Below are 72089 nucleotides of genomic sequence, written 5' to 3'. Positions count from 1 at the left end.
ATTTATTTTTATGTATTTATTTATTTGATTGTAGAATATTCTTATGTTTAAGGTGAAAATGTATGTAACCCATTGGTTAAAGGTTGGGAAGGCGATTTTCAAACGCTAGCATGATTTTGAATATTCAGAGTGAGGAGTCACGTGGTGAGTTGGGTTGTTTTGGGGGGGGGGCTGAGCTCGTCAGCCATGATGGTGGTAGACACCCCCAGAATTTCAGGCATTCGCCAGAGCTTTACTTTTTGCGCATTTACGTAGAGGAATACGACAAGGAAAAAGAAGAAAAGCAATGCAAAAAGAGAAGGCGAAAGAAAAGGGACCTTACAGGGACAAACTGATACCAAGCGCAAAAAAGAGGTATTTGGAGAAGCTAGTGGACATTTGCAACATCGACCCGTACGAGCTATCTGCAGTGGAATGGCACAGAGACCTGGACCTTTTACCTCCGTGCACATACATGGACATCGTAAATTACCTAGTTTTTGGTTTAAGTTACTACACAATGCAGGAGTTCAAAAGCCACAAGTCTCTGGAAAGTTACGAGACTTTCTGCTGCGGCTGGGTCCAGGACTTGGTCATCTACAAGCCTCCAGCTGGTGAAAACAGCGTTGTACTGGCAAAAGTAAGTTTCTTCAATGTGTTTTAGTGTGTCAGAGACAAAGGCACTACAGCGTCCACAATCACGTAAGGTAACCTACACTTCCTAGCTTTAAGAGACAACTACATAAAGACATTTTAAGAGAACGTACCAGAGTGAAAATGCAGAGAACACACTCTCATCCACGGGGGTGTGCGATCGAAAGTGAGGTCCTTTCTTCTAATTGCAGCCAACCAAGCAATCCGACGTCTCCTCGTCAGGTCAGACACTTGCTCTCCTCGGTGCTGTGTCCATTTCGGTAACCTAAAAAACTGTATCTCGTTGTTCCTCCGTCTTCCATGGCTATCGTGGGAGGTATTGGAGCAGTTCTTAACGCAGCATTGACTTCCAGGCATGGTCAAACAGTGCGGAATAGCAAGTACCTCCGCTACTACCGCGTTAAAAACACATGTAAACAATCTGTTTTGCCGCGGGACTTATGCCGACATGGCGGCGGGGAGGATCGGGGGGAGGGGCTCTAGGCCGTGACGACAACTCCTCATTCTCAATAGCCTCCCTGATGGCTCCGCCTTTAACCCCCCTCCCCCCTTCCCTCTGTACTCTGTCTCACTCACATGCACGCGTGCACAGCTGCTGCAGAATAGGTGCTCAGCTCATCGCTTGTATTGTATAGAAACTAAAGTATGTTGTCTCATGTCTCATTCAGCAGTAAGTAAACAATAAACTTTACCATTATATATGTTAAAAAACATGACCAAAAACTCTGTTTGAACTCTGTCAGTGTGAGCTTGTGCATGCGAGGGATCGAGAACGAGCTGGGAGACAGGGACGCGTGATTGGTTAAAAAAAAAACGTTTTTTTTTTCCGTTGGTCGAAGTTATTACAGGTTTACAGCTGCTACAGTTGACAGATTTTCTTTGTTAATTTTTCAGAGCACAAAAAATGTTAATTTCTGACAGGACTTAAAGACAATTTCAACCAAAAACTTAAAAAGTGTATCTGGAGAAAATCACCTACCCTAGCTTTAAGAATATAGGAGTCAGTTTTTCTTAGACCTACTGTTGCTGACTATTGTTTTGTGTTTGAGCAATATAACTTGTTCAAGCTTTTTCTAAGATTCCACTACAAAATAAGAACTAAAAGTATGCACGATTTATGCTGATATCGGATCAATAATGTTATTGGCCAATAATCAAGGCTGCAATATTGGTATCATTGAAAAAGTTGCTTGGGATATTTACAAACTTTTATGTCGCCTAATACGCACCTTAATGACCACTACTGTAAGTGGTGTGGATGGTAATAAGTTGCTATGCAAAACACATGAATTGTGTGTTTTTGTGTGGGTGCACCTCAGTCTGTGTGTATGTTGGCTCTTTGGCTGTGTAGTAACTGTTGTCTGAGTTATCTTTTATCGGATCTAACGCCTCACAACCCTGATCAGTAGAAATCACAAAGATGCATTTATGCTCCACAGCTATCAACCTTTTTCTAATGTTCAATTGATATTTCCTCTATTCTATCATGGATATGAAGTCTTTTTCTTCAGAATGTGATACTATAACCACTGTTCTTTTATGTGTACAGTTTTGGACTTCTGATTGGAAATATAAACCATTTAACATCATGGACGTCAGCATGTGATCACGAGTCTGACTCTGAATATTCTGAAATGTCTGCGCATTAAAGAAATATTTTAGAGGTCGACGGATATGGGATTTTCAAAAAAAAGATGTCATTACCGATTAAACAAAAATAAAAATAAAAAATTCAGCCGATGGCCGATATCTAAAGTCGATTTGGGGCCAATATATATTTTTTAAAGCACATAGATTATGAAAGACAATTTAAACACACAAATGGTATAAATGTATATATTAGAAATTAAATTAAATACACCAATAGAACTCAACATTCATTGAACTTTAAATAAACCCGTACACAATCAAGTAAAACAAAAAGTACAGGATGGACAAGTAGCAGTAAAGCACAACAACAATATACAATGTGCAAGTAGTCGGTTTAAACTAAAGAGGGAGTGGTGGGCTGCTCGCCTGATGGGACCTTGTGAAACCTTGTGTCCTTTGGGCACTGTGACCTTGGACTCACCCCACCCAGACTTTGACCCTGCACTCACTGAGGAATGTGACTTCAGTGGAAGGTTGTCTTCTAAGAGGGAGTAAAGACTTTGTTGTCTGCTGCTGATGTGTAATAATGCTTTAATTTTCCTCTTTTAAATGTTATTTCCTTTGATTTATCTTTCCCTGAAAATAGAAGTTCATTGTGACGTCCTCTCACAGGCCAGTATGAGGCACTCCACTACATTAACTGTCAAAAGAATTATTTCATTAATTTATAACAGCTACATTATTTCATGTTATTACATTTGTGTAATTGTGACCTCCAGGGCTGAATAACTGTTCCAAGAACAATGGCATTCATTAACTCAGTGTCAGAAAAACATTTCCAACATAACAGTGTTATTTCTTAAAAATGTCTGGTGTGAAAGTGTGAAAAATGCAACTAAACTGGCTCTGATGTAAGTCACCTAAAGTGTGAACCCAGGAAGTTCAACAAGTGTGCAGATCTCATCGCCCTATATTAGACTTTTTAAGCATTGATTGGAAAAGTGAAAAAATAACTGAAAAACAATACAAGTCTTTTGCGCTTGTGTTGCTGCAGCTCAGTGCTGTAAAACTCCATAGGAAAGATGTATCTGTAATATAAATGGAAATACATTTTGGCTCTACTGTCCCACAACATGTTAGAAACAGCTTCTAGAAATCAGGGGTCAAACTTGCTACAATTTAGGGCGTGTGGGAGATATAGGTACATAACCATAGAGCATATGTGGAGATTTTTTTCATACGCAATATAAAATGGGACAAAATTGTTGATATTGAAATAGTTTCATTTTTAAGGCATCTTTTGCATTAAAGTTGCTACTTAACTCTTGCCTGTCTGCCTTTCACACAAACTCCTCCCTGCACCGCTGATCTCTTTTTTTGTTTTGCAGATGGCCAGCATGTGTCAGTGGCCACGGCCATGTTTTTTAATTTGTAATTAGTTATTCCGAATTAAATCGGAGTCAAATTGGAGTCACTTTCTGACCAGTTCTAAAACCGGGCTGTTTGAGTGGGCGTGTCTATAGACACGAACTCCACACAACAGTTGGTCTTTCTTTTGCTATTCACACACTCTTGTTAGTGTATTCAGCCAAAAACCGCAGATTACAATAAAACACATGGCTATTTAAGCGGCTTTTGTGATTGTGAAAAACACTATTTCTTGAAGTGTGTGCGCGCCGTGCAGCAACAGCAGCTTCAACAGCAAAATCAGGTGTTGCAGCTACTTCAAACGCTGACCGGAGATGCTACGTTGCTTTTTTGTCTTTTTTGTCATCATCTCATGTAGAGATTATAGGAATAGTCCATTCAAGGTGATTGTCCGCTGTTTTGTACAACCACTGCGTCGCATTGTGTCACAAACACTGTGTTGCCAGATTCGTGTTTCATGTTTGAGCTGTTCTAAATGGTGATTGGGCTGGAAATTGTCCATCTGATCTGGCAACGCTGATTCCCGATTTCTACATGTGTGACATCACAAATGTAGAAAATTTGAAACGGGGCAGTTTTCTCTGAGAACTTACACAGACCACAAACAAATGACTGGATGGTTTTATTTCACATGTTGTGTGCTGGTGGACACTCATGTGATTAAAAAAAACTGCCAAAGTAGATTTTTTATGACATGTCCCCTTTAAATCTGCTTTTGGTTTTGGGGTTGAGAAGGGTTCTGATTGGACAGGGTGCGAACGTGACATATCACGTCTATCAGGAAAAAAACTCTCAACAAACCTTTTTTTTGGCTACAAACAACATAGAAGACTATTTTGATTGTAGTTTTGAAGCAGCAGCTCAGCAAAATCATGCGGTTTCGCTTTCTTCCGTGGAGCAGAAGATAGATAGATAGATAGATAGATAGAGTAGTGGAAAAGAAAGATAGAAGTCTGTACTTTGGCCAATCAGAGCCAGCGGTTAATGCACAGGTGTTCTACCTCCACTATACAGGATGTCGAGTGAAAAATGAACTTTATAATGATCCGCGCGTCATTAGTGAAGCTCTGGTGCTTCATGTCCCGATGAAGCTGTTCCGTTTGCCGAGGTCCACGTGTGTGTAATAAGTCTGTGTGTCCGTGTGGATATCTGCATGTTTATGCTTCCATCTATCCACTATTTTCATTATATCCATGTCTTTTAAGGCTCTTATTAAATAAATAGTGTGGTGTTCGGGCAGCCATCTTGGACTATGTCGTCACCAGCGCGTCATCGCGGCAAGTCGCACATGCGCAGAACAACCGTAATTAACTTAAAGCGGAATTAAGTGTTTACAAGATAGAGGAATTATTTAATTCAGAAATAAAATCGGAATAAACCAGCCACCTAATTCGGCTTTAAATTTGCATTAGGAATTAAGTGTTTACAAGGTCAGTTTAAAAAGGATTTAACTTTTATTCTGAATTAAATAGAAATTAGAGCCAGTGTCCAATGTGCAGCAGAAAAAAAAAACAATCTGCAGAGAACACCTAATGCCAGCCCTGAGTAAAGCTTCAAGCATGACTAATCTACTAACCATTTACAACAGTTGCATAATTAACAGTACGGAGTGTGTTCAACTGCTGCTGAATCTCAGACCATGAAGTCTGTCCAGGTTCCTGCCCTGAAACAAGCCACGCTACAGAACTCACTCACACGTGCTGTCCCTAATTAGAGAAACAGCTAAATGTGGCGCAGCATTAACAAAAGCAGTGGTGCCACATGTTGATATTGTTTAGCTGGTTAATAAAAATGCTTATGTGGCATTATGTGCTCGTGACCAGTTTTGAGAAAAAGATATTGAGATACGCTAAAGGCAGAAATAATTAGGAATATTAAAGTAATGATCTTTGATCTGTCATGGTTACAGGAAGTGTCCACTCACACATGGACAACTCTGACACATGATTGATCCCAGCCTTCCTGAGCTGCCCTTAGCTACAATTATTAGGCTATTGTTTTGACACATTTACCTGTGCTTTTCTAATGTTTGCATATTTTGGCCTAATGATTTTACCTTTAATATGTCATTGCATGCTAAAATCTGTTTTTGTTTGGTTGAACCCTTCTTAAAGGCACTCATTTGTAATTACCTTAATTAAGACTTATAATGTTATTGGAAAAAGTTTTTTATTATCCTGCAAATACAGTAATAAATATTTTCATATTTATTCCACTTTACAATACTAATGTAGCCTGTGGGGTGCAGATATATCTGATTAGGATACACTGACGTCAATGATTTGATTTTAATATCCAGTTGCCAGATACAACAACATCATTTCATGAGACTTTCACCATCCAAGTGTTTTAGATTGGAGGTCATATAGAACATAATTATTGGTAAATTCTGAGGTGCATCTGTTGTTTTCCTTTGGAAAATCTACAGTTTGTCTCTTAATACATTTGTTCCTGTAAAACGGAATGTGACAGGAACACAGACGTCGTGTCTGGGCTTCCTATCCTGCCAATCCCCTTCCTCTGCTTTCTTTTTAAAGCATTTAAGTAATTAGTCAGCTTTGCTGTTAGAGCTTCTCCTCACAACGATATGATGTAACACTTGGAAACAAAAGATGCAGCATTTGACACTGAGACAGAAATCAGCAATGAAACATTCGTTTTCCATCTCCAAAATCACATTACATTTCTTACATTTTATTTTTCATGTTGGTTGTTTTATGTCACGGTTAGATGTTTTGTTTTGTTTGTAAGCCTTTTTGTTACATCATGATTACCCGCTAATTTTTGTTAGACCTCTCCCATGTCGAGAGCAGCAGTGGCAAGGTGTTTTAATATTTACTCTGTTTTTAGTGGATGATTTAGCTTGTTTAGCACTTTGACTTAGCTTCTTAATGTGTCTTTTTGTTGGGTTCCATTACCATGTATGGTCAACTTGATTGGACCAATTGTTGGGGCTCATATACTTTTAGAGAAAGTTCTGAACTCAATACTTTCTAGCTGTGATGCAGCACCTCTTTCCACCGGTGAAGTGTGTGTATTCAGCCACGTGCCTAGCAGTGATGATAACCTCTTTCAGGTTAGCACCTTATACCTACTTGTTTAGGCAGGCGTTCATCAATCCTGTCACCCAACTACCCAACTTGCTGCTAATGTGTTTTTTTTCCCTTCTTTTTTTTAGAACTCTATGTTCATGTGCAATTGAGCACTATTATATAATCCTGTAAATCACTTTGTGAGCTTTCTCTGTGAAAAGTGTTGTACAAATAAATGTTGTTACTTTCAACAGCATACCTCTTAAAAGTGATCTGCAGATTGTTACATCTCATGGACTTCCATAAAGTTAAAACGTACACACACTTTGTATCAAACTGAAGAAATTAGGCTGGTAGCTGAGTTTTGCCTTTTAAATTGTATCAATGTTTCCATCCCTAGATCGTGCTTTTACTTTCCTGTTGCAAGTTGTTGACATTACCTAAATGATGCTTTGTCTTCAACAGGTATCTGTGTCAAATGTGCGAAGGGTGTGTACGGAGCGAGCCAAGCTTGCCAGGCCATGGGGAACCTGTACCACACAAACTGCTTCACTTGCTGCTCCTGTGGTAAGTACAAATGTCACTACAGTACAGCTATAATAAAAGCCAACCTGGTTCACTGTCTAAATGAATGGGGTATGTGGCCAAATCGACAACTATCATGGGTTTTGAGACAAGTCCATATAGAGATTATAACCTTGACATGTTTCTCTTGAGTTTGTTGTCTACATCCGAAAAGTTCTATAGCATCATTTCTTTGCAGCAAATTTAAAACTGTTTCTTCTGATTTTTTATTGGCAGTGACTATCCGTACGGTTGCCGTATCAATATACCGATTCTATCCGTATGCAGGGCCTCTATTTAGCCAGTTTAGGTCGCATGACTAAGACTAAACCTTACCCTAAACCTAACCCTAACCCTAAAAATTGTTGTGATATTAGGTTATAACCTAAACTTTCGTACGTGTAGTTCGGTAACTGTACCAATAGCAATTTCTTTTTTATTTTATATAAATGATCCTCATTATGTTTGTTTTCCTGTGGAAAAAAGTTTTGACCAATAAATTCAAAGCTGCGAGAGAGTCATTGTGAAAGCATTACTCAAACATTAGCAGGTCTGAAAGTCTTTCAAAGATAGAGTTGTCTGTAGGTATGTCCATATTCCAAGTTTGGTTTGACAATAGGTTGTGGGTTTGATATTCCAAGTTGTCCTAGACGTTTCAAGTCTACACTTTTAACTTATTTTTAGCAGGTCAAGTATTCATTTGCGACTATTGACACTTGCACAATTGTCAGATTAGCACTGCATTTTTTAAAACCACCAGCAACAAGGTCAATGAAGGAATTTACCGGTAGTTTGACGCAGTGTGCACTGCTGACTACATTTTCTCTGAACAGAGCACTGAATCATTTTTACCTAAACTAAAACAGCTGCAAGTTAGCTTGCAAGTCTGATCCAGTTGATTTACAATGTAATGAGGTGCCTCAGATGTGTTTATCCTGTCAGGTGAAAGTATCACTCTTGATCCAAATGCCTGAAAGCATCATCTGACTCACTGGCTTGTTTGATGTGATGATATGTTTGTGACTAAAGGACTTCATACATCTGTGCCCGGCTGCCAGCAAAAAACTAAAAAGCTGACTTAAGTTGCCGCTTTGAGCTAAATTTGTTCTCAAGTTTAAAGTACAGTATAGATATTGTGTGTATTTTTGTGTGTGTTTTTGGATGTCTCCGTCACTCGACTCCAGGCCTGCTCTCCTGTTTCCCATGAAAACAAGGGGAAGATGTCGGGAGAAAGCTTTTTAGTCAGGATCCATTCATTTGTGCACTATACACGGATACTGATCCTGCAGCTCACCCCTCCGGCCCTGGAAGAAGTGCCTATAATTTACATGTAACCAAAGCCACATACTTTCCGATTTATTGTGTGTCGGAAGAAAGAGGGGGCCAGATTCCGAGTGTCCTGTTCCTGCAGTTGAGGGGATTGCTGTTGAAAAGTTGCCTCCGGTGTGGTAATGTTTGCAGAAACCCATTTTGATAGCTAGTGCCATCTTTTAGAGTTCATTAAGAAGTCAGGTTTTGCTCCAGAACACAGGAAATTTTAATATTTCTTGATATTTGGACTTTAAAACTAGTTTGTTTCTAAAAGAGTCATAATAGTTCATCCGTGGACTAAAAATACTCTCCAAGAATGCTTGGATTACACAGAGGAGGGGGTTTGTATCATAAAACAGCCCAATGTTGATTGTACTATTTACAGACTGCTCTTGAGAGAATTATTGTTGCGTTTATAAGCGAAAGAATGCCCACCATTAGTTAACAAGTCACTTTGGTTGTTGAAGGCTCCATGGGTTGTCCCCGCCTCTTCACATGGTTTATTGGTAACATAAACTCTGTGATGTATCATTTGACCTTGCCTGAATGGGAATGTTTTTTTCCAAGTGTTTTGAAGGCCTCTGAGAAATGTAGTTTCAAAGTGTCTGTACTTGTCATGACACAGTCCACAGATTAATCTGGGGCTGCTTTCAAAAGTCCCCTGTTTGTTGTTTTTTTGGTCTTACCCCCCTGTTTTCTCTCTCCGCTATGAGTTCGGTCCCTCCTGCAGTCTGGAGCTCCCGATCGAGGACGGGTTTGCTGAGACATTGCTTGCTGGTAGCCTTGGGCTTTGTTTAACCATGCATAATTGAGCCCTCCTCTTGGCTTACTCCCATGGTTGCACCCTTTTTTTTCATGAAATGGCCAAGAATGTTGCCCCTCCACCCCCTCCACCAGCACTTCAGTCAGCCTTCCCTGGGGGACCTCAATCAGACAGTCACAAAGTGTACTGGACCTGCTTATCAGAGGAAGCAGGCTCGGTTTGAACACACACATGTCAGAAGACAAACAATTCAAGAGATCTATGGCACTATACCTGCACTGAAAGATACTAGTCAGTTCATGTCTGCATTTTAGATTGTAGCAGTCATTTTCTGCCACTCACTTTTATTTCATTAATACTCTGTAGCAAGAACCAACTAATCTTTCTGTGCAGTTGTTGAAACTAAACGTGTCCTCTCAGGGTGAAGAATGAAAAGTCAAATAAACGTATGCTTCAGGTTAAATGAGCAGCCCGTCAGCCCCCAGGCTGATGACTCAGTCCTGTGTTACAGTAATCCAAAGCTCCCACAGCCAGCAGGCTTATATTTCTACAATCATTCACTAGCTTGGTAATTGGAGTCAGACAGATAAGACATAGGTGGAAAGCAGTCGTTAGTGTTTCGCCATTCAGTATGTTTCTATGTACATGCAATATATCTAGATAGAATCACTGATTGGACATGCTTTGTCATAGAAGATGGATGTCATACAAGAATTCCACAACAGGTCACAGGCATCATAGGTTTATGACATTGAGGTCTGTAAAGGTATAAATTAATATACAGTTTGTAGTTTATTGGTTACAGTTCATTACTGTTACAGTATTTTCTACATCTCAGAAGAGATCTAGTTTCAAACCCTAATAAAGATAATTATTTTTCTGTCATTATTTTTGCCTCGATGGTGTTTGAAACAAAGATGACTATATTGTTACATGAGGAAACATCTTACACAATACACCCTACACATACATCCATTCATCCTTCATTACCTCTGCCACGGAGGTAATATTTTCACTGGTGTTTTTTTATTTGTTTTTTTTTTTTTTTCATTTAGTAGGATTACGTCAAAAGTTCTTAACATTTTTGGATAAAAAATTTAACCAAAGGTAGACCTTATCTTATGTATGGTTCCATTCAATTTTGGAGGGGATCTTCATCTGTATGTGCTGATTCTTGATCAGTTTCAAAAAGAGAAAAATACCTGTCCCTCCTAGTTAGCGAAATAAAGAAATTCATATCTTGGTTCGTAATTGACTGGTTGTTATGAAATTTGTCTCAGTCAGTCGAGTTTCATCTGCATCAGATCGGGATTACGTTTTTCATTGCAATTTTTCAAAAAAATGGGGGTGCCTATACATTTAGACTTACTGTATGGTTATTAATTGTGATAGAAATTTCATGCAAGCCTTTAAAGTGTGAACTATCATGGTACCATGATCATGATCACTTATCCAGTAACTGACGATATCTGGCGAAGAGGAGATTTGGTGCTTGACGGAGGTTTGCGCTCTCTGATTAATCTTTTTTTATGATGCTTTACCACTGTCTGGACGACAGAAATAATTGTTCCTTGAATAATTTGAGACTCTGCAATGTCAGTCTTTCGTCAATCACCAACTTTCTGTGTTACAACATTTTTATTTAGTTTTTGATAATGCCAGAAATGCCAAGAATGAGAGTGTAGGATGTGGTGTAGAAAATCATTTATTAAAACCTTTTTACCCTTGGCAGATCATTTGTTTTTATGTCTTGTTTTGAGGAATGAAATTCAGTTTATCACAGTTTATACCCGTTTGATACTTTTCTATTGTGGTAGTAAAATGTCCCTCACATAACACAGTACTTATCTCATGTTGAAATGCAGCAGCAGGCGTTTGACCAATAGGAAGTTGACAAATACTTGCAGTTGGAATGCGACCTGATATGATGCATGCTTGTGTCAGCATTATCTAAAGGGATGTAGATAGTTCTGCTTATTACTTGCCCACGAACTTAGGGTTCAAAAGGCTTTAAAAACACATCAAGGGCTCTTAGGTGGAAGTAAAAAGTTTATGCCCTGATAACCCAATGAGTTTATTAAACATATTGAACGTTGTGAAAAGTTAGGATGCATCAACCTAAATTTTAAGCATAATCAACAGGGAAAAACCATTGGCCTTTGTATGTATGTGTGTATATATATTTATTTATTTCTGATAGTTTTCAGATGCCAATTCTAAACACACATTCAACCAATTAACAATTTAGTGTGAGTTCTATGGCCTTTATTCATTTAAAGATTAAAGATTTTAGTTTTGTGTTAAAACATTTCTTCTTGAAACTCATCTTAGATCCTTGTTTCACCCACTTCTAGTCCTATGGGAAGTTTCAGCAGTGGAAAAGGTGAGTTTGGGTGTCTGGGGTTATGACTCTGATGCATACCTTCTGCTCATGTTTCAGAAAAAGAAATCCTTTCACTCTGACTTTGCTCTAAACAGGGTTGAATCTTGACCATGACCTAAACCCAAATGATTGGGTTGTTTGTCTGTTTGGAAGAGACACAGCGAGTTGAATCAGTAGGTGACAGCTAACAGGGTTGCAGGCAAATACATTTTCAGTTACAATTATGTTTTCAATTAACCATGTTCAAATACAATTCAGTTACGATTACAGTGACCAGCATTTTTATCAATTACAATTAAATTACAAAAGTTTTTTTATTCTCAAAAAGTCAGTTACAATTATGTTCCCAATTACTAAAGTTCAATTATAAATTATAATTAATCACAATTACTGAGCCTGAGATAAAAAAAAAACCTAATAAAAGTTAAACTTCCTCTTGTGTTAGCTTTCTGTTATCCTGATAGCACACATTCATCTCGCCGATGTCGGCACGATGAATGAAATTGCATCGCCAATATTTTGGAGAGCGTTTGCTCATTGGGCAGATGACACGGAGACATCGGCGTTTGGACGATGTTTGGACGATGGATTAAAGACGCTCTGCGCGGCCTCTCTACAGCTTATATTAACCTTTATTTAGCTCGGATCATTCAGTTAGTATAAATATCTCCATATCCATAATATAATATTTACTTAAATCTGACAGGAAAATGGCAATATCACAACAACAACAAATATACTACCACTAAATAACATTATGTGTGGACAAAATAAACAGTTCATGATCATAAATGTATTTTCAGCAGCGTAGCCAAAGGAGCCCCAGCACAAAAACAGCTTCATGGAAGTGACATTTTACAGTTCTACAATTTTACAAGTGGTATCATCGATTTTGGGGGAAAAAACGCACAAAATGACGCATTAGGAGTAGAATGCCGACGCACGATCTGAGGTTGACATTGGCGAGATGTATGCATGCTATTTGGGTAGCTTCTCCTATAGTAACATAGTAACAGGTCCTAAATCAGATATAAAATACACTAGAAACAAATATCTATCATCTCATTTTTTTTCTATCTATTGGTTTCCTTGTTAGGCTTCCTAATCAATGAAAATATAGGTTTTAATAATTTTGGTGTGGACATCTGAGCAATTTTTGTGTCAGTATACCAATATCGATTTCAACGTTTTTTAAATGGTAAAATGTTGGAAAGCTCATTATGAAACATATTCAATAATTGTTAATTACATATGTGTAGAACTGTAACACGGTTCCCCAGTTTTGCGTTAAATCATACTTGACAATTTTTATCAAATTTTCATGGCAATTACAATTACAAAGTCAATTATCTAAACTCAATTACGATTGCTTTAGCAACATATTTTAAATTATGCCATAATTGTAATTGATTATCAACTATGCAATTACAATTATAATTGACCCCTATCGGTATATGTGATTCTAGAGAGTATGTTAAAGCACACTTGGGAAATGTAAAAATAAAATAAAATCCTTTGTTTCAGTTGAAGTCTGATTTCTAGAATCATAAGTGTAGGTTCATAATGTGAGTTTCAGTGTCTTACATGAAATGTAAAAGAATATCCAGATTACTTTGTAGTAGATATTTTAAAAGGGCATTGTACTTAGTGTAACATCCCTGTAATGTCCTATACTCCAAGAATGTTTCTTCCATTGTTGTTATTTATAATGACAGTGTCACCACATCATAAAAAACATGAATGTGTCAGTTGCAGAAATTATGCTGCTTCTACAAATATTTTAACCATTTAAAATGAAGCAATAAGTGATGTATAAAATAAATAAGAAAGAACATCAATAACTTGACTGGAAAGTGAACAAAAAGGTAGAGCAGTAAAAGTACAGAAGGTAAATTTGTGTCTACGTTTTTTATTTTTCTCATTTGTCTTTTTTTCCCCATCCATGCAGTGGTTACAATTCAGTGGACAATGTTTAGCGTAACACCTTGCCAGTAGACACATGGACTAACGCTTGTATCCATAGCAACTCATCCCTTTCAAATGAGTGCATTAGCAGAACAACTGCTTTAGTGACAAAAAAAATCTGTTTTTAGGGAAAGCAGAGTTCAGAGCTGACTGCTCTGTGACTGCACAATGTGAGCGAGCAGGCAGAAACAAAAATCACTATTCATTATATACCTTTATTCAACCTGGATAGAATTAAATATTACTGGTCAATTTATTCCCAATTCATATAAAATATACCTTTTTTGATTGAATTAATAGTAATACTGAATTCTGAATTAACTCAAACTAGTACAGTGCCCGTCGGAAGTATGTGTTCATATAGTGGGAGCTTAAGTAGAGTTGTCAATTATGGCCAAATGAGAATATGTTTGAAGGTTGGATGTACAAAGAGGTGTACATACTCTGTAGTGTTATAAAGGGGTTTATTTGCAGGTGCAAAGTAAAATAGCGTGTGTGATTTCCCTGGTTTAATTTGCATGCGCATGATAAGTGTTTGTTGTTTTTTTTTACTGATTTTTGTCATTTTGTGTGTTTTTGTATAAATGCACACACTTGGGTATGGTGAAGTTTCAGGTCAAACAGATATTACGTTTGGGAGATATTTGCTTCACAGTCACACACATGCACACACAGAACCTTCTTGCCTTTATAGGTAGATAAATAAATGACGTTCTGCACAATTTGAAGAGTTGAACAAATGTCCACAATTTTGTAGCATCAGTTTGGAATGATAATGTAGTTTCTGAAGATTACCATTTGCACCATAACGATCTGCTTATAGCAGAATGTATGGATTTAAAACTTTTGTTTCATATCAAACAGGAGCACTCAAAAAGCGCAAACCCCCGCCAAGCGCCAAATATCCTCTTTTCCAGATATTTGCAGTTATCTGTATCAGTGATCCCGATCATGTTACTGATGATCATTCACACTTTAAAGGCTTTCAAGAAATTTCTATCCACACTAATAACGATACAGTAGGTTGAAATCATAATATATGGGCACCCCCATTTTTTGGAAAATCGTCATGAGTGCACAACTCAGTGGGGTGATTGAACCAAGCCGCCATAACTGAGTCAAAGTTCTTAACGATCAGTCAATCACAAACCGAAATATGAATTTTTAAAGTTTTGAGTGATTTTTTATTTTTGAAACTGATCCAGAATCAGCATATTAATCCGGATCCTCTCCAAAATTTAATGTAATCTTCAAATTAAATTTCCTCGGTTAAATACTTTGATGTAATCCTGCTAACAGACAAACAAACAAATAAACAGGTGAAAATATAATCTCCTTGGCTGGAGCAATAATGAATGCCCTGTGTTATTATTCTTTTCTGTTCAAGGATAACTATTACACAAACAGAACTTTTATGGAGTTGATTACTAATAATTTAAACAAAACATTCTGTTATGTTATGTTTGAGAATGAAACATTTACATTTTCTTCAGAATGACATTATGGAGGCTTTTGTTCTCCATAACTGAGAGGAAGTTTGGTAAAAATGAAGCTGCTGGTTCAATCCCTTGAGCTGGCCAGACGACGTCAGGACTCTCTTCAACGTTGTCTGGTGACAAAAGGCCAGAGTGGGGGATGCACGGGGCCCTCCCCCTCCTTTACTCAGCGAGGGTAGCTTGCAGTGAGTGGGTGCAAGAGGTGTGGGTGGGGTGGGGGGAATCAATGGGACCAGCTAGTGACCTCAGGCCCAAAGAATGTCCCCGTTTGCTCAGTGGGCCTGCTCCCCTAGCACTGGGCCCTTTGTGTTCACCTTCCAGACCTCCAACCACAGAGCAGCACTCACCTCATACCTCAGGCCACACTGTAGTAGTGCCAGCTATCATCTCAGTGTATGCTGCACGTCTACCCACCTCACAGAGCAGTAGTTCCTCAGTCCTGCTTTTCTCCTTGCTCTTCACTACGAAAATGCTAATTGCTGTTCGGTCCCAAAGTCTTAAAAAGTCTCGCCTATTGTGCCGGAGACATTCCTCTGCTGTCTGAGCCATTTATGTCTGCGTTAATGTGTGTTAGTGCATAAGTGTGGGTAAAATACAGCAATCGTTCATTATTAAAGAAGTAAAAAAGAGAGGTGAGCACATCTTGTCCTTGTTTGAAGAATAATTAAAACATAAGTTGCAGACAAGACTTGGGAGATTTGTGAGTTTCTTTTCATTCTTCCAGTTACGTTGGGTCATCACCCTGCCAGATAGAAATGGCTGCTGCTGAATGAAAGTGAATGGGTGACCCGTGTAGGATGTTTTCCTTCAGGTCATAGATGCCAGTATTTCATTTTCAGATCAGGTTTGTGTGCTTGAAGCACACAGTGCAGAGCTTGCTCTTTGGCTACTACATCTAATGATACTGTATGTATTACTGTTTTCGAAAACCTATACATAAACAGTGTTTTTGTTCAATATTTTGCAAATAGGAGTATGAGAGCATGTTAGGTTTAATACCAGTAGTTGTGTGGAGCTTTGTAGATCAAATGTTCTCTCCATGTTTTCATGGGTCTCCAAGGCTTTTCTGGTGTTCTTGCACAGTACAAAAGATAAGTCAGGTTGATTGGAATCTATAATTTGCTCTGTGTCTTGTCAGCCCTGTACGGGTTAAAACATGGATGGAAGATGTATGACTAAATGATTCTGTTTAAATGTACTAGAGAGTAACAATCACTTCACTGGACTCACATAATGATACCTCATGTAATTTGAACCCTCATTCCCACAACAAAATAACAAAAATAGATTTTACCAAACATAAACAGTCCATTGTATTTATTCTGCAGAAAAAAATAGCGAAAACTTTCAAAAGTTACCTTTAAATTGGGATAAATAAATCAATAAATGAGTCTGACAACTCGTTACTGATTTCTTTTTAATGTCTTTTAATGTAACCACCCTATTTTTTTGTTGACATTAAGACAGTCCATCCTATTGATAATCAAATGAAGGTTCCAGAAAGAGGAGATATCGTATTAAAGGTTAAAGGTTGAGCTGGTTTGCAATATTGATCATAGATTGATTGTCAATAATCAGTGGTCACGGTAAACTGACAAATCCCAAAAAGCCACCATCTGTTCTGCACAATACAAACTGAAAATTTGGGCGAGTTTATAAATAATAAATGATAATAAATCATAAAAACCTTTATTGCAATGACCAAATCATTACAAAGCCAACAAGTTTTGACCAAAATGGTCTTCATCAGGCCTAACAAAAAATAAATAAAATGATTTGCGCGAGAGCTCCAGGATAATTCTGATAAGTACATGTCATTGGGTTAGACATTGTTTCTGAAGATTACACGTAAACTCTAGTACACACGCACAAGCAGAAAAGCAAATATTTTTAATAATTCAAGAATAAAACGGTACATGTTGAGTTGCAAATACAAGAGAATAATGATTATGCAAATTCAACATGTGTAAAAGCTCATTTATTTTTCTGTCTGTTAAAACATTTTTCACAAGAATAGAGTAGGTGTGCTGCTCAATTGCAGCTGTTCTAAAAATGTATTTATAAAATGGACAATGCACATTAATTAGCATAGATTCATAATTATGCAAGAGCAAAGGGAGAGCTCATTTCCATCTTCAGATCTTTGGCTGACCTATGCCCGTTATGTAAAATAACAACAAACAAAAAAACACATAGTAGAAGACAATACTATCAGAAAAATAAAAACAAAGAATTTGGACTGGGAAGCAATAATAACCAAGTATTACACATTGTCCTGTTTCAAAGAATGTCAGCAAGTGAATTACACAAGGCATTGTTGCACTATTTTAGCCCATACAGGCTTGTTCCAGGTTTGCACATAGAGTTACACATTGCACGCTAAATGCTATTTTAATTTGATTCAATAAAGTCTATTTTATTTGTAAATTGCTTTTATTCTTGGCATGAAATAAACCTTAACCTTAAATGTATTGGGGTAAAAGAATGAAAATCCATATGTGACATTATCTAGTGCTACCTTTAGGATAGCCATATTCTAAGATGAACATGATTCATTTGAGGGCAGCAGAGATTTTCTAATAATGTTATTGTTTTTATACATTTGAAATTACTCCTCGTGGTATGATAAAACTGATATATAGTATTTATGAGCGGGCTTTAGATGAGTTTTTACCCTGACTGAAGGAAAAGTCTGTGTGGTATTTGTTCTCTCTTTGCTTTGAAAGCATAAAGAAAACTAACGTGATAATCCCCCATCAAGCAAAGTGCCATCTTGTGCCTCAAAGTGACATGAGTAGATTAGGTTGATCTTCACTGCATCCAGGGGTGTGTTTGATGTGACTCTGGAGCAGCAAATCCTCAAATACTGTATGTAAATATTGTCCTCTCTTTCTCCAGGGAGGAGGCTGCGGGGCAAAGCGTTCTACAACGTTAATGGGAAGGTGTACTGTGAAGAGGATTTCCTGGTAAGTCCCCTGCATGGGCACTGATGTTGCCATGTGATGAGGAGGGTCAGTCTGATAGGAGAGGCTGGAGAAGCAGTGGGTGAGGAATTTGGATTTGAAGGAGCACTCTGCAACCCTCCAGAGAAAACACACTTCAGCTGTAATCAAGAATGTGTCTCCGCCCATACAATTCACACTAATTTCACCCAGATGTCCCAGAGGACTCAATTACACCATGAGCACTTCCATTTTGGAGGTGGAGGGGGTGTGGTGGACTCCTGGTCCATCTGCTTCAGGTTAGACACACGGCTTTGCTGTAGTCTGAGTACGTTGTGGTCAGCAAGATTGTGAGAGTAAGTTTAGTGTATTTTTCAGAATATTTAAACGGTCTCTGTTACTAGTCATGTATATATAAAATATGCTAAAAGTATTACCAGAAAACAGAAGATGTGCTCATATATTTATGAGAAAACCAAAGGAACAAGTGGGTCAGAAAGTGAAGAGCACTTTTTTGAAAGATTTTATACCTTAAAATACAATCCATGGAGAGCGTCCATGTTTGGCCGGATGTAGCGTGATTTCTGTGCAGTGTTCACGTCGGCTCTTATCCATCTTATCTCTTATCTAATTTCTCAGATTTTGTCTTTATTGGGATTTTTGTAGTGCTTTTCTCCATATTTTCTTTATTAATGTTTTTGTTACAGTATTAGTACGGACAACACTGTGTGAAGCTGTCATTGTAAGCTCTTGCTGCGTATCGGAGTAGCCACTAGCAGTCGGCCACACTGGTTAATAAGACTAAATGGAGATCGAGTGTGTGACACGTGAGTAGGAGAGATTAGGGCTGGGCGATATGGACCAAAATTCATATCTCAATGTTTTTTCTAAAAATGATGATAAACGATATAAACTCAATATTTTTAACTCAATAAAGTCTTTCCAGAAAGACTATTTTGGGTTAAATCTGCTGATGCACAGTTATTAACAAACAGCTGCACAATATATGCCACTTTTGTCTTTTTCTCATCTAAGGGACAGCTCGTGTGAGTGAGTTCTGTAGTGTGGCTTATTTAAGGGTAGTCTAGGTTGGGAAGCAGTCAGAAATCCATCTAACTGTGTTTTTTAATGCTGTTCTGAGAAGTAGCAAAAGAAGCCACTCCTAAAACGAGTATTTTGATACAAAATAACCTATAAAAAAATGTATGTATTGAAATAGAAAACTTGATTTATATTGAATCTCAATATATATTGCCCAGCCCTAGGAGAGATTGGGCTTAATGGGGATGTGTTTGGGAGGCATTTAAATGGTTTATAGGAATACATGCCACTAGAGAAGTGTATGTCGCCGACACAGCTAAATGTAACGGCTTGGCTCTACTACAAGGGCCACAGTGTCCCCCTGATGACCAGGTTTGTTCTACTTCTGGCTGCTCTGCAAGGACCTTTAAAGAAAGTTACTCTACTAAACCTTTCTATGAATCCACTGCAGGTACTCTTTAAATAAACTGCAGAACACATTTTACAAAAGGTTCATGATGGGACACAAATGTTTAACAGCTTCTTCTTCTCAACACATCCCTATAAGCTGATTCTCCTTCCTGTTTACAAGCTTGCTTCCCTTTACTGTCCATTATACAACTGATCTGTTGGAAAATTCCTATTTTGCACTTTCCAGTCACTGCCACTCAGATGCTCGAGCTCAGATGAAAGGATTTGTCTCATGTACCTCTGTCTCTCCACCATTGGCTGAGACCTGTATAATTTGACCCCGTCTCCCCATTAGTGTTTTAGAAGATGGGAGGATGAAGGGGGAAGTGTGTTCTGGTAGCAGATGGTAGATAGAGGAAGGGGCCAGGCCGCCCATCAGCACCTCCACCTGGTAGCTGCGTGTCTACTTTAACCCTTACCCTCATTAGGTCACGACCCTGAGGGGGTTAAGTATCGCATATGGTCACCATAATTACCTGTCTACTCTTTAAAGAGTTTTTTGGAATCTTGGTCCCCTGTTGGCTCCTCATCAGATTTGAATGAGTGCACTGTGATTGTAAATACAGCAGAGATGTTTGTTCTTTGAGAACTTTTGGTCAGATGAGTGTAACTGTGTAAAGAGTGCTGCAGCACCCTCTGTAGATGACTATGACTGAAATATGCAGTCCTGCAGATTTGGTGATGTGTTTTAAAAACGTATTCAGGTGTTGTTGAAGTTTATGTCCTTCTGTTTGCTCAATCTGTCAAAAATCTTTTGTTTCCATTCTGTAGTATTCTGGTTTCCAGCAGACAGCAGAGAAGTGCTTTGTGTGTGGTCACCTCATCATGGAAATGGTACGATCCACCAAAAATATAAATGTGCAGTTGGTTCATGTGATTTTATAAGAAGTGTTTTACCTGCTCTTTCTTGATCTAAAGCATTATCCTTGACTTCTGACCCTAATGTTATTATGACCATGTGTGATTCTGTGTGTCTGTTATGTGTGGGTGTTTAGATCCTCCAGGCTCTTGGCAAGTCGTATCATCCTGGCTGTTTCCGCTGTGTGGTGTGTAAAGAGGGTCTTGATGGAGTACCTTTCACTGTGGACGTGGAGAACAACATCTACTGTGTTAAAGACTACCACACGTAAGCACACATTCTCTCTGCTTTTCACATATAAAGCACAGTTAGCACTGTTATTTCCTCCACCAAGGAGGTATTTTTTTTTTCCTGTTTTTATTTATTTATTTGTACATAACGGATTTTAACCAAAGATGATCTTACACCATGTTTACGAGGGGGTTCAGATCAATATATTGATTCAGGATTGGTTCAAATAATCCCTGTCTCTCTTTATTGGCGAAATTTCCAAAATGTGTATCTTGGTTTGTAATAGAATGATCTTGATGAAATTTGACTCATTTATTACTTCCTCAACTACCCCACAAAAGTTACATGCAGATCAGGTCCGGATTGCTTATTTCGTGGTGATTTATTTATTTTTAAAAAGAGTGTCCGAAGCCCATACATTTGGACTTACTGTATCATTATTATTGGGGATATAAATGTCTTCCAAGCGTTTAAAGTGTAAATAATAATCATAGTACCATGATCAGGATCACTGATCTAGATAACTGCCAATAACTTGCAAAGAGGAGATTTGGCTCTTGGTGGAGTTTTGCGCTTTTTCAATGGTTGTCCTTGTTATGTTTGGTCAGCTAATGTATTTTGTTTTGGTCTTGTTTTTTTTTTTCAGGGTTTTTGCTCCCAAGTGTGCCTCGTGTAACCAGCCCATTCTTCCAGCCCAGGTAAAACATTGAAAATAGGCTTTGTTAGCACACTTCCAGGTGGACAAACACTGTCCACCTCATTGACTTCTGTGTAGTTTTTTACTTAATTAGTTGCCCAGTCATGGTGAGTCAGTTTGGGCGTAAGGTGTCTATATATGATTATCCTCCAACTGGTTCTTTTTGTCCCTTACCTATGTTGCTTTTCCAAAAAGAAAAAGCATCTCCCAGTAGCATGGTTGACAGATGTATCCAGTACAATGCAGACAACTTACAGTAAGCAAAAGAAAAACATCACAGAAATGCATTATAGCAATTCTAAAGTCATAACAAGCTCACACTGTGGAGCTTCTATCATCTAATGGAAAACAACCACTAGAACTTTCCCAGTGGTAAAAGAAAAAAGCATCAATAGATCTGGTTTCTATCAGACCATGTATTAGTCCATCTATCCAAGGTGCATGTGTGCGCGCGTGCGTGTGTATGTGTCTTCAACTTCATCATAGCATTGATACCTGTTACATGTTACCAAGGGCAGTTTGTGATAATTAGGGATGCAGTCCTGGCTCAGACATGGATAGTTTCTTTTTAAATCCATCCATTCGTCTTCTATACTCTTTTCTTCTCTTAAAGGTGCTGGAATTCCTAGTATAGGCCTCATAGATCAATAAATCCAAGATAATTTCTAGGAAAAAAGAGGTTAAAGGTGGAATTTGCAGCTCATACTGGACTTTAAACACTCTCTTATTGACTTTGTTGGAAAGGTTTTATGCATTGCGTTGTGGGATGTGGAGTCCTGTCGTCATATGTGTAGAAGTGCTTTCCAATTTTACTTCAAAAAATTTTAGTCTCTAGCAGCTTTAATTCCAAAATACTAGTCACAACATATTTCAACAGTTCATGAATCAACTTCTCTCTGAGCAAGTTTTGTGGTTCAATTACAAAAACATCTATTACATTGAAACTAAATCCAAATAATCAAGTACTCACTAGTAAAGTTATTTTATAACCATGTGAGAAAATATAACTGCTGAGAAATAACAGTCCAAGCACACGTTCCTGGCTCCAGGATTCCCTGTGGGCACAGAGATCAAACCTGAGAGCAGCGGCTTGTCTCATCATCATTTTAATGAGACAGCAGAATAATGCTTTGGCCTGACTATGTGCTCGTTCCCCCACAGGGCTCTGAGGAAACCATTCGAGTTGTTTCGATGGATAAGGACTACCATGTTGAGTGTTACCACTGTGAGGTAAGAAGTCCCATTAGTGAAAATACAACCTATATATAATCTTTTTTTTTTTTTTTTTTTTTTTTTCGAACAAACAAAAAAAAAAAAATTAATAAATAAATCATAATACATTTCATTCATTTGACAAGGGATATGAAGAAGCCTAAATATTCCAATCAAGCCATTAAGAAAAACAAACAAAATGCACAAATGCCATCAAAATCTGAGAGATTTACATTTTCTTTCTTCATTTCTCATTAAACTCACCCCTATAACTGCAATACCTTTATAAAATATGTTTTAATGTCAGTTTTAATGATTTTCCTCATTGGGATTTGCTTTCTGTACTAATATACAACACAAATTCCCATATCATGAACATAATGTTTGTAAACAAATGTATAAAAAGACAACCGTGCGTACACAAGACTGCCAATAACATACAGGTTGTAGGTAAAATGTATTCTTGATAGAATTGGGCTTGAGCTATGAAGGTAAATATGTGGAAAATAGGAGATCTTGTAGAATGTGATGTGAGAACTTAAGGGAATAATGTGAATGTGTATGTAAAAATGTGTACTTGTGTAAAAACTCCACACACATCTAAAATGAATTCCCAAATTTGTTTTGCAACAGACATCTCTCAAAATGTGTTGCAAAACTCAAGCAAAGAAAAGTAGTTTGTGCATCTGTAGCACCAGATTGGAGAAGTTGTAACCACAGAGTTGTGGTTGTAAAGGACAATATGCACGAGTAATAAAAAAACATGTGAGTAAATTTGTTGGATTGCATGTTTGTAGCTGTTGTAGCTACACTATTTGTGTAATTATCAGCCTACACATTTCTGTGACTTCACAATCAGATCATGCACGTGTGAATATTATCACATTTTTTCCCCATCATTTGTGACATGAAATTAATTTCACGTGTGTGGATTTTTTATACGGGTAATAATAATAATGATAATACATTTTATTTGTATAGCGCTTTTACAGTGCTCAATGACGCTTTACAGGGATAAACAATAAATAAAAATACACAGGCATAAACTTAAGTAAAAACACAATGTAATAAACAATAGGTAGACTACAAGATAAAATGGCTATATACATACATACTATATACATTTCTATATACAGTCTATATAACATTTCTATATACATTTTCACATTTTTTTCCTTCAAGTTCTCATCACATTCTACAAACTCTCCTATTTTGCAACATAAAGCAACTTAAAAGTCTTTAAATCTCATTAAGAAATGTAAGATTTTTTTATATATATATAATTCATGCAAAAGCACACCAGTGTGTTTTTACACACACTACACAGACTTGATCCACTGTTTGGTACCAGTTTGTGAGAAATTAATGGAACACAGAGAAATCAATCACTACCAGTTGAAGGTTACAGCAGTGTGATTCATTGACAAAGCTCTTTCCAACATGTTACTCTCAACTCAGCAGGGAGTTCTCTGCTCAAACCTGCCCCGTGGAATCCCGTCATCTCCTGACTCACATTTAATGTGTGACTGAAATAGTAAGAGAAGAAAACTTGTGCTGGTGCTGCAGTGTCATTTTGTTTTTTTTTTATTTCAGTGGTGAAACAGATTATGTTTACTATCCTCGTGCACAGCGAGATTTGTTGGCGGCTCCAAATGTGTGATCTGTCATTTACGGAAATGTAGCAGATGATTATGTAGGCAGACGCTAATCATTCAGCCAGTTACGTGGACAGAGGTAGGGTGAAGTCTATTATCAAATCCTTCTATGAATCACACATTTATTACATGAGAGCAAAGATTCTCAGTAAAGCTCTTTAACTCAGAAAACACTATACGGGGGTGGACACTCACTATTATAGGTGGTAGCACTGGTGCTAGCAATGTATTATACATTTATTTAATATTGATCTGAAATTTAGTTAGTCAAATTGGTTTTGAATTTTAAACTAATTCATATCACAATGCCCAGTTGATTATCTAAAGACAACAAAATGTACACATTTTCTGAAATTGTAAATAAAGAGAGGCATTACCTACTGAAATATACAATAATCAGCAAATGGTTACAGAACATAAATCTGGATAAAGCCTGTGATATGTGATTACAGAATCTCTCCTGGTCACACTGCCCTAAGCAGGCCAGATACCATCGTACACTGATAACTAGGGTTGGGTATCGGTTAGATTTTATTCGATACCGGTGCCTACTCTGTATTTTTTAAACAGTTCCGATGCCTAAACGGTGCTTAAACCGGTACTTTAAAAACATTAAACAGTACCCTTTTATTTTCAGGGCCAATTGAACACAATATTAAATAATATATATACAAGTAACATAATGGAAATAATAAATAAACAAAAACTATATAATATCAAATAAAACAATATTGTATTAAACTATATAATACTGGAGATTAATATTGTTGTGATTTTTTTCATCAATAATCATTAATAGTCTGTAAAAAATAAATAAATAAATAAATGTAAATATTCTTTCTTGTTCGGTCTGGTTACTCCCGTTTACGTTGAAACCGGTGCCATATTGGTAGCGCGTTTCGGTACCCAACCCTACTGATAACATTTGACCAACGTACACCACACTCTTTTCTAGAAATGTCCGTGCCTCCATCAATCAGATGATAGAATGTGCGTCCTTCACTGTAGTAGCTGGGGGAGAGTTACAGTATGAGGAGAAAAAGGTATTTAGCTGTTCCTGTTCTCACTCAAAGATGTTTCCCTGCCACTAAGTTATATTCATGTTTTTCTTTTTTGGTTGTGACTAATGATTGTTTTATCTTTAGTTTGAACAGTTGAAATGATGATGATATTATATAATTCATAATATATGGTATGATATATTACAGTATTAATACATTAGAATTATATGATATGGTATAATATTATAATACTATATAAAGGAGCAGTAGTGGCAAAACGGTTAAGGAAGGGTTACTGGGTTGAATCCAACCTGGGCCATCACTGGGAAGTTGAGCATGTGCCCCAACGCTAACTGTCTGTGTTGTACTTCACCTTGGATAAAAGTGTCTGTTAAATGAGATTGTAATAATATAAAATAGTTTGTCTAACATGATATATTGATATCATAATATTATCTACTACCTTAGTAAAATACCACTGCTTTTAATGCTTTTTTTCATTATCAACTTAATATTATATCACAGTAATGTAATCAAAAATGCTATAGAATATAATACCCTTTAATACTTTGTCACATATGTAGAGCTACATACAGGAAATGTGTTCTCTGAAAATGCACAAAATCTAAATAGCGCAATATAAACACCTGGAAACACCTGAATTATTAAAAAAAAACACTAAAATATCACTAAAAAGTTTTGACGCTTTCATGAGGAGGTTTTTCAGACGTTTCGATATTGAAACATGTCGTAAAAGCGCTATGGAATCACATTTGCCTCAAATAAGCGTCACAGAACGTGGTGTACCTGGTCGCATGACTGCTTCTCTGATGTGGTACGTGTAGACAGAAGAGGAGACCAAGACATTCCTAAGCATTATACTTGAAATCTATTCATGCCACAATAGACGTCAAACAACAAAGGAATATTAGGTGTTATAAGGAGGTTTGGAGCGTCCATCTTTCTTCAGCGAAGTCCCGTGGGATGAGATTTCACATGAGTTACGAGGCTCCAGCCCAAAACAATGTTCAGTGGAAACAAGTTCAAAGCGCTATTATACTCTGTCGACATTTAGAAATATTGCTTGTATTTAGCGAAAATCTGTAATGGAAACCCAGCTGGAGTTGATGATTTGCATGGAAAGAAGCTGGAAGCTGCTCTGCATTGTTAGTTTCTATAGTAAGATGGCTGTCAAAATTTAATCCTCGTTTAATGGAATGAAGTGTGCCATTTTAGAAAATTGTTGACCACAGTGAGAACAGTTGTTACCTGTCTTAATTTTTGAGTCTGCATTAACGTTGTTAAGCGCGTACTCCATTTCTATAATAGTCTTTAGACGTTCATCCATGAGGGAATCCTTCATTTTTAAATGGTCATTATTGATGAGGATGTCTCTGTTAGCTTTAGTGCTCTGCATGCACTATGATTTCTCCTGTTGCTGAAGCCTGACTGTAATCTGCTGTTTGTCATGTAACAAACCAGTCTGTTCTGCTGCTCACTGCTTCTTCCAAGCGTGGAAATCCTAATGAAACTCTTCCAGTGAACGTTTGAGGCTAGTTATTTCCTCCTTCTGGTTTTGAAGGATGTAATCAGTTTCCACTTTTCTATTCAGCATCCATCCTTATTCTATTGTCCTCACCTGAATCTTGATCCAGGGAAGTGTAATCAGAATCAGCTTTATTGGCCAGGTACAGTTTAGAACAATACAAGGAATTTGACTTCGTAGTTGCAGCGAAAGATACACATCAACACACCAGACACCATTTGCGGCTAAGAATGGAGATTTCGTTCTTCTGGCTAAGATAGAAACAGATTAAATTGTGTTGCATATAGGACACACGTAACTAGTAAACTAGTAAATAGTAAAAACAGTTAAATTGTATCTAATGGCCCATCCTGTGCCACTTTATCCACCCTAGTTGTCTCAGCTATATTCACCCATTCTCACCCATTAACACTAAATAATCTCTTTATCAGGACAACAACTGTCAAAAGGCAAGGCAGGTTTTATCTCGGGACTTTGTGATTAAATAATGACATATATTTATGCAGCGCTTTTTTCAAGGAGACTCAAAGCACATTGCAGAGGTTACAGAAACTATTATTCATTCACACCAATCACTCACATCAGTCATACCAGTGGTGGTACAGAAGCGTGGCTGCCATTTTGCGTCTGTGGCCCCTCTGACCACCACCAACATTCATGCACAATTCATACCCATTCCTACAAGGCAGTGTGAGCAAAGTGCCTTCGAACCCCCAACCCTTTGGTTATTGGACGACCACTCTGTGCATGTCGGTGGAACATGGGGGTTTTATTGGTGGATTTTATTCTCTCATTGTGCCTTTTGCATGTTCTCCATGCGCATACATGGATTTTCTCCTGATTATCTTACATTCTTACCAACAAAACATGCACTAATACATCAGTCAGGGCTGCAATCACAGCTGTTGTAGTGAAGTTCATCCATCAATGGTCAATTAAAGCCACTCCATGCATAATGGTATGTTCACATCAAATGCATTTTGGGTATCAAAATCGCGCCTCACGTGCATAGTTGGACGCTTGTGCTCATTGAATACAGACGCTTGTCACCAGCGTCGAAGATGCTCAGGACACGCCGGTCAAGGGGAGGGGCTTCTCTGTTGCCGGTGGTGTTCATACATGTTCAACAACCCCAACTCCACATTTGTTGTGCAAGCCATGTTGAGCAAGTCCCTTAACCCTAACAATAACTGCTTGTGTTGTACTGCACTTTGGATGACCCGTGTCTGTTAAATGAAATAGTATTCTTGTAAAATAAAAAAGGCATATTTAATGTAGCGTTATGATGAAAGAGCTCAATTATTGATGATGAGGATGGTTTCAGTGCTAGCTGTGAAAAATAAATGTTGATATATATGTTTTTGTGTCGTCTACCAGGACTGTAATCTCCAGCTCAACGATGAAGAGGGTCACCGCTGTTATCCACTGGAGGGTCACCTGCTCTGCCACGGCTGCCACATCCACCGGCTCCAGCCGCAGGCCCCCGCCCACCCACCACCCAGCTATCCATTACATGTTACTGAACTGTAGACTGGAGGGGGTAGACCCCCTCCTGGGCGATCCAGGGCACCAACATAGAGGGAAAAACTTTTAAAGGCCTGCACTCTGTCTGGCAGCTGGAGGAAAGCCCCAGTGTGGCTCTGAGCTCTGACCTGGTGTCGCCTTGAACACACACACACACACACACACACACACGCACACACACACACGCAGGGCAGCTCCCACCACAGGCCCATACGTCACATGGCTTTGGAATAAAGGTCCCCCTCTTCCACCATTTATGGTCATTGGCTCACTCCATGTAATTCCCATGGGTACAAACCCCAGAAAACCACCACACAGGCTCACTGGGCGGCCCTCAGTGGCGTCACATTCATCAAAGGGAGGATGATTGAACACAAATACTCTAAATCTATCTCCACTTTTTTCCTTTTTTCCATATTGTTCATTCCTGTGCTGCGACCAAGGCAGTTTACTGCACTGGGTCTGGGTCTATACTGGTGGTGTTACGTGTGATTACACTGCTGATGGCTTGAGGACCAGGCTGCTACATTCCAGTGCTGGATGGATGAGAGGCGAGTACACTGTGCCTTTAGAGCAGACTCATTCTGCACTGCTCTGTTTTACTGAAATGAAGTCCCCCTAAAAGGCTATGCAACGGTCACCTGGCATGACAACACACAACTGTGGAACCGACTTATCCATCATCACCATGTACCACAACGATGTACCCGACGCACCGTAGCACCACAAGGCCAGGGGACTGTTCCACATTCCACTATAGACGTCTGAGACGACACCTTGAAAGATTCACAAGCTGTGTCTTAATTGATGATTATATCATGATGGAAAAAGTACATTTTAGATGCACATAGATTGTCTTTTATAAATGAATATATATTTTGCAGATGTTTTCCACAAAAAGAACATAGATGTAGACTTATTTTTCTGTGTTTGGTTTTGCTATACTTGTGATGGAGGAGAAACTGTTGTGCAGTCTGCAGCTTCTGAAACTTCAGGGTCTGTGGAATCATTTCCACACCAGAACCAGTGGGTCAGAGATCCATCTGTTGTGTTGAAGCAGAACAAGCTGCTTTTGTGTTTGCCCTTGTTTTATCCCACTTTGTGTACCCACAGGTTCTGCTTTTAGTTGCAATTTTTGCTCCAAATGTTTTCATAATCACATATAAGTGATGAAGCCCCTCCATCATAGCTAAATATATGTATTTTTAATGTTTTATTTTGTCAATACCAACTTTACTTCTCATTAATTATATAATTTTAACAATACCAGTGATTGTTTCAACGATTTGTAGTTTTCCGTATCAGAGCTCTTACTGTGTGTAGGATCACTGCTGAGGTAGAGAATGCTATTTCAATGATTTAATATAAATGTTTTAATTTATAGGTTTTATGATCATGATAATGACCACAATGGGTAGAACCAGTCTGAACCCAGGGAATGGCTGTTGGTCAGCTAACAGGAGCTAACTTTGTAGCTTCTTTAGCCAAAACTATTGCATCTTCCATCAATGAGTGTGCAAACTATGTTAGCTTTAATGAAGGAATTTTGACTTCAATTCACTTGCTGAAAAGTGAAAACAGTCACATTCTTCTGCTTATGTTTATTGGAGGCCAAACGATAACATTGGTTATGTTAGGTAGTGGTAGTGTTAGTAAAAGTCTTGTCACGTGTGGCTCTAAAGGTCATGTTAAACTTTAACTTTCGAGTGCAAAGTTTTAGAAAACAGAAAATTAGGACCAGAACTTTGTGTTCTTTAGAAAGTTAAACCAGCTTTCACAAAAACATTTTGAAAATGACTTTTTGTCCCTAAAACAAGAGAATCTTCCAGTTTCTTTTTAATGGTTACTATCATTGAAGGGTTTTAATAAGTTTAAAATGTAAATAAATGATCAAAAGCTTAATCTAAGATGTGAGTGTATGAGATTATAACTTTACCAACAACAACAAAAACGCATTATAACTTTATTCTGAACTTTTTTTTTAGTTTTTACTCTTGTAGCTGTATATGTTGATGCTAACTAGCATTAGCAACAGGAAGAGCTGCTCCTTTGTTCTTGTCAGGTACAAAAAAAACAACTATTAAAATGAAGTCAGAACATATGTGTTTTTAATATAATGTACTGGTATGTGTAGGAGCAATTTAATTGTTACCCAGAAACTAGTTTGACAGACGAGGCCTAAAAATATTGCTACAGAGACCAGCAGTGGATGTAACCCAGGCTGGAGGTTAAAAAGCATTTTATTAGTGTTTGCCTACAATAATTAGCTAGAATTGATTAGCGAGGATAAAACAGCAGGCAAAAATGACAAATGTTTGTCTAACAAGAACATTGTTTTTAAAAAAAGGAATAAAATTGACTTATCACTATAGAAGTCTTCTGTCCCTGAGCAGTACACAGTCAGTCTCTGGTTATGGATGAGAAACAGAAAAATCATTTGACTGTTGCTAACTCTTCTTGCTTTACATCAGGTGCTCAAAGTGGGATAAAACATGCTGCTAATACATTGTGTACAGTCTGCTGGGGACGTTAAGCTCCTGGTATGTTTCCCTTTGTGTGTATGTTCCTGTCACACAAGCACACAGTGTTTTACTATCAGTAACATCCGCTTGTCCACATGCCTTAAAACAGAACAGGTATGTTTTTGTGTCTCGCTCTGGTCTGCCCTAAAGTCTGCTGTTGTATTTTTATTTTATTTTTATTTCTATTGCAAGATAGTGGGGATGTTTCCTGAAAACATGGAGCTGCTGGTCCCACCCGTGTCTTTTTAAATAGCCCCCCCTCTTTGACTGTGTGTCCAGGCGGGTGTTTGTATATGCAAGAGAAAAACACTAAAAACCAGGTGCTGTGGATGTTTATCCACCACCTTTCTCATGTCATTGTGATAAGGTTAATTGGACACAAGGTCATGTTTGCTGTTCCTGCACAGAGCAGGGAGTTTCCTTAGCTTCTGTGCATGAAAGGCAGATGAAGAGTGTGCGTGCCTGTGTGTGCTGGTGGCAGGTACATCGTACACACATCTTGCTGAGGGCAGCACAGCATCAGTTAAATTAAGAGCCTGGATTCACAAAGCAGAATTAAATAATCTAACTGCTGAGTTTAAAAATCTAGATCAGAGTTACATTTCATCAGCTTTTGTTGTTCACATGTGATAACTGCAATAAAATATGTTGTCTAAGGAGCTCAAAGGCATTATTTCTAAAGGCAAACAGATCAAAATTCAATGAAATTATATCCTGCAAAACTTTTGAATAACTCAAAATAGATTAAAATTTTTTATCATTTTACTTCATTTCAACCAAACCAGATTAGTTCATGTCTATTTAAAAAAATTACAGTACCCAATGAAAAAAATGGAACTCATTACCCTTGCTAAGTTGCATGTGAACTGATTGAGAGCTAAACTGTACGTGAAAATGTGGCGTTTTCCACATGTCGGTCAACTGAAGCAGGATTTCCTGCTTTGTGAAACAGGCTCAGTATGATTGAGCTGATGCTGTGTGACCAGATGTTTGTGTAATTCTTGGTGTTTTTGAGACCTCCCACCTTTGCATCCTGTTGATCATATCATTAACGGTAGCAAACACTCACCAATTATTACCTCCAAACTTTGGCTCAGCCCTAAACCTGATTGTAGTAGCATATCATGTGCACGTGTGAGTAAATACTACTGAATGTGTTAAAGACAGAGACTGAAGGCAGAGTTCCCCACAGGCAGGACGTGAAGCTAACGTAACCTGGTTTAATGAGATTTATTTGAATGTAATAATTAGTGTTTATAGAAGAGAAAAGGACTGCATAATGTACGTGAGACATTCCCCTTTGATGTTTTGATGTGTTTAACCTCACACTCTGTACAGGGGCTGAGTAATGTGTGCTATACTTGAAGAATGAGGCATTAGTCTGAACTCAGTCTGTACAACGTCAACAAAACCAGAGCAAATCACCTTCAAAACACGTCTTAATTCACCACTTTCAAAGTACTACTTTCATTTCTATTGCGTAGCACACAGTTAGTTACCCTGTACATAAAGCAGCTAGATGTTGTTTGTATTTTATTTTTCCTGTCAGAAATCACGTGGACAGGACGTGTCTGACGTGTAGTTACAGAAAGCACATCCTGAGACCTGTCACACATCTTTTATATCTCTGAGTGTTTTGATTATCTAGATGGTCCATTTTAAAAAAAAAAAGGAAACTAGATCTATTTATCTAAACATGAAAAAAGTCTAAAGTTATTTAATGTATTAAAATCGGGATGTATCTTTTAACTGTAGATGACATAATCTGCTTTTTCAATAAAGTGGTTTTGTAGCTAACTGCAACTGTTGTGGGATTTGTTCTTTATTTTTCTAGAAAAAAATGGGGATGCCCATAGATTTAGTTCAGGATCACTGATCCAGATAACTGTGAATACAGAGGGCATTTAGTGGATGTTTACGCTCTCTGAGTGCTCTTGTACTTGGACTTATTCCCCGACTTGAATCCAAATTAATGGTAAAAAAAAAAAAAAAAAAAAGAGAGAAAATGTTAAAAAAAAAAAAATTAACCAAACTGCAGGTTTTTCCTGGTTTTCCTCCTCTTTTGCCCTAAATACATGGTGTATGTGCTAGCTGCTAATAGTGCTAGCTGGGAGAATACTGAGCCGATGGGCCATCTATGAACCCGGTTCTTCACTAATAGTGAAGTGGGAGACGTTTCTGTTCATGCAGCAGTGTGAAAGTGATCTGCGTACCTAATGACAGTATCAGACCTGCATGACAAAATATTGCATATTGTTGCAGATTACCCACATTTGAAGAATGTTGTGATTCATTTTGGATTAAATGATTTAGCCAAGGAGGAGTCTGAGGTGTTAAAGCAGGATTCACTCATCTGCTAAAAACTGTGAGGTGTTTGCAGCCTAAAGTGTTCATCAGTGGCCTGATACATCCAGTCCGCAAAGGAGATCTGAAATTCTCAAGGATTTACTCTCTGAATACATTTTTGGCTTTGACTTGTGCTGCCCTTTCACAAAATTTTATAGAACATTTTCAGATTTTTGGGGAACGTCGTCATTTTTTTAAAGCGGATGGACTTTGTCTAAACAAGACTGGAGTGAAACTTTTCACATCCAACTTATTATAAAGACAAAGGACAACATGTACCATTAAAGAACCAAACAACAAGGAGAGAACATGGCGATGATGAGCTTCCATCAAGAAATGAAAATCCAAATCGCTAAAATGAAGAGGTCAACCCACCCGCCACATCTCAGGACCCACCTGCTTCACCCCAACATTCACATACTTCTACCTCATCCAGCTTCTCTCCTACTCCTGCCTTCTTGGATTTAACTGCTCAGATGGACGAGCTGGTTCTTACTGGCACAGGACTGACACCCCACCCTTTACCCCACCATGGTCTCATCTTCTCTCCACTAAAGAACCAATCAGCTCCACCCATCCCTCTTTGACAATACCAGGTCCAGGATTGCTCTTCTCCTCAGACTGATAAGAGCATGATCCAAACAGCCAGCTGTGTTCAACTTAAAGTGATATCTGCCTGATGTGTGCTGGGTCTGGACTGCAATACCTCTATTTGTAGGAACAACCAGGAAAAGTCAGGGCCTTATGGAGTTAATGCAGCTTCTTTAATTCATGTGGTAACAGATAACACATGTAAAAATTTTAATTAAAGAAAAACAACAAGCTTAATAGAGACAAAAATTTGACTCCTGTATCATGTCATCCAAAGAGTCCACCAGTGTCTCCAGTTTAGTCTTTAAAATGAGCTCTTCTTAACGTTAGATCTCTTGTTAACAAATCACTGTTAATTAATGATATTATTTTGACACATCAATATAATACTATTCTCAATGAAAGTGCACCACTTGTTGTACTTGCAGAAAAGGTGGTGGAGTTTCTGCCATTTTTAAATCAATATTTCAGTGCAAAGAAATAACATTTGGTGATTTTATCTCCTTTGAATATATGTCATTCTTACTGAAGGATGATTCAAGAATTCTGTTTTTAGTCATTTATAGACCCCCAAAATATTCTGGAGAATTCATGGATGAGTTTGCTGAACTGCTGTCAGTTGTATGCACTGAATACAGCTTTTTAATAACAGGTGACTTTAATATGCATGTAGACAATAACATGGACAATACTGCCAAAGAACTGTATGCTTTAATGGACACTTTTGGTCTTATACAACATGTGACTGGCCCAACACACACTCAGGGTCACACTTTGGATCTGATTATCTCTAAAGGTGTTGATATCTCTGCTGTTGATGTAAGTGACTTAGCTCTATCTGATCATTTCTGTCTGTTTTGACTTAGAGACTGCAACATCTGTTCCCCCTACGTCTGTGTGTTTAAAAAAAAGGTACATAAATGAATAGTGATGACACCAACCTTGAGTGCTGAGATGGTTGATAATCTCTTGGATGAGTTTAATACAAAAGTCTGTAATGTCATAGATGTGGTGGCTCCAATCAAAAGAGAAAACCAAACACAAAGAAAACACCTTGGAGGAGGACTGAGATAATGCAGAATTTGAAATCTGATTGTGGAAGAGCCGAGCGTAAATGGAAATCAACAAAACTCCAAATTCATCTAGAACTGTACAAAGTAAGTCTGCGTAAATTCAATGATGGCTTGTTCAAAGCGAGGCAGCAATCACTTTTCTGAAATTATTGCTAAAAATGTCAACAACTCTCGCACATTGCTTTCTGTAATTGAAAAGCTCACTTGTCCTGTGAGGTTTCTCAGGGCTATATTCTTGGAGCCCTTCTGTTTAGCCTTTATATGCTTCCTTTAGGACAAATTTTACAGAACTGTAAGGTTGATTATCAGAGCTACGCAGATGACACAACTATATCTATCACTGAACCCAGATGACTATGGTCCCTTAGAGGTGTTGTGTGACTGTTTAGAAAAAGTAAACTGCTGAATGAGTGAAAACTTCCTTCAACTAAGTCACGACAAGATGGAGGTAATTGTCTTTGGTAACAAGGAAAAGAGGACTGCTGTCAGCAATTATCTTGAGTCTCGATCTTTAAAAGCTAAAGACCAAGTCAAAACCCTTGGTGTTCTGATTGACTCAGATCTTACATTCAGCAGTCAGATCTAGTCTATCACAAAAACAGCTTCTACCACCTAAAGAACATCTCCAGAGTGAAAGGTTTAATGACTCAGAAAGATCAGGAGAAACTGGTCCATGCTTTTATCTCCAGCAGACTGGACTATTGTAATGGTCTTCTGACAGGAATCCCCCAAAAGAGCATCAAACAGCTACAGCTGGTTCAGAACGCTGCAGCTTGGGTCTTAACCAGAACAAAGAGGTCAGAACACATTACTCCAGTTTTAAAATGTTTACACTGGCTCCCAGTCAGCCTCAGAATAGACTTTAATGTTCTGCTGCTGGTGTATAAATCTGCGAATGGGTTTGATCCAGAATACATCGGTGAGATGTTAGTCTGGTATGAACCCAGCAGGTCTCTCAGATCTATGGACACAGGTCAGATAGTGGAGCCCAGAGCTCACAGTAAACATGGTGATGCTGCTTTTAGTTGTTATGCTGCAAAGAAGTGGAACAAACTGCCAGCGGAGCTGAAGTCAGCATCCAATGTGAACATTTTTTAATCAAAGTTAAAGGCATATGATTGAGAGAGAGATTATTGGCCATGTTGTTGTTGATATCATGTGTTTGTTGATTATTTTAAATGATTTTTTTTTTTGCTACCAATCTTAATGTTCTTATTGATTTTAAGCTGTTGAATGTTTTCTGTTGCACTTTTTGATCATGTAAAGCACATTGAGTTGCCTTGTGTATGAAATGCGCTATATAAATACATTTGCCTTGCCTTTCTTTGCCTTGCCTAAGAGAACATGCAATCTGGACAGGATGATCTCAGGTATCCACAACAACATTTATTTTGATAAGTGGCACAACAATTATCATTTATTTTCTACCACATTAGCTTTAAATCGAATCAATCAACCAAGTCAGAGCTGTGAAGGCTGAGCAGTGATGATCATGTCTTGCAGAGCTCAGACATGAGAACAATCATATAAATGTTTATGGCTGAAACGAGTCAAGCATGGTTCACACACATGGGATTTTTCCCACGGCCATGTCCGCTTTGTGGATGTAGATTAGACTCAGATGTTGAAGTCTAGTTTTTGCTTCCTGAAAAAAACAAAAGCCTTCATCTGAGCAATCAAATTCCATCTCGGTAATATTCTTCAACTGCTCCCTTTTGTGTCTCATAGCCACAGTTTATTTTCTGATAACATGTTTTCTACAAAATGATCGCACAGTCTCTAGTCTGACTATTTTTACAACTGTACATCAATACATCTGCTTATTGATGAGGCTGCTTTACAATCAAAATAAACCCACAGTTCAAGGTCTAATCCATCATTGGTTGTGGTAAATCAGGACAAGTTAAATGCTGGGGTGGTGTGAGACTATCCAATATTCTGTCAAAGGTTAATCAAAGAGACTATCACAAACCGCTCATCAGAAAACAATTAAAGGAGACAAATTACCCATAAGATGTAAACATGATGTCAAGAAATGATAAAGATAAGCTAAACCTACTGATGAGCTTGTTTCCTTGGTTTCCACCCACTTAAATAAACAGCTTCAGAACATAAACACAGACTGGAATGATGATGATACTTTAGGGAAACAGAATGTTTGTCATGTTACACAACAGACAGATTTTCTGAAATTAAAATCTTAATGTTTGAAGTAAAACCTCAGGATAAAGTAAACAAACAGAGATTAGTTAAGTGAGCTTAGTGCTAACGACAGCGCCTTCATTGGGCTGATTGCTTATGGTAGGATAAATGATTTTCAACTTATGTGGTCACATGAGTTATTTCCTTTTCAGCAGCTCTGCACCAATAACAACACATGTCCTGTCATTAAAAATAATACAATGTTGATTACTCACAGAAACAAGCAACATACAATAGTGAATGCCTCGTTTTGGAGATCCTACAGGAATGAAATGACATATTTCATATTGTAAAGGCATACTTTTTTAAAATATAGATCTTCACTTTTAAATATTGATTAATTCTCGACCCTATTAACTTTGCCAAGGAGGACACATTTTCACCATGGAAGATTCCATAAAATTTTAGAGGGGATTTAAATCAATCTACTGATTCTGGAACATTTTCAAAAATCTAAAAATCTCTATCTCTCATCAATGGCAAAACTTCAAAATTTACCGATCTTTGTGAATTTCAATTAAATTCAACTCAACTTTATTTATATCGAGCAACTTACAAATAGTCATCTTTAAGCGTTATCAATAATAAAAAAAAAAACATTCTTGAGAAAAAACCCAACAAATCCAACATCAGAGTGTCCCAGACTAGTTGAGCCGTGAACAACAGATCAGGAACTGCCAACTCCAGATTCAAGAAAAGAGAGAGGAGGGCGAGGAGAAAGCACAGACTGCAGAAAAAACATGATACAGTATTATCGGGTCTGCCTGCATGGAAACACCTGGTGCTAAACTATATGTGAGTGGAATGAGAATGAGCACGGAGTGGACATCGGTGTAGATAATGTGTAAGCAGTGTGGTGAGTATACAACGAGGATCAGAGGTGGGGGGTTAGCTACAACCCAGCATGACTGTGTCTTTCTAGACAGCAACCCATAGAGAACTATGTGTAGATGGTGAATTGTGTTTGAAAATTGTTGGTGTTCTACTATATAATCTGAGTTTTTAGTTCCTATTTTTAGGTTTAGGGCTTTGTTCCTTGTGGTTTGGTTAACGCTATTATACAGTATACGCTTTAGCAAGTAAGTAGGTCTTGAGTTTAGCCTTTAGGTGGAGAGAGTAGCAGCCTCCCGTACTAAGACTGGGAGCTGGTTCTAAAGGCGAGGATCCTGTTAGTGAAAGCTTTGCCTCCTGTTCTACTTCTAGACTTTAGGAACTTCCAGAAGAACTGAGAGCGGAGTGTTCTGCCCAGACGATAGGGCACTAACAAGTTTTTAGGATATACAGGAGCTGAATCATGTAGAGCTTTGTAGTCTAACAGGAGGATTTTAAACTCTATTCCAGATTTTACAGGAAGCCAATGAAGGGAAGCCAATCCTGGAGAAATATGCTTCCCCTGCTTGAACTGTACCTGTTAGTATTCTGGCTGCATCATTCTGGATTAACTGGATAGTGACGTGCCGTCAGGTTAGGCAAGGCAGTGCCTACCCAAGGGTGAATTGATATTTTGATTATTTGTTTTAATTATAATATAATTATAAATTATTTATTTTTCAATAGCCTACAGTACCTATAAGTTTGAAAGTGTCCGCATTTTGTGCTTTTCATAGCCCAAATTGCTAAACATCGCTATTTCCTAACTGCTGAAAGGCAGGAGGAGGCCACACCCCCTCCCAAAAGTACATGGCTGCTCTGCCTCTGTTCCCATAGCGTGTTTTTATGTGTTTGCGCATGCACAGTCAGTTCCCCAAGATGACAACCATTTACGTAAAAAGGCAGCTCTCTACGCCGACTTTGGACAAAATCGCGCTATGCTAAATGCTACAGTATACTAAGTTCACAGTGCATTAGTGAATTGATACCACGTGACCACTGCTGCTACGTTCTCTAGCGAGTGGGCGGGATAACACTACAGGCAGGATGACAGCGCGAGAGACGATAAAGAAACTTTTTTTTGAGGAAAAACGACAGCTTTTAAAAGATGACCAACACCTGAGCTACCAGACGTTCAGCAATGGTAAGGTCAGAAAATTGTTCGTATTTTCTACAGTGAATGGTACAAAAGGAAGGATTGGCTTTGTGGATGCGCCTCATTGATCTCGCTGTTCTGAGTTGTTGATGTTGTTGTCATTTTCTCTGTGTTTCTGTGTTTCCAACACAAACAACGAATGCGCTGCCGTGTCGCGAGATTTATCTTGTTGGGAGAGTATGGAGGCTATATTAAATAATTGTTTATGTTTCTTTAATGGTGTTTTTTTTAGATGGCTAAATGCTTGTTCATGTGGATCTTGTTGGGTTTTTTCTTTCTTATTATAAATTGTATATTTTGATAAGCGCATTGAGATGACTTTGTTGTAAATTGCGCTATGCAAATAAAGTTGAATTTAACTGAATTGAATTGAATTAACATTTGCCAGCAGAAACATATGAAATTGTCATTGGTCTTGACATTGGTGGTCTTGATTTGGAACGCCCTGCCTAACCTGCCCTACTGCTCACGGCACGTCACTGACCATTATCTTTTGCTATCCACACACTCTAATTATTGTTTTCAACCTAAAAACTACACATTACAGTAAAACACATGGCTATTTAAGTGGCTATTGTGGTTGTGAGTTGGGAAAACGGTGCTTCAGGGTGTGTTTGAAACAGCTGACTGACTCCGCTGTTGCTGTGATAAACACTCACCGGAGCTGCCATCCTCACCTCTTCTAACCAGAGAAATAGTCCATTTAAGACTATGGTCCACACATCAGATTATATCAAAGGCAAGGCATATAAAGTTTACTAAAACCTAGGGGTGTCCTGATCCAATATTGATATTGGATGAATAGAAACCAGGGATCATTCTTGTTTTCCTATTATTCAGTCAGAGACCTTTCCTGACTGAGACCTATCCAACTATTACAGCTGAGTAATAAAAAGTTCTAGCTTTGCAAAGAGCTTTTTATAAGCTAACAAACTCTTTCTCCAGGCTATATGAACTTCTACCAGGTTTGGTGAAAACCACCTCCATTCCGGTTTTTGCGATACCTGTTTTTTCACTCAGTTATGTTGGGTTGCTTCCTCAATTATTCCACAGAGTTTTATCCAGATTAGATCTGGATTACACATTTCATCACAATTTTTCCTTTAAAGTATGAATGATCATGGTACATGATCAGGATTACTGATCCAGATAACTGTCAAAATCTGACAAAGAGAATATTTGGAGCTTGGCAAAGGTTTGCTCTTGTTTTTAGGATCTTCAAAGTTGAGTGAAATAGTAATACTATTTCACTCAACTTCCATTTTAAGTTAATAATGTGTTTTTTAAAATCTGAAACTATTGTTATGTCTTTAGTCACCTGCTCTTCAGGTTAGAGAAGGAAATATAGACAGATTGTTCCTCCTTTCTACCACTTCTATCGCCTTCTACTATTATGAAGTGGGTTCTCCTTGTTTTGTAAAGGTGACTGTTAAATTCAAGCCTGGTCTCTGACTGAAATATTCAGTGAGCCAAACAGTGGAGTTCAGTGTGTGAAGGTCCCTGGTGTTGGTTGACAGCTTGGTGAGTTGGGGCACAAAGCGCTCTTTATGTGTGTTAGGGTTCCACCCTGTAAGTCAGGGGGCCGTGTGAGTGTGTGTAAGCGCTAGGGTAGCCGTGGGGAATGTGCTGTTAGGTAAGCTCTGTTACAGCAACACAAAAGACCCCAAGAAGTACACCTGTCCTGCCTCCGAAAACCTCCCCCTTTGTTTAATTCAGTCTTATATACAGTGTCGTAAAGTCATTGCCCCTTCTTGTTGTCTGATTCTATTGCATATTCATCACGACTTAATGTTTAGGATCATAAAACCAATTTTGATATTATTAGATCAATTGGGTTATCTTTGTCAGATATTAAAATTGGTTAGATGATCTAAAACATTTAATTGTTTTAAATATGCAAAAATAATCAGGAATCATGAAGGCGGCAAAAGAAATCAAAAAAGTAGATTATTAACACTATCCCCTCTTTGAAGCAACAACACTTATCACTAGGGCTGTCACTTTAACGTGTTAATTGTGATTGATTAATTACAGGAAAAATTGAATTAACGCACAAAAAAAATAAGTTAACCGCTTTTTTTTTTTGCACCCCAAACAGCGCAAAACCTTTTCATTGCATGCGTTCCCGTATACACATAATACCGATGCACCGCCTACTATGGTAGAACCTGAGGAGAAGTCTTTGCGGGTGTTAATTTTTTGTTCAAAAATACATACCGGATGGACAACTAAAGCCCAGATGTGTGCAAATTGTGCAAAAAAGAGTTTGTGAATCAGTGAAGCTATTCTTCCTCCACCCTTTCAGCATAACTCTCCGACCTCAATGCTAACTATGTAGCAGCAATCACCTCAATGCTAACTTTGGAGCAGCAAGCACCTCAATGCTAACTATGTAGCAGCAAGCACCTCAATGCTAACGTTGGAGCAGCAAGCACCTCAATGCAAACTTTGTAGCAGCTAGCATGGACAACGAATGCTGGACTAGACCGAGTAGCCAATCTTCACTGGACAAGATGTAGAGTTTAGATCGGGCACAAAAAATCCAGCCCTTCCCGTCCCGGGCCGGCGGGGCATAAAGCCAGACCCGACCCGAGCCCGACCCATTAACTTAAATTGTAGGCCCGAGTCTGAAGCAAACCCGACGTAAATTATTATTTTATTGAACGTATTGCAGCCGGTAGATTAATAGCGCGGTGCCTCGCACAGCGAGGGGGGAAAGACCGCAGCCCAAAAGGTACTGTAATGACGTGACTCGAGCCGTTATCACAGTTTTACAGGCTTTAATGGAGGTCGTAGTAACACTCCAAAAATAAACAATCAAACACACATACAACCGTCTTACACCGTCATACACTCACACTACCATGGGAACAGAATTGTTCACTCTTTTTCCTGCTTACACCCACCCTTTCCCCAGCCTCCCAGCCAATCAACACTCAGAACACATGTAAACAAAGACACACATTGGCAGATGGGAAATCTCAGCATCAGTTAACCACTGAATACACACAAGTAGAACTCAACCAGAACATAGAACCCAGTCTGTTCCAGTATGCAGACCAGACTGGGCGGCCCGTGCATGGAGTGCAGACCTGACTGAAGCACACAATCATATTGTGTTCCCTGTGCTCCAGCAGCAGGTGAGGAATGAGCAAAATCAGTAAATAATAATCAGTGAATGTGAACACTGAACAACAAAACGTAACATGGCGTCAATAACCCATCCCATTATTATCAGAAATCATTTTGGAAATGATACCACAACAATATAGAAGTGTTTTTGTGTTAATTAAAAAATAATATTAATGTAATAGAGATTTTTTAAAAAGCCAAGACCAAGAATCTAAACTCTAACAAGATGACAGGGTTCAGAGCCAAAATGAATAAGTCCATGAGTGACAGATGAACAAAGTCAGTGGATACATTTTTGTAGTGGACAGTCGACCACTCTCTGTGGTTGGAGGATGTGGGCGGGGCTACTGGGTCTGGTTTATTTATTATATATTATCTGGAGGAGAGAAAAAGCAACAAGTTTGGTGTTCAATAATTGTATTGATCATAAAAGTGTTCTTAATGTTTATGATGTGCTAACTTATAGCACTACATATGGACCTGATGTTTTTGAGAAATTAAAAGTATAGAATACAGTTGTTAAGATTGTTTTGTGTGTGTGTGTGTGTGTGTGTGCGTGTTGGTGTAATAATCTGAAAAATAATAAATAAAACATTATAAAATTACATTTTTAATCAATAGTTTTATTAATCTAAATTATTAGACATTTCAGGGGACCCAATTTGTATTCCAGGCAACCCCACATTTGGTCACGACCCTAAAGTTGAAAAACTCTGCATTACATTATTATGTTTTTTTGAAGTGTGCAGGAGGAGGGGGTACATGGCTTCAAGTTAAATGTCTGAAGGGCTACGGGACTGTGAAAAGTTTGGGACCACTGGTCTAAACTAAAGGTGGCAGCAGCCCTTGGGACTAGTCTCACATACAGAGGAATGGAAATGGTCCAAGTCTGAAGCCAGTTTGTTATACTACATCAATGTTTCAATCTGCCATAATAATGTAATTTAAATGAAAATACCTCAAGTTGAGGGCATTTCTCAGCAATTTTTAGTACTACTTATCACACGTGGTACCAGCTCAACCGGCCACCTCCCGTGTACCTGGGACACCAAACTGTAACTGATGAAAAACTACAGAAAAACAAAGCAGTACCAAAAAAAAAAAACACAGTATAACAAACATTGTAACTGCAGAGAAAAAAACAAACTGGCTAAAAATGTATTTACTGTAGATAGGTACAGCTGAGGCAGGCCTGACAATGACGAACTTGTGGAAGCAGACCTTGAATAGTTCAGTGAAGTAATCAGGAGATTGGACACACCTGGGAGGAGACAGCAGGTAGGAGGGAAACTACTCAATAGGCCCAACTGATAAAAAATGATCCTTCATAGGCCTGTATCAGCTGGAAAATAACATAATATAAACAAATACCAAAAAAATTACACAGTACATTGGTAAACAATTAAGTGGAGTACACACATAAGGATTTCATGAACCTGATTAGATTTATTTTATCCGAACATACCCCACAAATAAAGAATTAATAAAGCATGTGCGCTCCAGTAATCTAAACACAGAACATGACACACATACCGACCCTGTCCATTGATCTTCCTCCAAGCCATAAATCTCACGTGACCAAACGAGATATAACAACGTGACCTATTGCTGCATTCCAAGGAACTTGGAACTTTGGATTTTCTGACCCTCTACTTGAAAAAGTGACTTGGAACGCCACCAATCTGATATTATAGCAGTCAGCCATGTATGAGTTCTCCAAGTTGGGCTTAGAGATCAGAATTTTAAACTTGGAAATGCTGAGGGATGAGTTGCCTGGAACGAAGCGTTACATGTTTGTCAGTCAGCTTGCTTCTTCATCGGCTAAATTCTGTTTTCTGTCAGAAATCATAGAGTCATATTCTTTCCCCACTGGATGAATTTTGTTCATGAATATAAACAAGTTAAAAATTCACGATTTCCGGCCCGAAACAGTCTCAAAGTCAATTATTTGGACAAATTAATTCTTAACACACCTCTGATGACAGTGACCTCAAAAATAATCTGGCGTTTGCTGTCTTTGGTCAGGATGAGAGAAAATTGGGACAAAAACCACCCAATTATTGTTATGAGTGTACCCCGCTTTACTTACCTGTAACAAACCACATGTTGAAACCAACTAAACAAACACCACCAGCAAGAAAAAAACACAAATAAAAAGACTCCCTTTTGGCAAATGTTACGCCTGTTTTCTGTCATTATGCAGTATCATCAAAAAGGGAACATTCTGCTCCAAAATGATATGGCAGGAGTTTCTGACTGTCAGTACGACTGTTCACATGGTGTTCCCTGCTGTCCGTTTGTTCCAGTAACTCTTTGCATCTGATCCAAAACACTGCACACGTGTACAGAGAGAAACACGTCAGTCTCTGTCAAAGGGAAAAAAGAAATGTTGAAAAATTCATTTCCCATTTTCCCAAACAGAAAGTGTGGCCTAGCATTTTAACAACATGTGCAGCAGTGCAATATCCCAACATAAGTGTGCTGGATAGGCTGAAGCTTCCTCAATGAAAAATGGACACAAATCTTTCAACTGTCAGGATTCTCTCCTGTAAAACCAGCGCTTAGGGGTAGACTCCAAACATGTAGTAACCCCTTAAAGTCCATGTAAAGCAAGTTCAGCCATTTTCTTCAAAGTACTTTAAATAGGTCAGGTTCAGAAATAATGGGCGTGTTACGTAACGGAGCCATCATTAGCATAAACCCGACCCTGCTGCTGAAGCACATAAATAAAGTCAGCGCATTAGCTTCAGTGGTTTTCCCGCTCGCTCTCGATAGCATTTCTTACGACAGTTTGCAGCTAGCTAACCAGTCAACCAGTCAGCTAACATGTCATGTCTCCTCCAAAGTAGTGATATAAAGAGTAAACGCACACCTTTTATCTGTGATTGACTCCGTTTGGCGGTGCTTCATGTGTGCTGCAGCCATGAAAGGAAATAATAAAACTCTGGCACTTTTAGTTTGTCTCGGTTCTTTCTTTGACTCAAAAGTCAATTCTCTCATATCGTTCTGCAAAAAGTTGAAACATGGCGGTGTTGAGTGGAAAAGACAGTGACCAGGGCTGTGATTAAGGCGAACCAATCACAGTGCTTACGTTCCGCGTTGCCTCGACGTGCAGTCAGGATTTTTTAACTGACACGCCCTCAGCGTTTCAGAGCAGAGAGAAGTGCTTGTTTTTCCATGATTTTGAGACTTGATTTTATATATTTAGCTATTTTTTTCATCTTTCAAATGTGACTCAGTGGTCAATGACACATGTTTCTCAGGTGTGACAAACTCATAACACAAATTTATTTCTGCTTTACACGGACACGCAGTACGTAAGTTTTTTTTGGCATCATTTGGTCAAAAATCCATAATAATCTTTGAGCATATTGTAATCAAAAGTGTTCTCAGTAAACAGTCAATCTATTCTCCTTCTCCTGTCCCTGTGTACTCGCGGATCCCTGCGTTTGTGTTTTTAGATTGTTTCTCCACCTTGGTTTGCCTTTTTCCACTTGATTTGCGGTGTAACTATTGTGTTTGATGAGACATCTGTAGAAAAGTCAGCCTTTTCAATTTTACTTTCGATGGTATGTGTGTGCGCCAGACTTCAGTCGAGCAGCCAATAGTAACGCCCAAAACAGCTCATGGAGCACACATGTTTGTAGAAAGATCTCTGACTGGCTGACATCCAACGTCACGCTCCTGGATTTATAAAACTAATTTACATGACCAGGAGATGTAGAATAGATTCACAGTCCACTCAGAACACTTTGGATTATAATATGCTGAAAGATGAATATGGATTTTTGACCAAACGATTCTGAGGATTCTACATACCGCACCTTTAAATCACACATTTATTCTCCTTTACTTCCATTGACTTTCCCTTTTTGCACCAAAGTCCCAAGGTCAGGTTTTATGCTATTTCATGTTTCCTGTTTATAAAACTGATTAAACACATTTCATCACTGAATGTATTATTTGCAAGCTCTGCAATCCTCTTTCCTGTTTTCTAAAAGCTAGTAAATAAATATATATCAAATTCACACATAACAAGACAGTTTGATTAGTACGATCCACACAAGCTTTAAATGATGTTAATGTTTTCCATTCCTCCTCTGAGAGCTGAGGAAACCATCCTGATCGTCATCATTACCTCCGCTAGGCTTCAGATCTAAAAGCCTAAACAGGAAGTCGAATCTACAAACGAGAGGTGTGGAATTTAAAGACAATTGTCAGCCACCAGGGGGTCGGCTGCGCTGTGGAGAAATGTTAGTGTAACGTCCATCAGACTTTATGCTGCAGCCATCCATAGCATCAAAATATATCAGCCCTCCTTCCTTCATCTTCTGTTCCAGCTTTATTCTCAACAGGCTTGCTTACACAGGGCCAACACAAAGAGATCAATAACATATAAAACTGCTCACTCATACAAGCTACTTATGAAATACTGCATCCTAAACAAAAACACTCACCTCGATTAAAAAATGAAGGATGGTTATTGTGGGAAATCAAGACAAAATTCCAATTCCAAACACGTTTTCACAATGTGATGTATGACTGAAGCCAAACTTTTCTGAGAGTATCTTTGTATCCAGGGTTGGAGGCTGTTAATATTTTTAAACTCTTATCAGTTTTTCTCATTCACTAATGAGGCCAATGTCCCCAAAAAGTGAAAACACTGCAAAATTATCATTCCTGGTGTTTTCACAGGTTGAACTTTGTACCAAAATCATAGCGGTTGTTGTTCACACCCGAATACGACTGAAATTTAAACGGTCCTGTGTCATGCTATATTTAGACCTTCCAAAATCACCTACAGCCACATATGGCTAATATTTTACATTTTGCAAAATAAAATACTAATTTATCAAGAAATATTACTTATTTTCTTTCGAGTTGAGACGCACGGTTTCTCAGAGCGCCGCCCCTCCTCGTGTGAGTGCCTCCCATTTCATGACGTAGCCCTAGAGCCCCGGCAGCATGGGCAGCAGGCACGCCCACCAAACTTTGTAAACAGTTCCAGAAAATGTATTTCAAATATAAAGACAAATAAGTGAGTATGGCTAACATTTGTAGCACCAGAGAGAATGGATGTGTATTTTCACTGTGGAGGGGCGACACCAGCAGCAGGCACTTTCTGGAGGGGACGGTTCAGAATTCTAGTGACGTCACTGGAATTACGAGCCGCTCGTTTCTCAGAAGAGGGCAGAGAAGCAACTCAGAGAGCAGGATTAATGAGGTTTTATCACAGATACAGGAAGGAAACCCATTAATACTTTGGGGGTGTTTTTGATAAGGAGTTAACATTGTAACAAGGTTCAAAGCTCAAAAAAGTTGATTTACATAATATAGGACCTTTAATGTTTTGTGGACTGACGTCATATCACGACAAAAACAGAACACTCAGAGAGCTCCAAATATCCTCTTTACATATTGGCAGCGGTTATTCACACTTTAAAGGCTTGTAAAATTGTCTGTCCCCATTAATAACAATACAGTAAGTCCAAATGGAAACGCCCATTAATTCAATAAATCTGGATCTGATCTGACTCAGTGGCGTAATCAGGAACCAGCCCAACATAACTGAGTCAAATTTTAAAAAAATTGGTCAATTACAAACCAAGATTTGAGTATTGGAAGTTTCACCTATGATGAGAGATATGGATTTGAAAATGTTCTAAATTGATCCAGAATCTGTATATTTAGCTCGATTCCCTCCAAAATGTCATGGAATCTTCCATGGTGTAAGGTTTATCTTTGGTTAACATTTAGTTAAAATCCATTGAGCACTTTTGACGTAGTCATGCTAACAAACTAAAAATATTACCTTAGGTGTAGGTAACCAGAAAAAAAATGACATCAAGCGAAGCACTGTCTTCCTTGACTGGCACAACCCAAGAAATGATGTAAGGAATTAAGTTTAAACAATTCTTAAATATCTTAAATATAACTTTAAACATCACAGTCTCACCTTGTATGAGAAATTTAACGTGATAACTTGAGGCATTTAATACAAGTTGCAGAAAAACGACCCTTCATGTAACTTTTCCCACTTCAGCGCCATCTTTGCTTTCTTCTACAGAACTCCCAATCCCACAATGCAATGCGTGAAACTTTTTCAAACTTCAACTCAGCATTTATCAACAAATGTATTGGAGTCAAAAACATTTGTGGCCATACCAGCCTGTCATTGTCGATCTCATTAGATCTCAGAAGCTAAACAGGTCTGGGCCTGGTTAGTAGATGGACTGAGAATTCCAGGTCCTACAGTGGGGGACAGTCACTTCTGTGGTACCTGTCATTGTGTCCTTGGGCAAGGCACCTCACCCACTTTGCCTAGTATGAATGTAGTGTGTGAGTGAGTGTTGGTGGTGGTCGGAGGGGCTGATGGTGCACCATGGCAGCCTTGCCTCCATCAGTCTGACCCAGGGCAGCTGTGGCTACAATTGTAGTTTTCCACCACTAAGTGTGGAGTGAAAGAATAATACCTTAATTCTGTAAAGCGAATTTGAGTGTCTATGATAAAACGCTATATAAAATTGATGTATTATTATTATTATTAATCCTGCGAGCATCCATTTCAACCTTTTTGGAATTAATACCTTCCATTAGTGATTTATGAGGTCGCAGATTTTATCTGTGTTGTTAAAAAAAAAGTTTGCGTCCCAACAGCTTTAATTAAATACTAGATTTACATTTTTCTCTTCAATTTTTTAAAAGTGAAATTGTTCTCAGCCCTTTGGGTTCCACATAGTTATCATGGTTTAGTGGAAAGCAGACAGTATTTCTTAGTGTTTTACCTTGAAGAATATTTTAAAAACTGAAGAAACTTAAAAAAAAAAAATATATATATATATGATGTGCAATAAATATATATATATATATATATTTATATAGCGCTTTTTGTAAAGAGACTAAAAGCCCTTCACAGAAACCATTATTCAATCATACTGGTGGTGGTAAGCTACATTGTAGTCACAGCTGCCCTGAGGCAGTCTGACAGAAGCGTCACTGCCATTTTGCACCGATGACCCCTCTGATCACCAACATTTATGCACAATTTCTACCCATTCATACGAGGCAATGTGGGTGTGCCTTGCTCACGGACACAACGACAAGGTCTTGGATAGAGCAGGATTTGAACCCCCAACCCTTCGGTTGTTAGACGACCCACTCTACCACCGAGCCAGCCAATCACTATTTACACAGTCAATAAAAAAGAATTGACACATATATACACACACACACACACACACAGTATATATATACGTATGTGTGTGTGGTCTATATTTTAAGTCAAAATGAGGCAAAAAGTTGTGAAAAGGTTGTTATTGAGGAAATAGACACTAAATGCAATATATTGTAATATTTCCAATCTTGTCCTTCATGTTAAAATAAATGTAGACTCCACAAAAAAAGACATGCAGAACATGATGTATGTATTTGTGTTTACGTTATATAACACTGCAGGGAGCAGTTTTTTTTTTCCATGCACTCATGAACCTAAGTTTAGACTTGGACCCTCAGTGGTCAGACTCCAGCCTGCTGCAGAATGATGGCTCTGCCCACATACTTAATGTTGCTCTTTATTTAACTCGTGGGAAAATTAGGCTTGGCTTGACATGGAGGTAATTTTTCCTCGATTTTACAAGCCCCAGGGTTTTTCTGTCACCACAGCAGCCTCTAACGACACAGTATCTATTCAGTGAATTTCAATCAACCCTGTGTTCCCCTTTAGATCTGCTAGCTAACAGAGGATGATCAAACTGTGTATTGGGTTCATATAATAACTTAATGAAGCTCCCTCTCTGTCTCTGAGGCAGAGCTTTTTTACATGCAGGAGTGCTGACCGTCAAGCTGCTTCCAGCATTGCTGCCTGTGTTGAATATAAATGTGAGAAGAACACGCTGGGAAACAAACATCCACCGTTCTGGATCTCTACAACAGGGACTATCTGAGAGAACTCCAAGACCCTCACTCACAGGTTAGCATCATAAAACCACGAATTTTGGATTAGCCCCCTATAGAGTGTTATTGGTTATGGTGGGGAGTGTCACCTTGACAACCTCTGCACTTGAGCCGGTGAGGAGCCCAGTCGAGCCAAGTCTTCTAATAGACTAGCGAAGATGAGTGACAGGCCTGAGCCGCAGAGTTTGAGAGGAATGTAAAGCTTTGCAGCTAAATTGTTGAGCAAAAATCTCATGCTGTAATTGAATTCTATTAGTCCTTTGTATCTGAATCAAACAAGCTGCGCAGTTGTCTTATTTGTGTAATATTTGCAGCTGCATCCAAAATCTTAAGACAGTCAGCTGCAGGGATGACATGCCTCTCATCAAAGGTCACCTCACGTTACACATTGTGCAAAACACACGCGTCATCCTCAACATATGCCAGTGTGAAGGGACTCCATACACACTCAACCTCACTCTTCTCTGTATCTCGTTTTCGAGCCAGGGGAAGAAAAAAAAAAGAAAAGAAGCCCAACTTAGGTTTGAGGTGATGTATTGTTGCCTGGCAACGCCACTGAAAAACCCAACAGTGTCTGAGTGTCTGCGCGTCCTTTTAAACTTTCAGTTTGTCCTTATGCACACTCTGGAATTTAACCCAGCAGTGAGCTCAGAGACAAAATACTGCAATGTGTACAATTAGGATTTGTTTTTCACCTTCAGTGCATGTGTTTGAAATAAGCCTTATTCCTGTCCTGAATGTTTGAAATCTGTCCCTCTCATTTATGCATAATATTCATAAGAGGGACAGAGAAAGTCCTGGTACTGAGCTACTTGCAAAACCAGCGATAACTAAAACAATCAAAATTCTTTAGAGATTCCCTTTGTTAACACAGATTATGAGCTAATGATGTTGGTCCCTCAGAGGGACCAGCTAGTGTTTATATTTAATGTGGTTTGCTTTTAAGAATAAAGTCGAGCAAGGGTGTCAAACTCATTGTAGCTTAGGGTTCAAAATACAAAGCAGTTTGATCTGAAATAGGCCACATATTTTAGCCAAGAAAACAAGTCATTTCAAAAATCATTATGGCTTAATTTGCACTTCCACATAAAAATGATATATTTTAGTCCCTGCAGGTTCTTCACCAAAAAATTCCTTAATTCTGTGCCAATTTCTATTTTATTTAGTGAAATTTGGCGTAATAATTTGAGGAAAATTGCAGGATTTCTTTCAACAATTAAAAAAAGAAGAAGAAAACAACATAACTATGTGATATAAGCACTGGAAAACTAATGATCCAAGTTTTCACAGTTAGATTTACTTTTTCCTGCGGGACAAATTGGATGCTCCAAAGGGCCAGAAGTTAGACACTTGTTGACGTAGACACACATTAACGTGTTTTAATGACAGTTGGACATAGTGTCTGACTGTGAGGACTGCATATTGTTATTGGTCCAGTTGTTTGTTTTTTCCTCTAAGCAGATGCTGTGGATTAGTGGGCAGTGCAGCAGTGCTACTGACCTCTGATTACATGGATAAACAGTGGGTGGATGAGGTTTTCCCACTGAACATATTCTGCACTTTACTGCCATCTAGTGAGGTGTTTGCTTTAGTAATCCATCCATTTATCCCTTCATGTTGGCCTATATGATGATTTTAATAATGACAGTAGAAGAATTTAAGTAGGAATATTTCACTGTTACAAAACTCAATCGTCCTCACGGTCATGAACAAATACAGCAAAGACAGCACTGGACAGTTACTGTGTTTGTACTCAGAGTACAAACATTCAGAGTAGTTGAGCTTGACTGTGTGGGAGTGAGCAGCTGCCTCTGCCTCTGCCTGACTGCAGTCCACACAGCCCCCAGTAGTAGTAGCAGCACTAGCAGACGCCTAATGTAATGCAACTCATGCAAAGTTCTTCTTGAGGAAGTTGATGAGTCCGTTGGTGGATGAGTCGTGGGAGTGGACTTCTGTAGTGTCTTTGAGCTCAGGCTCGATTTTCTTTGCCAGCTGTTTGCCCAGCTCCACTCTGGAGAAGTCACAGGTAGAAGATAGAATGATGAATAATAACAACAGCTAGTATGCATTGTACCAGGGCTGGGCTGTATGACCAAAAATGTATATCACGGTATTTTTCAAAAATCAAACAGTTTCACGGTATATGACAGTATATTTTTTTCATGCATAATCAGGTGTTCACAGCATTTTCTACTGTCATGATGAGTGAATATTGTAGCATAATACCACACTAGTAGTAATACAAGTTTGCAACAGCAGCCCGATGGCTCTTTGCCGCACTAGCTTAGCTTCAGCATTAACTTGATTTCTAGCTTTAAATGCTGCATACTCAGTGGTGTGGTGGTTTCTTAAGGTAGCATTTTGTTTGCAGCTCCACCAGGAATTATTTCCACTTTATAGGAATTACAAATTGCGATCCTTTGCTCTCTTTTTTTGGATATTACTGCCGACATGCTAAGCTAATCGTGCCTACGTGTCCGTGCATGTTGTTTTCCTGTAGCAGAGGCATGCGCACGCAGGCACATGCTCACATGCAGCTTCAGAGCTTTCAATTCAATTGTGTCTTTCTTATCCATTTGCACGTATGATAAACAAGAATCAACAAATGTTTGACCATAGAGACAAGCTTTGATGTAAATTTTATGTGTTTTAAACAGGTGACGGGACCTAGATAAGCAAACTGCTTATCTCGTCTCCTTTTTCGACATGTACAAAACAAAAAAAGAGAAATAACAAAACTTCTGTGAATGCAACCATGTCGGAAATAAACTGAATAAATAAAATAAATAAATAAATTTACCTTCCTATGCCTGAAACGCGGCGCTGCGCAGCGTAACATTCTGAAAGTTGTGTAATCAAATTCACCGGTACGGCGGTATATCAAAAATTCATATCATAACAAAAATATATACCGGTATTTGGTATGAATCGGTATAATGCCCAGCCCTACATTGTACTGATTTTAAATCACACAGAATAGTCAGATTGCAATTGTAATTTGAGACCAGCTTCAAGACAACATGGTTTAAAAATCTACATGATTGGTCCCCATTAGGTGATTATAGAAGAAAATAAGAATATTGTAACATCACTCATAGAGGAGCACATGTATACGAGCAATAAGACTCACCCCCATTGGTCAAAACTGTTGATCTCCCACATTACTCCCTGGACAAAAATCTTGTGCTCATACATTGCTGCAAAGGAAAATAAATGTGTTACTGCAACAAAGCTGAAATGTGTGCTAGTGTTCAGTTTATTGTACATTGTTTTGAGTTGCATAAAGCAGCTTAGAAAACAATTGTGTGGTTTGCCTGGTAGAAACATCCAGTGTGTTACTATGCAACAGAACCAAATGTCCTGAGAGAACCTCAACAGGATGTTACAGCACTGACTGCTTCAAAGGTTACCCTGTGACCATTACTGCCACTACATCAGCACATACTGATACTGTACACCATGTAGCTTACTACACATGATTAGTGGAATTATTATATCATTAATAATGTTAGCTTTTACCAGGGTTGGGGGTCAATTACATTTTCAGTTACAATTACAAGTACGGTGACCAGCATTTTATCTAATTACAATTAAATTACAATGATTTTTTATCCTCAGAAAGTCAGTTACACATACGTTCTCAATTACTAAAGTTCAATTACAATTAATCACAATTACTGAGCCTGAAATAAATAACCTAGTAAAAGTTATGATAACAGGTCCTAAATCAGCTGTAAAATACACTAAAAACAAATATCTATCATCTAATTTCTTTCCTATCTATTGGTTACCTTGTTAAGCTTCCTGATTAATGAAAATATAGGTTTTAATATTTTTGGTGTGGGTGTCTGAGCCTTTTTTTGTGTCAGTATATCTATATCGATTTAAAAAAAAATTTAAATGGTCAAATGTGGAAAAGCTTGATATGAAACACGTTTTAATAATTGCTAACTACATATGTGTACAACTGTACATATAGAACTGTAACATGGTTCCCTAGTTTTGTACTAAATTATAATTGACAATTTCTATAGAATTTTCATGGCAATTACAAAGTAAATTATCTAAACTCAATTACAATTTAATTATGATTACGACAGCAACAGAATTTTTACATTACAATTACAAGTATGCCATGCCATAATTGTAATTAATTATCAGTTACACGATTAAAATTATAATTGACCCCAACCCTGGCTGTTTCTACTAAAGGTTTATTACATTTAATTTGACCATATGCTAAATCTTTATATGATTGCTCCAATGTTTCATTTATAAACAATATATGTTTGTTCTCACCTATCAGAGCTCCCAGAGTGTACGGTGTCAGTTTCTTGAAGATGATGGAGTTTGTTGGTCTATTTCCCTGGAATACCTGTTAGATGATATTAATAACAACTCAACAAACATATTTGTACTGTTCTGATTAATCTGCTGTGGTTAAATCGTGCACAGTTCGTGTGAAAATGAAGCTTGCGCATACTGTAAATAGACTCATTGGGTGTTTTATCACCAACCCATTAATCTTAAAGCACTTTAGGTCACACATTAGAGAGTTTGGCCATAGCTAACCATTAGTGCTACTTCCAGTGATTGTATTTGGTGTTATGCAGTATTTATTATTTCATCCCTCCTTCAGAGGGGATTGAATCTAAATTTCCATGAGTATAGTATATAAAGTATGTATGCATATACAGTGTTTGTAAGCAATTGAAAGGCAAATTTGGTCTCAGTTAAGATATATAGTATTTTAAATGAGTTTCATCTCTCGAAGACATACATGTGAAAGACCATATGAAGGTTTTAGATGTTCCTCAAACCGTTTTAAAATCCAGGGGAGATAGAGCTTTCTGACCGTGTGGACTGTGAAACTGTAAAACACACTTATTCAATTTGTCCTATGGCAGCACATAATGACTTTCATTAAATTAAATTAAATTAAATTAAACTGGGCTTTAAGCCTTTATTCGTCATGTATATATGTTGGTACGCATATATGTTGAAATTTGTCCTCTGCAATTTAACGGATCCCCTGGGGGGCAGTCGGCCTTCTCTGCTTGTTATGTTTTATCCATTGCTGCCTATTGTCTGTTGTGTTTTGACTACTTTCTACTGTTTTTACCTCTAATCTAATTTATTGTTTCTCCTATTTTTATTGTGAAGCTCTTTGGTAAGCCTTGGCTGTTCATATGTGCTATAGAAATAAAGTTGACATTGACATTGACGTATAATGAGAAACAATCAAAATGTACAAATATGTTGTCGATGTCTATGACTTACTTTGTGTGGAAGAATTTTGTCCAGAGCCTCCCCACTCAGGCCGCTGGCCTCCAGCTCCTTTCTGGCCTCTTCAGTAGTCTTACCTTTCATCAGAGCTTCTGTCTGAGCCAAGAAGTTAGCTAACAAGATCTGCAACAACATCACACACACAGAAACACTGTTGGATGTTGGATAAGGGACATCAGATAACTGACGGCCCAGGGGCCACATTCATTTCTATTCAGTTCGACTTTATTTATATAGTGCCAAATATAACAATAAGTCATCTCATAGCACTCATCACAAAATATGGTCATGATGAAAAAACTCAACATTTCCACATTAGGCATATATATATATAGTAGGGATGTAACGATTCACTCAACTCCCGATACGATTCGATTCACGATACTGAGTTCACGATACGATTCTCTCACGATTTTTTCATTTACAAAATGGGACTGTAGACAATTTTTTTTTTGGGAAAAAAAACTAGAAAATACTGTATTATTTTCCTTATATTTTTCATTGTCAAAAGAATTCCTTGATAAACTATTCAAAACAATGCAATTTAACTAAAAATAAATCTTGAATTAAATAAATAAAAGAATAATACAAATGAAAATGAAGCCTATTAATTTAAATTCTGGTTCTATAATAAACAATGCAAAACTGCATAATAGTTCTTTTTCTTTTAAAAGTGCAACTGAAAATGTATTTTGTGCCTTAACAATTGGACTTTAAAAAAAAAAAACCGTCATTGCACTGATTTACGTCATATTTGTTTGGACCAGCAGAGGACGTTGGTAACACAGTGGTCGGTTGGCATGCAGATATCTTGCAGTGAAGAAGATAAGCTATGCTAGCAGACAGAGCTAATAGAAAAACGTGACTTTTACAGATATTCAAGTAATATTACAGATATTCTTTCGGTGCTAAAGGGGTAATGAATCATTTATTAACATATTTAAGAGTAGAAGGTGGACAGAAAGAAAGTATTAGCAGACTCCGCCCGCCGCCAACACTTCCGGATGCTGGTTAAAAAAAGTACTGCGATTCAATTGTCAGAAAATCGATATCAACCGTGATACCTATGAATCGATTTTTAACTGCCTTACGATTAATCGTTACATCTCTAATATATATATATATATATATATATATATTTATTTATACAATATTAATCCATGGGTTGATAAACGGACAGCATTCTGATCAGTTTCACTTTATTACAGCACAGTTTCTATTCAGGTAGTCCTCCTCAATTTATCACACACACTGGGATGAGAGCGCATTGTCTCACTGTAGTATGTTCCTGCTGATGCTGACAGTGTCACTATAGCGTATGTATGAATAAATGAAAGAATGAATGAGTTCACAAGTTTTACAAAAAATGTCATCAGTAAATGAAAGGATTGCATTTATCCATTAATAATCTTTGTTTCCTAAACACAGCTGTCAGATCTGCACCAACCAGGATCTTCTAACAATGGGCAGCTCATTTTACAAGATAACTGATTGGTCAGGAAGCGGGACATTTGTACGCACTTAGATCTTATCCACTTCATAACCTGGTCCTGACCAGGCTAGGTGTTCAGCCTAAGTTACCATGGAGATTTAGCCCGGTAAGACATTAACCAGCGTCATTGTACAGGACACGCGGAATAAATCCCAGAAGTTAGCGCGATAAGAGGAAATCAAGCTTTGTAGTACAGGTCCAAAATAACTACAAAACGCAACAAAAACACACAAAACAAACAAAAAAAAAAAATACACAAAAAATTACTCTATACACAAAACTGCAACAAAAACATACAAAATGGCTTCAAAAACACAAGAAACAACAACAAAAATAAGCAGTAAATATAAAAACATAAAATTACTCTTATTGATCATCATTCTAAATGCTGACATTAATGCTAAAAATGTGGTCCTCACATCTGGCAATCACATTTTGGTGGCCACTACTGTGTTAAAGGTCCATCCCTCATAAACATCCATCAGGGAAAATTGCAGTAACTGTTCCATTATAATATGTTGCCTTAAGTGAAAGCATTTGAGTTTGCAGAGTTGTTCGTGCTTACTTTATACTCCAGGTTTTTTGTGCATTTGTTCATATTTCACCTCACTGATATTGTCAGAGCCACACTAGTGATCCAAACAGCAAATTCAAGTTTGTATGTCAAAATTTTAGCCATAACGGTGAATCTACAAAAGCCAGAACAGTGTCAAAAGGAAAAACTACATGTGGAAGGTTAAGAGAAATTGTATTAACATATTTGTCAAGTAATATAATTTGTTAATGTTAAAAATCTCTCCTCAACGCACGCCAGAGTTAATCATGGAGGTCCACAAGGTTCAGTTCTGGGACCAATACTCTTTACATTATATATGCTTCCACTAGGTTACATTATCAGAGAACATAATATAAATTTCCATTGCTATGCAGATGATACACAGCTTTATCTCTCAATGAAATCAGATGAAACTCATCAGTTATTTAAACTCCAGGCCTGTCTTAAAGACATCACATCCTGGATGAGTCACAACTTTCTCCTTCTTAACCAGGATAAAACCGAAGTGATTTTATTTGGTCCAAAACACCTTAGAGATAAATTATCAGAGCAAATATTGTCTCTGGATGGCATTACTATGTCACCCAGCACCACAGTAAAAAATGTAGGCGTTATTTTTGATTCTGACTTATTCTTTAATTCTTGTAGTAAACAAATCACAAGGACAGTCTTCTTCCACCTCCGTAATATCTCTAAAATCAGGAATATTTTGGCCCAGAGTGATGCTGAAAAATTAATCCATGCATTTGCTACATCTAGACCAGATTATTGTAACTCCCTACTGTCAGGATGTCCTAGTAACTCACTAAAAAGTCTCCAGTTAATTCAGAATGCTGCAGCTAAAATACTAACAGGAGAGAGCATATTTCTCCAGTATTGGCTTCTCTTCAATGGCTTCCTGTAAAATCTAGAATAGAGATTAAAATCCTCCTGCTAGCATACAAAGCTTTACATGATCAAGCTCCTGTGTATCTTAAAGACCTGTTAATGCCCTATCGTCTGGGCAGAACACTCCGCTCTCAGTCTGCTGGTCTCCTGGAAGTTCCTAAAGTATCTAGAAGTAGAAAAGGAGGCAGAGCGCTTAGCTACAAGGCTCCTCGCCTTTGGAACCAGCTCCCAGTCTTAATATGGGAGCCTGCTACTCTCTCCGCCTTTAAAAGTAAACTCAAAACCTACTTATTTGCTCAAGCATATATCGTATAATAGCGTTAACCAAACTCAAAAAAGGCTCTAAACCTAAAAATAGGAATTAAGAACTAAGATTATATAGTAGAACACCAACATTATATTCAAACACGATCCACCATCTACACATAGCTGCAATGAGATGTTTGTTCAGGGACACAGTTGTGCCAGGTTGTAGACAACCCCCCACTCATCATACTGCTCACACTGCTTCACACCATTACACTGATATCTACCCCACATATATACATATATATATATATATATATATATTATTTATTATTTATTTATTTATTTTTTTTCCTGCAGTCTGTGCCTTTTCCTTGCCCTCCGCTCTTTTCTGTTTCAGGTGTTTTGATGCTGGAGATAGCGGTTCCTGATCGATGGCTCACAGCACAACTAGTCTGGGACATTTGGATGGACTGATCAATGGTTCATGGCTCAACTAGTCTTGGACATGCGGATGAACTATCCTTCTATCCTATTCTGTTTGCCCATCTGCTCACTAACCCCAAACAGTGTAAGCGGATGGCTGCATGCCACCTCTGAACCTGGTTCCACTGGAGATTTCTTCCCATAATAAGAGGGAGTATTTTCTTCCCACCGTCGCTAAATGCTTGTTCATGTGGATCTTGTTGGGTTCTTTCTTTTTTACTATGGACTTAATGTTTTGTTCAGCGCTTTGAGATGACTTTGTTGTATTTTGCGCTATATAAATAAAGTTGAGTTGAATTGAATTGAATTGTTTGTCCATCACCAAGCAATCATTTAATAAATCACATTTTTTTTAAAACACGCGTAACAGACAGGTTTTTAAAAAACGGATATCGGTATTTATTAATGCATAAACATAAGAGTTTCAGGTAATTACTAGTGCAAAATATATCCAAAGACAGGTTGATTGCAGATAACCTGAAGGTATCTACTGTATAGACTTTTTTGGAAGTTTATTAATTGTAATTTTGTCAGTTTTCCCAAAGGAAAATAGATGCACAATTAAATATTTCACAAAATAACACTGAATTGTTTTATAATTGCAATAACTGGTGGGAAAAAAATTGTTGCACCTATTTTTAAAACTCCACTGCATCAGATATAAACCTACATTTAAAAATGGACCAAAATAAAATCCTCTCTACAGCCAGAGGGGGGGAAAACAAAAAACAAAAGCACGAGCAAACCTTAATTGTGTGTGTACATAGATTTGCACTTTTGGGTTTTATTACATGAAGCTCCTTAAGGTGTTAACAAACAGCACCTGTTCTGAATGCCCAGCAGTAGATAGATACTGATGGACTGATGCTCTTTTAGTACCTTGTGGTGTAGGCTGTCTCTGATTGGATGCTGAGTCTGTGCTGGGATCAGGAAATCAGCGGGGACCATTCGTGTTCCTGAAGTGAACACAAAGATATCGACCTGCTAGGAACTCCTTTGGGTTTCTGTAATTAATCAGTATGAAGAGCCACACTGGTGTCATACCTTGATGGATGAGCTGGTAGAAAGCATGCTGTCCGTTTGTTCCTGGCTCTCCCCACACAATGGGCCCAGTGTGGTAGTTCACACGTGCTCCCTGGTTGGTGATGTACTTTCCATTGGATTCCATATCACCCTGATGAATAATAATGACTTACTTACATTCAAATACTAATGCAATAAAAGACAGATGTAAATGTAGTAAATAAGACTGAGTTGCACAAAGTCACTTTCAGAGATTTGTGGGTCCTGTAGTGTCAGACAGACCTGCTGGAAATAGGCAGTGAAGCGATGCATGTACTGGTCATAGGGCAGCATGGCATGAGTCTCAGCATGAAAGAAGTTGATGTACCAGATTCCGAGCAGAGCCAGAAGGACTGGAGCGTTCTTCTCCAGAGGAGCCGTACGGAAGTGGTTATCCTGCAGCAGAGACACTGAATATTATTTACTGCTCTTTACTTTCTCTCTTACAAGGCTTGAGAAGCTGCTGCTCCTACCATCCAGTGAGCCCCTGATAGAAGCTTCTCAAAGTTGTCAAAGCCTAAAAATCAGATGATGTGCAAAGTTAATGGAGTTTTGCAGATTACATAAGTACAATTTCCATGTATACAAGCTGCATTAAATGAGCATTTAGTGAGGCGATGTTAACAGAAACTGAATCTGTACCAAGAGGTTAAAATCTGCAGCTTTTAGTGAAACAACAGACCATTTTTTTAATTCTTCCAAACTAGTTGTAGATTTCCCCCCCAGTGAAAATCACAATTTCCCAAAGAATTCCCGTCACATCAACTGTTAGCAGTGCAATAGACAACTGAAACAGCTGTTATGGTATTATTACTACAAAGTACAAGAGAAAAGCTAGTGTCACATCCCTATCAATAATACAACTATTAACACACATATTGAAGTATTATGTGGGAGCTAATGATGCTCTGATCAGATCATTACCATCAATCTCAGTTCAGTAATGAGGGACCAACCCAACATAACTGAGTCAAATTTCATAAAAGTCGGTCATTTATGAACTGAGATATGATTTTTGCCAATGATGAGGGATAGAGATTCTTGGATTTTTCAAATTGATCCAGAATCAGTATTTTGACCTGGATCCCCTCCAAACTTTGATGATTGTGCAATTCTATTTGAAAAATCACGCAAGTGCTTAAAAACTCATATCAATTCTAATTTATAAAATTATATACTGTATATACAGTATATTACAATTTTTTTGTTTGAATCTTTGATGTACTTTCCCAGTGTACGTACCAATATGCAAAGCAATGGACATGCCAATGGCAGACCACAAGGAGAAACGACCTCCAACCCACTGGAAAACAGAAACAAGTTATGTTATTCGAAAACCTGATTTGTGTAAAACTTACAGACTCTCACAACAAGTCAGGTTTAACAGAGAGAAACGTTGTGTAACCTGTTTTTCTGTAACATAAAGGCCACATTATAACGGCTGTATATTAGATACCAACAATGTAATTGAAGGCAGCTCTCTGACCTTTAGTAGCTCTCAGCCTTTACAGTGACCTCTGCAAGAGAGAAGGTCACAACCAATAATAACTTGGGCAGTGGAGAGTCACTTGTGATTTCCCAGCAGCTGCATGTCCACCCTGACTGTCCCAACTACTTCACAAGTCAAAAGGCTATTTTATTTATAGCAGCTGCTGTCGCCTCAGTCGAACATCCATAATCACAGTCTGAAGGTTTGAAAGTTGGCCTTTCAATGTGTGTGTGTGTGTGTGTGTGTGTGTGTGTGTGTGTGTGTGTGTGTGTGTGTGTGTGTGTGTGTGTGTGTGTGTGTGTGTGTGTGTGTGTGTGTGTGTGTGTGTGTGCGTGTTAAAGAGCACTCACATCCCAGAACTCAAACATGTTCTCTGTGTCGATGCCGAAATCTTTCACTTTGGGCTGAGGAGGAAAACAGCTCGGTTACATTCCTCAGATAATTGGATGCAAGCGGATGCCTTCAGTCTCTGAGGGTTTGTCGTGACTTACTGCGTTTGTTGAAAGAGCAACAAAGTGTTTGGCGACGGCAGCTTTCTGTTGAAACAAGAAGACTTTCAGACTCTTCACTAATCAAACAGTGACTCCTCTAAACCATGCATACTTACATCTTTGGCATGTTCAAGGAACCAGTCTTTGGCTGACTCAGCATTGGTAATGGTCTCCTGGGTGGTGAATGTCTGTAAACGTGTGATCACATATCAACATGTAAACTAATGAACTGGTTTCCTTCTAAACAAGCAGTTGAAGAGTCATGTCAATTGCACACCAGAGGCTACTGAAAGTGAATGAATGCATGACTGACATAACACGAGTTCACTGGGTCTACTCTGCACACACTCATCTTAGCCATGATTTATTGGGAGGCTTTTTCCTCTGACTACCTTAGATGCAATGATGAAGAGAGTGGTTTCAGCGTTGAGCTGTGCCAGGGTCTTGGCAATATGAGTTCCATCAATGTTGGACACAAACCACACACGAGGTCCCCCCTTGGAGTATGGCTTGAGGGCCTCAGTGACCATCAGGGGGCCCTACAAAGGATAACATTATAAACCTTGTCAGAAGAAGGAATATTCATTAGTCTTGTAAACACAAAATCATTCGTTACTACACTTACAAGGTCTGATCCTCCGATTCCAATATTAACAACATCTGTGATGGCCTTCCCTGTATAGCCTTTCCACTCACCGCTGCGAACTCGCTACAACATGAACATGACCATGATTGGTTATACAAAACTGCTGATTTATCACTTGACACATGTTTGTTCTGATTTTTGCTGGTTTTTCTTACGTGACAGAACCCCTTCATCTTGTCCAAAACCTTGTTGACATCTGGCATTACATCTTTGCCATCAACCATGATGGGGGTGTTGGAGCGGTTTCTCAGAGCCACATGGAGCACAGCGCGGCCCTTGAGACACACAGACACGTGAACACTTAGAATTATCACTTTCTGTTGGAATATTGCATCTTTGTCATTGCTGATGTGTCCTGGGGCAAGCTATTGCATAGGCAAGATTGTGTACAGATTGCTAGCTTGGCATGTTTTGAACAAGTAAATATAATTTTGATTAAGAATCACTGAGCTGCAAGTACCTCGGTGAAGTTGATTTTATTTCCTGAGAACATGTTTTCTCTGGCAGCTTCAATGCCTCTGGACTTGCCCTGAAGAAAACAATTATCTGTGTCACCATGGCATCAGAAAAATAATATGCACGAAAGTGTCAAAGTCAGCATGTAAAGGCTGAATCAAAGGAACAGACTGTAGCAAGTTAAGTTTACTACATGCAAACTAAGAAGCACTTCAGGAGTCACAGATCGGCTTACCAAATCAACCAACATCTTCATGACTTCCTCAGTGATGAGGTTCTTTGAGAAATCCAGAAGGATGTCTCCATCTGTACTATTTAGTGTGAGGCTGTTAAGGCACATATACGATACAACAGTGATTTCCACGACATTTTTAGATTATAAAGAATACATGCATTGAGTATCAACTCAAAGAGTTCCTGTGATTTGGTATCTGGTTATGTGTTTGCTTGATTACCTGAGCTTGTTGAATCTTTCCTTGTCAGCCTCAAACAAGTGCCTCACATTGAGGTTCAGGGCATGGGCGGTGTACCAGTCCTGCAGCTTGTGGAAGTTGGGGTCGTGAGTAAGTCCCATGTTGTCTTGAGTATGGAGTTGGAGGGTACTGCCGTGATCTGCTGTGCTCAACTGTCCCTGCTGAGTGGGAGCAGGCAGGTCAGAGGGGAAGCTTTTTGAAGGGTGCCCAGGCTGTGCTGCTAAAACGCTCCTCCTACAAGAGACACACAATATGTCAGGCTTGTGCATGTCACACTGTGCAGAGAGGTCACAGTGCCTGTTGCAGTGGCAGAGCTACCAGTGAAACAGCAAAACAGTTGGGAATCAAGTAGGCTACTCAAAATCACATGAAAATATTACATGGCAGGGACTTTGTGTAGTGCTGGAAAAACTTGTGAACACAATTTATTCAATTTATGGCATTTTTGGCCTTAGTGGCCCACCACCATACAATATGTGAAAACGCACAACGTACGTGAGGTTACATCTGCATGTTGTATTGTTTCAAAAATGTAAATAAGGTATAGCAGCCTACATGAAAGAGAGAAGCCAGTTAAAAGTTTCATATACTCTTTCACTACTTTAAAGACGCTTATCTTGGGAGAGCTGACCTCAGTGTCACAATTCCCATCTTGAAGGGAAAGCGGATGTCAAAGGAACACTGCTAGAGATGTCTTTAAATATACTGTTTATTCAAATACACAATTGTGCCCACGGTTAACCCATTTATCCATAATAATATATTAGATATATGCAATTCTCACACACACACACGCACACGCACACACACACACACACACACACACACATACACAGTTGATTTTGACTGAATGCAGTGAGTCTTGTTATAATTTACTATGTTGAACATTTGTACACTTTAGCCTAAAATTCTCTCAATATTTTTAAGGGAAGATGTGCCTCTAATAATCAAATAATGCAATTGTATTAGTTTTCGAACTTTTTCATACTCTTTAAGTTTTGTTTTAATTCCTTATTATTATTACAACAAACGTCCTAAAACGTCCAGCCCTCCTTTCTGACTGCTGGGTCTAAAATCCACAGTCTAAAATCTGCCCTCAGGCCTTCAGAATCAACAGGCACCTGTAGCTTAAAAGAATAGAAATTAAACTGGCCTGCTGTAGCACCAGTGTAACACTGGAACGAGCTAGCAGGCGCAGTACATGCACGTCTTTTGATATGATGCTGTCACAGGACTGAATCATAACATAATCTAATCGCTGTAGAGTGAACATGGGCTCGTCTGTGAACGGTCGCATTTACAGACCTTGGAGTCGCTGTTAGCTTACCAATAAATGGGAAGAGATTCATCACCTTTACAATAAGTGCTGATCAGGCCACTGGGAGTGAGACCCAAGGCCAAGGCAGGCTGACTTGATAATACTGTATCATGTTTTTCTGCAGTCAGTGCCTTCTCCTCGCCCTTCTCTGTCTTCTCTATTTCAGGTGTTGTGAAGCTAATGATGGCAGTTCTTGATCTGTGGTTCACGGCTCAGCTAGTCTGGGACACTCTGATGTTCTATCTCTCTATCCTGTTCTGTTGGTCATTCTGTCCACTAACCCAAACCAGTCGAGGTAGATGGCTGCCACCTCTGAACCTGGTTCGCTGGAAATGTCTTCCTGTTAAAATGGAGTTGTTTCTTCCTATTGTCGCTAAATGCTTGTTCATGTGGATCTTGTTGGGTTTTTTTTCTCTTTATGAAATTTACATTTTGATAAGTGCATTGAGATGACTTTGTTGTAAATTGCGATTTACAAATAAAGTTGAATTCAAAGTTGAATTGAATTGTCGGCCTGTGGAATTAGCTTCGACTTTTTCCGTAGTGTGGTATCATGGGGTGAACTCGACTTTGGCTGCCTGTTTCTTACATGCAATAACTTCACATTCAGAGCTGGGATTGGCTCGTTCCTGGTATCAGTGGATAGGTGTGGTTCTCCTGAGCCTGAAAATGTCTCTCGTGGTCTGAATTGAGCCACACCCTTTTTGGAAACAGTAAAAAACCTACTAAAAGGGACCCAACCCAGCCGTGTCAGCTTTATGTCCTCGCACTGCCGGTAAAGAAGGGTGCCATAAGCATACTGTACATACACCCTCCTCGTCTCTGGTAAAGGTGTTACTCCCACACACCTGGGACACCACCCCCACCAGCGGCGCAAGGAAGGAGCACCGACAATGTCCCGGAGGCGGCCCGATAAGCTGTTTTTAACATGAGGAAGCAGGCCAGGGTGACAGTGATGCTGAAGTAGACTGCAGTGATACGATGAACACAATCCATCATCACACTTTTTTCCATGTAATGAAGTAGTGTCAGGGTTGGTGCGGACCAGACAGCTCCAGCGGGCCAGGTCTGGCCCAGGGGCCGCTGGATTGACTGGTACTGTACCTGCTGAAGTCACAGGTGTGAAGTGCACGGCCCACCAATGCAAGTCAGGTCAGCAAAGGGGAGGGTGGGGCGAGTAGGGCTGGGAGCTTTCATTGGATTAGCCCATGTCTTTCAAGAAAATCAACCAATGGGCCATCGCAGTCAATAAAAATGAATAATAATATACTTTTTTTGGTTAGTATTGACAGCCCCATCCCCGGGTCGTGTGTTGGCCCACTGGGCATTGCCTGGTACACCAGATGGCCTGTCCATGCCTGTCTCTGCGGAATCAAACAGTAATTTGGTCCACCGTGCTTGTCTTCTTCCAGCCTCCAAGCCGACTTCTTCTTCTTTTTCTTTATTTCCGGCAGAGTGGACGCCTCTCCAAGCTGTCAAAAACTCACATTTCATTTGTCTGCAGATCTGCCGGGAAATTTGGCCCCGGAATTGCAGTACAAAACACATCACACAGTCTGTTTAAGGCAATAGGGAGATACGTGTGTGGGCTCAATCTCTTTGGTTTTCAACGCTCCAACACACATTAACATTAAAAGACTTAAAATTAATGTTTATTTTTTTTTCTCACAAATCCTGCCTTATGCTCATTTAAAGCTCAGATAAACTCACAGATTCAAAATACTGAGTTGACCCTTTGGAAAAAGACCTCCATGTTTTCTGGCGCATTACCACTGTTACTGAATGGACATGACATGCTAAAGATAACTTTGTTGTTTTTACAGGAAAAGATTGTATTTGCTCTGCATTAGAGGGGAAAGGTAATTAAAGCAAATGATTATCATATGTAAACCAGTAGTCCTACCCTATTTTGTGCAAGACAGAATTGTGTCACCCAATTGCCAAATAATGAAAATAGAAACTGTAATGTTTCATTTAAAGCTACTCTGGTGGTATAATTCAATATAAACTGCTGCTGGAATTCATCTGCCATATTTGTGGACTCTGTGCCCCCTGGTGGTTATTTCTTGAAATACAGGTAAAGAGATGTAATTATTTTCATCACACACAAGGAGGCACTAAAACGTCGGAGTTAGAAAAAAAATAAAAATTAAATACTTCTTATGATCCCTATTGAAAACATATATTATATTGTCACCTTAAAATAAAAAGTCACTCTTGACTAAAATGACCCCCCCATAAAAATTGCCTAGATATCCTTACTTTAACAGATGATGTTATTATACACCTTGAACATAATGCATATGACAAGAGTGTGACTTGTGCCATTTTATTTTGCCAAAGTGAAAAGATAATGTGACTTAGGAAATTGTACAACTGATTTGGCTAGATCAGGGATTGAGGTCGGACTCCACTTGGGGTCACGAGACACTGGGAGGGGGTCACCAGATGCCTTTGAGAAACTTAGAATACTTTCTGAACAATTTGAGCCCATTTTTGCCTTTTATGGAAAAAAATAAATAAAGATTCTGTCACTACACTCAATTTGCCATATTTTAGCCTATTTTATTCTATATTTTTATGTAGAGTGTAAGATGTTGTTATTCTCCATTTCAATCAGACTTACTCTACTTTACACAGCTGAGGACTAACTACTGAATAAGAGAGTCCTAATCCAATCTATACAGTAAACATCTCAGTGTTCTGGAATCAGTTTAATTCAGAAAAACAGCACTAGCTTGGCTCTCCGGGACTCTTCACTTGGAATTATGAATTTATATAGGTAATACAAGTAGGTAGTTAACTTACTTTATTCACTGAGCTATATAGAATCCTGCAGAACAATACATCTTTCAACATTTTTAAATACTTTCCCTCATATCTGTATTTTCACCTGGTGGCCCATGATGCTGTTCTGGCTCTGGAGGTTTTGTTCACCATGATGACTCTGACTCTGACTTTCACTGCTGACCTGCTCAGAGTCTGTTTATTCAATGACAATGACATTATGCCCACAAACACAATGAAAAGCAACACATTATTTGTGATGCTGTGGACTAGAGAAGATAAACAATCTAACCAAATGTTGTTTAAAATCAGTTTCCCCATGCAAACAGAACCAATTTAACTGTAACACAAGTTTGCAAAACATTGCTGTGACACAAAAGTGAGTCACGAACCTATTTTATTTTTCAATGGGCCACAAATGTTTAGGCCAGGACAAATCTGAATAGCACTAATATATATACTGTATATATATAAATATATATATATATATATATGGGGGAAAACAAGAAAAGCATGATGTTTTTAAAACAGTTGTGATGTTTGAGAGTCACTTCGATAAAGGGAACATCAGAAAGTTTTACATATTTGCATGGGTTTTAGCCATTCAGTCAAATCTAATATTTGGTTTGCTAGACAATAATCAATGAAGTTGGGAGCTTCTAGGCACCCCCTGCATTAATTTTCTTCTAATTATGAGTTTTTATATTTGCAGAATCTAATCTTTGGATCCACTGTGCTTGTGGTTTCAGTGGGATCGTAGAAAACAGATCATTTATTTTAGATAAGACATTAATTTTTACTGAAGCTATTTGGTCAAGAAGTGAGCTGGGGAGATTATTCTTGCTCCTTTTGTTAAGTGATGAAGTTTAATATAGTATAGGCTAGGCCATAAATATGGCATAGTTATTTAGTTTTCTTTTTAATTTTAGCTATTTTGGACCAAGAGAGTAAAGTGGAAATTCAGTTTTTCTCACATTAAAATATCTATTAAGAGAGATTTTAATACTGTATTACAACCCAACCACTTGAAATAATTTTTGTAACTAATCACAATGGATTTACTTTGAAAAATATATATTTATTTTATTTAATCAGAATGTCTCTTGAACATACTAATGGTAATCATATAAAATGATTAGTCTGGTATTATAGAATTCCTGTGGTGCTGTGTTTGCATAATACAATTAATGATTTCCATATTGATTACTGTAACAAGGCATTGTGACGGAATACCTTAGAGTTCAAATGTTTTTCCTTTGTAAGGCATTATAGTGGCTAAGGTATTAAACACATGAGTCAGCACATGAGCAAGGCACAGAAAGGAATTGGTAGCATGAGAGCTAAGCACCAGCTACGTGTGGATAGAGTAATCACTAGAGATTGCAAGAGTTGGAAGACCAACCTGTGCACTGCCTGGAATGACTAGAATAAAGCCATGTGACTCCATGCCACGATCAATAAGACACTACTGTCTTTATGAAGAACCCCATTGGAATTCAATTCAACTTTATTTATATAGCGCAAAATACAACAGTCATCTCAAAGCGCTGAACAAAATATAAAGTCCATAGTAAGACAGAAAGAAAGAACCCAACAAGATCCACATGAACAAGCATTTAGCGACAGTGGGAAGAAAAAACTCCCTCTATTTTATAGGAAGAAATCTCCGTTAGAACCAGGTTCAGCGGTGGTAGCCATCCGCTTCCACTGGTTGGGTTAGTGAACAGTACGACAAACAGAATAGGATAGAAGGATAGACCATCCGATTTTTCCAAACTAGCTGAGCCGTGAACCATTGAGAAGGAACCGCCAGCTCCAGCATCAAGACACCTGAAACAGAAAAGAGAGAAGGCACAGACTGCAGGAAAAACATGATTCATTATGATACATTTGTTCCTAGTGGTTAGGTTAATATTAAACGTCTTGAGGCCTCCACCATGCTCTGAAGTGCTACCACTACAGACGAGGTTCCGTCTTGTACTGGTCACATGTTATGACATCAGTGTGTAAATGTTGTGAAGCGGTGTGAGCAGTATGATGTGGAAGACTAGAGGCCAACTCCAAGCCCATTGTCCAGGTCAACATCAATGTGCAACATATACCAAGGAGACACATTGTCACCACTGCTGTCCTGCATAGGTCAGATTAGGATATAGGCGATATGGACCAAAACTCATATCTCAAATTTTTTTCTCAAAATAGCAATATACGATATACGTCTGAATAATTTTATTTAAAATAAAGTCTGACCAGAAAGACCAAATGCCACACAGGGACATTTACTAGCTGGGTTTCCATTACAGATTTTTGCTAAATAAAAGCAATGTTTCTAAATGTGGACAAAGTATAATTGCGCTTTGAACGAGTTCCCATTGAACGTTGTTTTGGGCAGAAGCCTCCTGTGAAATCTCACATCTAATGTGTTAGTAATTAAGTATAATGCTAAGAAATATCCTGGTCTCCTCTTCTGTTTACACGTACCGCGTCATGTTTTCTCGAATAGAAGTGGTCATGTGACCAGGTTCAGTAATGTGTAATTGCAGAAAAACTGTTTCCATGGTGCTTTTGCAACACATTTCAATATCGAATGGTCTGAAATAACTCCTCATGAAAGCGTAAAAACGTTTTAGCAATATTTTAGTTTTTTACGATAATTCAGGTGTTTCCATCACCAGTTTTTATTGCGCTATTTAGATTGTGTGTATTTCCAAGGGTAATGGAAACACGACTACTAACAACCAGCTGCACAATATGTGCCGCTTTAGTCTTTTTCTCCTCTAAGGGACAGCATGTGTGAGTGAGTTTGGCAGTGTGGCTTGTTTAGGGGAAGGTCTGGGTTAGAAGGCACTCAGTGGTCCATCTAACTGTGTTTTTATGCTATTCTGAGAAGTAGTGAAAGCAGCGACTCCTAAAACAATTATCTACAAACAAAATAATATATATATCTACTATACAGTGGTATGCAAAAGTTTGGGCACCCTTGTAAATGTTCATGATTTTCCTTAATAAATAATTGGTTGTTTGGATAACAAATTCCAGTTAAATTTATCATATAGGAGACAAACACAGTGATATTTGAGAAGTGAAATAAAGTTTATTCGATTTACAGAAAGTGTGCTAGAATTATTTAAACAGAATTAGGCATGTGCATAAGTTTAGGCACCCTTGCATCTTATTGATTTTAATACTCTTAGCACTAATTATTGGAACTCAAAATTGTTTTGGTAACCTCAGTGATCCTTGATCTCCATACACAGGTGAATCCAATCATGAGTCAGGGTATTTAAGTAGGAAAATTCTAGGTGTTTCCTCTTTGCATCTTCTCTGATTAGTGGCAACATGGGAGCCTCAAAACACCTCTCAAATGACCTGAAAACAAAGATAATTCAACCTCATGGTTTAGGGGAGGGATACAAAAAGCTATCCCAGCGATTTAAGCTTTCAGTTTCAACTGTGAGGAACATTGTGAGGAATTGGAAGACCACAGGCACAGTTCTAGTTAAGGCCCGAAGTGGAAGACCAAGAAAGATCTCCGAAAGGCAGCGGCGCAGGATGGTGAGAACAGTCACAGTCAACCCGCAGACCAGCTCCAAAGACCTACAACATCAGCTTGCTGCAGATGGTGTCACTGTGCATCGTTCCACTATTCAGCGCACTTTACACAAGGAGATGCTGTATGGAAGAGTAATGCGGAAAAAGCCTTTTCTCTGCACACGCCACAAACGGGGTCGCTTGAGGTATGCTAAAGCACATTTGGACAAGCCAGCTTCATTTTGGAACAAGGTGCTGTGGACTGATGAAACTAAAATAGAGTTATTTGGGCATAACCAGGGGCGTTATGCATGGCGGAAAAAGAACACAGCATTCCAAGAAAAGCACTTGCTACCTACAGTAAAGTTTGGTGGTGGTTCCATCATGCTGTGGGGCTGTGTGTCCAGTGCAGGCACTGGGAATCTTGTTAAAGTTGAGGGGCGCATGGATTCCTCTCAATATCAGCAGATTCTGGAGAACAATGTCCAGGAATCAGTGACAAAGTTGAAGTTGCGCCGGGGCTGGATCTTTCAACAAGACAATGATCCTAAACACTGCTCAAAATCTACTAAGACATTCATGCAGAGGAACAAGTACAACATCCTGGAATGGCCGTCTCAGTCACCAGACCAGAATATTATTGAAAATGTATGGTGTGCTTTAAAACGGGCGGTCCATGCTCGGAAACCATCAAACCTGACTGAACTAGAGATG

The 72089-nt window shown here is 38.5% G+C and overlaps 2 protein-coding genes across 2 annotated transcripts in view; one reads left to right on the top strand and one right to left on the bottom strand.

The window, feature by feature from the left end:
- The window catches only part of wtip (WT1 interacting protein), a 49928-nt gene extending 18274 nt beyond the window's left edge, over positions 1 to 31654 (top strand). Inside the window, exons 2-8 of the mRNA XM_028441869.1 lie at positions 7149 to 7250; positions 18064 to 18131; positions 20370 to 20432; positions 20594 to 20724; positions 21335 to 21386; positions 22547 to 22615; positions 28177 to 31654. Coding sequence (XP_028297670.1) covers positions 7149 to 7250; positions 18064 to 18131; positions 20370 to 20432; positions 20594 to 20724; positions 21335 to 21386; positions 22547 to 22615; positions 28177 to 28329 — 638 coding nt within the window. The 3' untranslated portion in view covers positions 28330 to 31654. The remainder of the gene's footprint in view (positions 1 to 7148; positions 7251 to 18063; positions 18132 to 20369; positions 20433 to 20593; positions 20725 to 21334; positions 21387 to 22546; positions 22616 to 28176) is intronic.
- A 20128-nt stretch (positions 31655 to 51782) lies between these two features.
- On the bottom strand, positions 51783 to 63928 carry gpib (glucose-6-phosphate isomerase b). Its single transcript, XM_028472906.1, has 18 exons — positions 63722 to 63928; positions 63502 to 63592; positions 63271 to 63339; positions 62966 to 63085; positions 62790 to 62873; positions 62557 to 62703; positions 62281 to 62352; positions 62165 to 62209; positions 62024 to 62077; positions 61427 to 61487; positions 60658 to 60701; positions 60428 to 60580; positions 60167 to 60296; positions 60002 to 60078; positions 55449 to 55577; positions 54468 to 54543; positions 53299 to 53365; positions 51783 to 52179 (listed from the first exon to the last, which is right to left on the bottom strand). Exons 1-18 carry the CDS (start codon positions 63838 to 63840, stop codon positions 52056 to 52058), a joined length of 1662 nt encoding a protein of 553 aa, XP_028328707.1. The 5' UTR covers positions 63841 to 63928; the 3' UTR covers positions 51783 to 52055.
- Positions 63929 to 72089: the final 8161 nt, after the last annotated feature.

The sequence above is a fragment of the Gouania willdenowi genome, chromosome 3, assembly GCF_900634775.1.
Source record: "Gouania willdenowi chromosome 3, fGouWil2.1, whole genome shotgun sequence".
NCBI classification, from domain to species: Eukaryota; Metazoa; Chordata; class Actinopteri; order Blenniiformes; family Gobiesocidae; genus Gouania; species Gouania willdenowi.
The sequence above is the reverse complement of the archived record's forward strand: the minus strand, read 5'-3'. Positions and strand labels throughout refer to the sequence as shown.

Coding starts and splice junctions, on each gene's coding strand:
- gpib (XM_028472906.1), bottom strand. CDS start 63,840: ATGGGACTTACTCACGACCCCAACTTCCACAAGCTGCAGGACTGGTAC. Junction 62,874..62,965: donor AGATGAAGGGGTTCTGTCAC/GTAAGAAAAACC, acceptor TTCATGTTGTAG/CGAGTTCGCAGCGGTGAGTG. Junction 62,353..62,556: donor TCTTCATCATTGCATCTAAG/GTAGTCAGAGGA, acceptor ACACGTTTACAG/ACATTCACCACCCAGGAGAC.